At 44.1% G+C, this 60,948-nt stretch overlaps 5 protein-coding genes across 5 annotated transcripts in view; 1 reads left to right on the top strand and 4 right to left on the bottom strand.

The window, feature by feature from the left end:
* Positions 1–446: 446 nt before the first annotated feature.
* Positions 447–3,204, bottom strand: LOC143013702 (E3 ubiquitin-protein ligase TRIM21-like). Its single transcript, XM_076167353.1, has 2 exons — positions 3,106–3,204; positions 447–2,520 (listed from the first exon to the last, which is right to left on the bottom strand). Exon 2 carries the CDS (start codon positions 2,509–2,511, stop codon positions 868–870), a length of 1,644 nt encoding a protein of 547 aa, XP_076023468.1. The 5' UTR covers positions 2,512–2,520; positions 3,106–3,204; the 3' UTR covers positions 447–867.
* A 3,726-nt stretch (positions 3,205–6,930) lies between these two features.
* On the bottom strand, positions 6,931–9,543 carry LOC143013703 (E3 ubiquitin-protein ligase TRIM39-like). The gene is made up of 2 exons (XM_076167354.1): positions 9,415–9,543; positions 6,931–8,798 (listed from the first exon to the last, which is right to left on the bottom strand). Exon 2 carries the CDS (start codon positions 8,787–8,789, stop codon positions 7,149–7,151), a length of 1,641 nt encoding a protein of 546 aa, XP_076023469.1. The 5' UTR covers positions 8,790–8,798; positions 9,415–9,543; the 3' UTR covers positions 6,931–7,148.
* Positions 9,544–12,993: 3,450 nt separating this feature from the next.
* Positions 12,994–14,489, bottom strand: nopchap1 (NOP protein chaperone 1). Its single transcript, XM_076167348.1, has 4 exons — positions 14,328–14,489; positions 13,712–13,792; positions 13,480–13,613; positions 12,994–13,385 (listed from the first exon to the last, which is right to left on the bottom strand). Exons 1-4 carry the CDS (start codon positions 14,425–14,427, stop codon positions 13,200–13,202), a joined length of 501 nt encoding a protein of 166 aa, XP_076023463.1. The 5' UTR covers positions 14,428–14,489; the 3' UTR covers positions 12,994–13,199.
* Positions 14,490–15,665: 1,176 nt separating this feature from the next.
* slc41a2b (solute carrier family 41 member 2b) lies at positions 15,666–34,580 on the top strand. Its single transcript, XM_076167377.1, has 11 exons — positions 15,666–15,768; positions 17,535–18,187; positions 18,517–18,624; positions 19,977–20,048; positions 20,858–21,002; positions 21,340–21,486; positions 23,711–23,858; positions 24,618–24,697; positions 28,424–28,555; positions 28,739–28,887; positions 32,470–34,580. Exons 2-11 carry the CDS (start codon positions 17,678–17,680, stop codon positions 32,653–32,655), a joined length of 1,677 nt encoding a protein of 558 aa, XP_076023492.1. The 5' UTR covers positions 15,666–15,768; positions 17,535–17,677; the 3' UTR covers positions 32,656–34,580.
* Positions 34,581–45,608: 11,028 nt separating this feature from the next.
* chst11 (carbohydrate (chondroitin 4) sulfotransferase 11) overlaps positions 45,609–60,948 on the bottom strand; it is a 61,579-nt gene continuing 46,239 nt past the window's right edge. Inside the window, exons 3-4 of the mRNA XM_076167409.1 lie at positions 51,644–51,873; positions 45,609–51,519 (exon numbers count right to left, since the gene is read on the bottom strand). Of these exons, the coding sequence (XP_076023524.1) occupies positions 50,895–51,519; positions 51,644–51,873 (855 nt within the window). The 3' untranslated portion in view covers positions 45,609–50,894. The remainder of the gene's footprint in view (positions 51,520–51,643; positions 51,874–60,948) is intronic.

Here is a 60,948-nt window from a genome sequence, read left to right as displayed (position 1 = left end):
GACTTTTGTCTGTCTCATTATCTCCGTCTCTCTCTGCCTTTCTTTTCATCCCTGTTTAGTATTTTTCCATTGTGTCTCCTGTGCTGGCTCCGGCTCCGTGGTGTGTGTGTGTGTGCATGCTCGGTGCAAAAAAACCCACACCACAGCAGAAGAGCTAATACTCCCTGTGCATGCTCTAATAATGAGAGTAAATCTCAAACTACATGTAGGTGTGAAAGCTCCACCTAACGGTAACGGCTGTGCAATTACACTTCATTCTGGTACGGCAATGAAAAAGCAAAACGGTAGTTTCGCCGTGCATGTTCCCCGGGGTCACAGGCGCCCCCCTGGCATTTCACCGCGCCCCCCTATTTGAGAAGCACTGGATTAAAGGGTTAAACATGATTGGAAAGCTCTGGTTTTGTTTATTAGATTACAGATACAGTCTTACATGAACAGAGCTCTGCACTAAAACATGAAAGTCAAACATGTTTTCAGATTTGATACCAAACATGAAAACAGCTGACATGACCTCATCCCAACTTTATTATTGTTTTTGGTACAAAGATCAGAGACAGAATTCAGTCCATTCATAAACCACAACCCAACATTTGTGATATTTACAGAGATCAATCAAACCTTTTGATTGATCACACTTACATGCAAAGACTTTACTCAAAGCTTCTGATTGATTGATTGATGAACAGTAATCACAGTTCTTAGATCAGTGTGAGTAAATTGTTGTGTTACAGCAGTAAGAAGCAACCAGAAACAAATATGATGTCATCAGAATGTGAAGAAAAGACAAAGTAAAGAGGGAAGATCAGCTGATCCTTTGTACTTTAGTTCCCTTAAACCACAGAAACGTTTCATGTAAACTCCTGCAGGTTAGGCAGAGTGACTGACAGCTGAGATGATCAGAGGGGCGGAGTTTGTACCAGCATAATGAAGCCCAGGATTGAAGTATGGGAGGAGCTTATGAGTGAAGGAGCAGCCAGTGAAGGAGAAGATCAGAGCTGCAGCATCCACGTCATAGAAGGAGACCAGACCCTCCTCATAGTCCACAAACACACCAACCTTCTCTGGCTTTGACTCCAGACTCAGAGGGACAGGAGGGTCATCACAAGCTTTGTACTTATCTTTATTCCTGAGTCCTACATTCCAGTAACCTTCCTGAAGGCTCAGTGTGATGCCTCCCTTCCTCTTGCTCGTCTCTCTGGTCACTCCTAAAGTCCATCCTGTCTTTCCTTTGACCTGAACCTCAAAGTAAAATCTTCCAGAGGAGAAACTCTGCTTTGCTAAAACACCAACACGTGAATGAAGTCTCTGTGGGTTGTCTGGGAGATTCTTCCTCACATCACCACAGTGAACTTGTTTCTCATCATCAGACAGAATGAGTTTAGGATTAGCTGTATCAGGATCCAGAGTCACGTCTACTGCAAACTGCTGGATCCTCCTCAGCTCCACCTTCTTCAGCAGCTTCTTCACCTCCTTACTGAAGGTCTCCTCCAGCTGAGCCACAGCTTTCACCACACTCCCCTCATGTGACCTTTGATGGACTCTCACCTGTGTCCAGTCCTTTGTGGGAGGAGAAGAGCTGATGGATGAGAAGCTCTGGAGGAGGTGTAGGTGATCTTCAGAGAGTAGGAGCTTTTTCACCTCAGCAGTTCTCTCTCTCTGCCCAGAGACTTCCTGCTGCAGCTCCTTGATGAGGACTTCAGTCTGTTTCTCTGTGCTCCTCTGCTTCTCCTCCATGGTCTTCTTGAAGTCGGCCTGGATTTTCTCCACCAGCTGCTTCAGAGCAATGAAGACCTGATCTCCATCTGCTCTCTCTCTGTCTGCAGCTTCCCTGCTGAGCTTTGCTGACTGTTTCATCTCCTGGATCTTCAGTAGTGTCAGCTGGATCTTCTGCTGAAGTTCAGCCACCATCTTCTCCAGCTCAGACTTCTTTCCTTCATATTCTTCTTCCAGAGGAACAAACTCATGATTCTTGTGGTCTAAAACAGGACAGAGTGAGCACACACAGGTCTGGTCGGTCTTGCAGAAGAGCTCCAGAGGTTTCTTGTGCTTCTTACACATCCTGTCCTCCAGGTTGTCCACAGGATGGATGAGCTGGTGTGATCTCAGGCGTGCTACTGTCAGATGAGGCTCCAGATGAGTCTCACAGTAGGAGGCCTCACACTTCAGGCAGGACTTGATGGCCTTTAGTTTGGTTCCAGTGCAGAAGTCACACTGAACTTCTCCTGGTTTGGCAGCTGGTTCCTCTGATCTTCTGCGGGCTTCCTTTTGAGTTGACTGTCTGAACTCAGCAGCCATCTGAGATATGAACGTGTTGACCTTCAGCTCAGGTCTTGTGCAGAACATCTCTTTACACAGAGGACACACACACTGGACGTTACTGTCCCAGTGTTGAGTGATGCAGCTTTTGCAGAAGTTATGTCCACATGGTGTGGAGACTGGATCAGTGAAGACCTCCAGACAGATGGAGCACAGGAACTGATCTTCAGACAGCAGACAGCTGGCAGCAGACATGTCTACAAACTGAGAACAGAAGAGAACATGAGTGAAAACATCTCTGGAGACACAAACACTGATTGTTGAGCAGGATGAAGAGTCTGGAAGTCTTAAAGCTCCTGAAGTTCATGTCAGAGTGAAACAGGAGAGACGACTTTGTTCTTGATGGATATTATGAGCAGACTGGGGTTTGTTCCTCGAAAATGAGGGTCCGCCCTCAGCTTCATGAGGATTGATTGTGTATTGATCAGGACATGAAGCTTTTTTCCCTTTAGTTCTATTCAGACTGTTGGACTTTAAAGTTTTCCTTTTCACTCTGGAGCTGAACTTTGCCCTTTTAATGAGGTCACCATGACTACAGGCTGCACTCACTTCACTTCCTGTTGCCGTGCGTGCGGCTCAGTGCTGAGACTCACTGACGCAGCTAAACACACACTTCCTGACGCTCTTTTCTTGCTCTGACGGTAAAAACTGCCGTGTGTTTACAAACACCAACGTGTGTGAACCAGAGCCAAGCCTTTAAGACTGAAGCAGTGAAGTGAGACGTGTGAGAGCAGCTCAGCCTGGACCTCATGCTGCTGCTGAAACTGACAAGATTCTGTCTGCACTCACCAGAGTTTGGCTGAGACGCTGCAGAGACGCTGCAGAGACGCTGCAGAGACAAACTTGGACAAACTTCTGATCCTCTGGCTTCTCTTGTGCTTCAGTGGAGGCACTGCTGGACTCTGACTGACTGACTTTCGTTTCAGGAATATGACGTTGCAGCTTCTGCTTCCTCCTCTTTTGTTGCTCCTCCTCCTCCTCCTCCTGTAGCTGTTGTTGCTGCTTCTCTTCCTCCAGCATGTTTGGAGGAAGGTTCTTCCTTTTTACAGACTTACACACAATGCAAAGTTTCTGGATTGTTTGTCTGTGAAATGATCGTTCTCACTAGATTATCTACAGTTTGCCATAAATGATAAACTGAGACTTTACAGAGCAACCTGGGGGTTAAGAGAAGAGCAATATGGTGGAAACATAACACAACAGTCAGACATGAAGAACGCTCAGATCTCTAGGCTTGGTCTCAACTCCCCAGCTAGGTTTCTAGGCTGCTGCTTCTCACACCAGACTTCTTCTTCCTATCACACTTTGACCACAAAGCATCGGTACATGGAGAGAAGGAGAACATGAGTAAATCAGATATGTGACAAAGATGGAGATCAAAGCCACGTGCCATTTTCCTACAGAGCTTAATTGCATCTAAAGTCCAGATGGAGGACGATTCCACCACAGAGAACACAGAGAGAGAGAGAGAGAGAGAGAGAGACATCACTGGAGGTAATGAGAGAGGAACAGAGGATGTTTGATATTTACTGTAATATCCCAAGGTTTTGTCTTAATATGTAGGGGAGGCAGTAGCTCAGTGGGTAGAGCTTCCGCTTGGAAACCGGAGGTTGGCTGGTTCGAGTCCCTGCTGAGGTGCCCCTGAGCAAGGCACCGAAAACCTCAATTGCTCCCCCCTCTCTAATGGTTGCTAATGTAATGTAAGTCGCTTTGGATAAAAGCATCTGCCAAAATGATGGTAATGTATTATCTCTCTCATTCTGATCATCATGAAACATATGTGTTATTAGGTACATATTCTATTGACATGTAGTTCGTTTGCAGAATCAGATTTAATTTTTTTTACAGTTTGCATTCCAAATACAATCAAATTATTTGTGTTGTATGATGGATTATGATGTGTTTGGTCTTTCTCCTCCTTATTCTTAAAGCTTTAACACAATCATGTTTAACATCAGGATAACTACAGTGGTCCCATCTCTCTGCAGGCTTCTTCATGGAGCCCACAGTGTTCAGGAGGACCAACACCTACAACAATACAGACCTGGCTTCACCTTTTGAGAGCTTTGAGCAGTCGGGCTTCGGCAACGATCTCAGTGAGCAGTGGTGTGAAAATGGATGAATGATGGGGAAGAGGATGAAATAATGAATACGATGCTTCTTAGAAAAGCAAAAACGTAACTGAGCTAAAGGATGTTAGGAGCTTGAATCTTGTTTAAACTTAAAACCTCCTCATATTAATGAAAAGTCTGATTTTTGTGCCATCTTAGGCATTTTGAGGCACTTTCCAACCTTTTGTAGCCCATTTCTTTGGTTAGGGTTAAGTTGTGAACTCTCATTCTTACAACAGTTAGAGTTGTCTACATCTACATCATTTGAACATCATAATCAACATTACTGTATATCTATATGTATGTCCTAGTGAAAGTGAGCAGAGGAGCTACCTGCTTTAAGAATGACAGTTTCTCTAACCAAGGGTCTCTGTATGTGATTATGGAAGTTAATATTGCAGTGGGAGTGAATTAAACACTCACAATAAGGTTGACTGGGTCTCTAGCTGTCTTTGATTTGCCTCTCTGTCCTCTCTGTCTCTGTAACTTTGCGCAGTTTGTATGAGTTGACTGATCTGTGTTGTTCTGTTCTGTTGTGGTCCACAGGAGAAGACGCTCTCATGGAATACCTCAAGACCAAAGCAGTGACTGTGGAGTACTGAGACACATGAGGTCCTCACAACAAACTGACTGACTACAACTCAGTGGGAAGAGACATGTCTCCCTGCTTTGCTCACACATCCAACTCCAGCAATGCTTAGAGCCAATTTTCTGTGTGTTTGTGTCTCTGTATGTGTGTGTGTGTGTGTGTGGAGGTGAGAGGAAAGCTTTGGTGCTCTCCTTGACCACAGTCTGGACAACGTGCCTGCCGTCTCTCTGCGTTCTGTGTGGAAATGCATGATGGGATGTGTGCGTATCTTTCCGCCTCAGCTACAAACACACAACCCTGAGGTGAACGCTGCTTCTTCCTGCCTCGTTTGACACAACGCTTCCTTTCTACCATCTGATTCTGACCAGCATCTGAAACATGCTCCTTTCTCATTCACTCTTAACGGTACCTTCATCAGAAACTAGAGAAAGCTGCAGCTTCATGGACAGAAAATGAAATGTAAACACGAGTATGGTATTGTTATAAAGACATCTGGCTGTTTGATGATAGTTTATAGAGACATGAGGCCGTTTTAGAGGAACTGGTCATCATGATGGGGAGACGGGGTTCAGGAAAAAGAAACAAACAAAAACAAATCCTCATTCCTGCTCTTACACGTGTGATGTGCGTACTTTCCTCTTTCCTCTGGTGCCTGAGCTTCCTTGAATGCACCATCAAGGAGTTCTCTCTGCTCTATTCTCTTTTAAAGAAACGATGAACCCACCAAACTCTTTAGACTCTTGGAACGGGGATCTGATACTGGAGACGTCTAAACTGGCAGTGAGAGTCACACGCACACACACGTCTTAATGCGTTCAGATGTGTGTTCTCTTCTTGTATCTCCCTCAGATGCACGCTGATTGTTTACCTTCTGTCTCTGTCTGTTCCTACATTGCATCTTTATAAACCGACTCATCCCTTTTGTGCAATTTTACTTGATTTGTAAATATTTTTAATTGAAAGAGGAAGATATTATTTGATATATTCTTGTCCTTGTCAGCCAGAGGAACACTAGGTTATAACACTATAATATATGTGTGTGTGTTGAAGACGCAGCAGCTTGACTGTAGCTTTTTTACATTCAATCTAATAAATTGTTTAAAAAGGTTTTGTAAAATTGCAGAGGGACAAACAGGAAATGAGTTTTCTATTTGACCACAGTAAGGGCTAACACACAAACACACACACACACACACACACACACACACAAACACTGCTTCTCACACCAGACTTCTTATTCCTATCACACTTTGACCACAAAGCATCGGTACATGGAGAGAAGGAGAACATGAGTAAATCAGATATGTGACAGAGATGGAGATCAAAGCCACGTGCCGCTTTCCTACAGAGCTTAAATGCATCTAAAGTCCAGATGGAGGACGATTCAACCACAGAGAACAGAGAGAGAGAGAGAGAGACATCACTGGAGGTAATGAGAGAGGAACAGAGGATGTTTGATATTTACTGTAGCCTTCTTTAGCCCCGCCTACTTGTACCATTTCCACTATTTCACTTTTGTTATGTAGTCTGCAGCAAAGGGCTTGAGAATCATCTACAACTAAAACTCAGTGCAGCATTTTACGCTTTTAAACTCCCCTCTGTGCTTATATGTGTGATTGAAACAGCATGGATTAAAGGGTTAAACATGATTGGAAAGCTCTGGTTTTGTTTATTAGATTACAGATACAGTCTTACATGAACAGAGCTCTGCACTAAAACCTGAAAGTCAATCATGTTTTCAGATTTGATACCAAACATGAAAACAGCTGACATGACCTCATCCCAACTTTATTATTGTTTTTGTTCCAAGGATCAAAGGCAGATTTCAGTCCATTCATAAACCACAACCCAACATTTGTGATATTTACAGAGATCAATCAAACCTTTTGATTGATCACACTTACATGCAAAGACTTTACTAAAAGCTTCTGATTGATTTATTGATGAACAGTAATCACAGTTCTTAGATCAGTGTGAGTAAATTGTTGTGTTACAGCAGTAAGAAGCAACCAGAAACAAATATGATGTCATCAGAATGTGAAGAAAAGACAAAGTAAAGAGGGAAGATCAGCTGATCCTTTGTACTTTAGTTCCCTTAAATCACAGAAACGTTTCATGTAAACTCCTGCAGGTTAGGCAGAGTGACTGACAGCTGAGATGATCAGAGGAGCGGAGTTTGTACGATCATAATGAAGCCCAGGACAGAAGAATGGGAGGAGCTTATGAGTGAAGGAGCAGCCAGTGAAGGAGAAGATCAGAGCTGCAGCATCCACGTCATAGAAGGAGACCAGACCCTCCTCATAGTCCACAAACACGCCCACCTTCTCTGGCTTTGACTTTAGACTCAAGGGGACAAGAGAGGAATCATAGGCATTGTACTCATCTACATTCCACAACCTTACAGTCCAGTAACCTTCCTGAGGTCCTAGTGTGAAGAATCCCTTCCTCTTGCTTGTCTCTCTGGTCACTCCTAAAGTCCACGCTGTCTTTTCTTTGACCTGAACCTCAAAGTAAAATCTTCCAGAGGAGAAACTCTGCTTTGCTAAAACACAAACACATGAATCAAATCTCTGTGGGTTGTCTGGGAAGTTCTTCCTCACATCACCAAGATGAACTTGTTTCTCATCATCAGACAGGATGAGTTTAGGATTAGCTGTATCAGGATCCAGAGTCAAGTCCACTGCGAACTTCTGGATCCTCCTCAGCTCCACCTTCAGCAGCTTCTTCACCTCCTTACTGATGGTCTCCTCCAGCTGAGCCACAGCTTTCACCACACTCCCCTCATGTGACCTTTGATGGACTCTCACCTGTGTCCAGTCCTTGGTGGGAGGAGCAGAGCTGATGGATGAGAAGCTCTGGAGGAGGTGGAGGTGATCTTCAGAGAGTAGGAGCTTCTCCACCTCAGCAGTTCTCTCTCTCTGCCCAGAGAGTTCCTGCTGCAGCTCCTTGATGAGGTCTTCAGTCTGTTTGTCTGTGCTCCTCTGCTTCTGATCCATGGTCTTCCTGAAGTCGTCCTGGATTTTCTCTACAAGCTGCTTCAGAGCAGTGACGAACTGATCTCCATCTGCTCTCCCTCTATCTGAAGCTTCCCTGCTGAGCTTTGCTGACTGTTTCATCTCCTGGATCTTCAGTAGTGTCACCTGGATCTTCTGCTGAAGTTCAGCCACCATCTTCTCCAGCTCAGACTTCTTTCCTTCATATTCTTCTTCCAGAGGAACAAACTCATGATTCTTGTGGTCTAAAACAGGACAGAGTGAACACACACAGGTCTGGTCGGTCTTGCAGAAGAGCTCCAGAGGTTTCCTGTGCTTCTTACACATCCTGTCTTCCAGGTTGTCCACAGGAAGGATCAGCTGGTGTGATCTCAGGCGTGCTGCTGTCAGATGAGGCTCCAGATGAGTCTCACAGTAGGAGGCTTCACACTTCAGGCAGGACTTGATGGCCTTTAGTTTGGTTCCAGTGCAGACGTCACACTGAACTTCTCCTGGTTTGGCAGCTGGTTCCTCTGATCTTCTGCTGGCTTCCTTTTGAGTCGACTGTCTGAACTCAGCGGCCATCTGAGATATGAACGTGTTCACCTCTAGCTCAGGTCTTCCGTCATAAAGCTTCTTACACAGAGGACACACACAATGGACATTACTGTCCCAGTGTTGAGTGATGCAGGTTTTGCAGAAGTTGTGTCCACATGTTGTGGAGACTGGATCAGTGAAGACCTCCAGACAGATGGAGCACAGGAACTGATCTTCAGACAGCAGACAGCTGGCAGCAGACATGTCTACAAACTGAGAACAGAAGAGAACATGAGTGAAAACATCTCTGGAGACACAAACACTGATTGTTGAGCAGGATGAAGAGTCTGGAAGTCTTAAAGCTCCTGAAGTTCATGTCAGAGTGAAACAGGACAGACGACTTTGTTCTTAATGGATATTATGAGCAGACTGGGGTTTGTCCAGAGGGGGCGCTCAAGGAAACGTCATGGAAAGACTTCAGGCTCAGCTTCAGACTCAGCTTCATGAGGATTGATTGTGTATTGATCAGGACATAAAGCTTTTGTCCCTTTAGTTCTATTCAGACTGTTTAACTTTAAAGTTTCCCTTTTCACTCTGGAGCTGAACTTTGCCTCTTAATGAGGTCACCATGACTACAGGCTACACTCACTTCACTTCCTGTTGCCGTGGGTGCGGCTCAGTGCTGAGACTCACTAACACAGATAAACACACACTTCCCGACGCTCTTTTCTTGCTCTGACGGTAAAAACTGCCGTGTGTTTACAAACACCAACGTGTGTGAACCAGAGCCAAGCCTTTAAGACTGAAGCAGTGAAGTGAGACGTGTGAGAGCAGCTCAGCCTGGACCTCATGCTGCTGCTGAAACTGACAAGATTCTGTCTGCACTCACCAGAGTTTGGCTGAGACGCTGCCGAGACGCCTCAGAGACAAACTTGGACAAACTTCTGACCCTCTGGCTTCTCTTCTGCTTCAGTCGAAGCTCTGCTGGACTCTGACTGACTGACTTTCGTTTCAGGAATATGACGTTACAGCTTCTGCTTCCTCCTCCCCCTCTTCCTCCACCTGTAGCTGTTGTTGCCCCTCCTCCTCGAACCTGTAGCTGTTGTTGCTCCTCCTTCTCCACCTGTAGCTGTTGTTGTTGCTTCTCTTCCTCCTGCAGGTTTGGAGGAAGGTTCTTCCTTTTTACAGACTTACACACCATGCATAGTTTCTGGAATGTTTGTCTGTGAAATGATCGTTCTCACTAGATTATCTACAGTTTGCCATAAATAATAAACTGAGACCTTACAGAGCAACCTGGGGGTTAAGAGAAGAGCAATATGGTGGAAACATAACACAAAAGTCAGACATGAAGAACGCTCAGATCTCTAGGCTTGGTCTCTACTCCCCAGCTAGGTTTCTAGGCTGCTGCTTCTCACACCAGACTTCTTATTCCTATCACACTTTGACCACAAAGCATCGGTACATGGAGAGAAGGAGAACATGAGTAAATCAGATATGTGACAAAGATGGAGATCAAAGCCTTCTTTAGCCCTGCCTACTTGTACCATTTCCACTATTTCACTTTGTTATGTAGTCAGCAGCAAAGGGCTTGAGAATCATCTACAACTAAAACTCAGTGCAGCATTTTACACTTTTAAACTCCCCTCTGTGCTTATATGTGTGATTGAAACAGCATGGATTAAAGGGTTAAACATGATTGGATAGCTCTGGTTTTGTTTATTAGATTACAGATACAGTCTTACATGAACAGAGCTCTGCACTAAAATCTGAAAGTCAAACATGTTTTCAGATTTGATACCAAACATGAAAACAGCTGACATGACCTCATCCCAACTTTATTATTGTTTTTGGTCCAAAGATCGAAGACAGAATTCAGTCCATTCATAAACCACAACCAAACATTGTTTGTGGACAATCAAACCTTTTGATTGATCACACTTACATGCAAAGACTTTACTAAAAGCTTCTTGATTGATTTATTGATGAACAGTAATCACAGTTCTTAGATCAGTGTGAGTAAATTGTTGTGTTACAGCAGTAAGAGGCAACCAGAAACAAATATGATGTCATCAGAATGTGAAGAAAAGACAAAGTAAAGAGGGAAGATCAGCTGATCCTTTGTACTTTAGTTCCCTTAAATCACAGAAACGTTTCATGTAAACTCCTGCAGGTTAGGCAGAGTGACTGACAGCTGAGATGATCAGAGGGGCGGAGTTTATACCATCATAATTGAGCCCAGGACAGAAGAATGGGAGGAGCTTATGAGTGAAGGAGCAGCCAGTGAAGGAGAAGATCAGAGCTGCAGCATCCACGTCATAGAAGGAGACCAGACCCTCCTCATAGTCCACAAACACGCCCACCTTCTCTGGCTTTGACTTTAGACTCATAGGGACAAGAGGGACATCATAAGCTTTGTACTTATCTTCATTCCTCAACCTTACAGTCCAGTAACCTTCCTGAGGGCTCAGTGTGAAGAATCCCTTCTTCTTGCTCGTCCCTCTGGTCACTCCTTAAGTCCACGCTGTCTTTTCTTTGACCTGAACCTCAAAGTAAAATCTTCCAGAGGAGAAACTCTGCTTTGCTGAAACACAAACACATGAATAAAATCTCTATGGTTTGTCTGGGTGATTCTTCCTCACATCACCACAGTAAACTTGTTTCTCATCATCAGACAGGATGAGTTTAGGATGAGCTGTATCAGGATCCAGTGTCACGTCCACTGCAAACTGCTGGATCCTCCTCAGCTCCACCTTCAGCAGCTTCTTCACCTCCTTACTGATGGTCTCCTCCAGCTGAGCCACAGCTTTCACCAGTCGATCAAAGGTCATGTGACCTTTGATGGACTCTGACCTGTGTCCAGTCCTCTGTGGGAGGAGCAGAGCTGATAGATGAGAAGCTCTGGAGGAGGTGGAGGTGATCTTCAGAGAGTAGGATCTTCTCCAGCTTCTCCTGATTGGGAGCCGGCTAGTTCCCTTTTTTTTCCTTTTAAAGCCACGTGATTGGTCAAGATGTGTGGGAGTGGAGGTGTGTGTGCAGTGATGTGTGCTGAGATGTGTATGCAGAGAAGTAAACCCTAGATCACCCATCCTGTTATGCCAGTTATACCAGCCAAATGTTTTACCACAATGACAGCGGTGACTCATCAACGCTCTGTGTGGGCACGCAAACTGACAGTAAGTGAGCTGTGAATAAAACCTTTATATGAAGACAAGCAAAGAATGTTACAGTACAAACTGCATCAACACTGAAGCAGCTCATCTGGATTAAAAGGAGAAAAACACGTGTCTTAATTCACCAGACATCTTTCACTCCACTGTTCACTTTGAGCTGGTTACTATTCACAGGTTATGGAGGTACCAATGTATTTTGTACTTTTGTGCCATCCGTAGCTTCAATGCTGTGTCTCTCTCCAGGCTGCTGCGAATCTGAGGGATTGATGCAGTGATTAGTTCAACTCTAAAACAAGCCTCCAACTTGATGTGGACTGATGGGAGGAAGTTGCATGTAAACATCATACTGTGCTCATCTCACACTCACCCACTTTAAAGGTTATACACAGCTTCCACTTGTCCATCTGACATGTACCCAGAGGTCGAGGACAAATGTGATCGATGTTCAAACCCACACTGTAATCTGATGAACAATGTAATTCTTGTTCCTTTAATATGTCGACCATATTGGAAATACATTTACAACCCTGCCTATTTATTGCCAATTTAGGGACTCCACCTGATTCACACTGTCTAAACGCGACACAAAAGAAATGATACGTTTCACATCTCTACTTGCCAGACGTTGCTACTCTTATAGGGGAAAACTCCTCCCCTTCCCTCTGTCTCACAATGGCTGAACGACGCTGTTGCTTTGTTTCCTTTCTCACCCATTTCTCATGTGTGTTAGATATTCTTGTTCTCATTGTTTTCCCTCTATATAAAAACCATCACAGCAAATATTCTGTTACAAAACTTACTTGAGTAAAAGTGAACAAATACAAGGGAAAGATGCTCAAAGTTCCAGTTGAGGTCTTTTATAGTTTACAGAGAGACAGCTGTTCTCTCTCACAGGAGCGGTTTGTATCTCATGATCAAAATAAAATCTGTATTTTCAAAGTAACACTCACTAAAAATATATTTCCCTCTGAAAAACATTGGAGGAAAAGTAAAAGAAATTTTCAAGGCTATTGCACAGTTTGACTCAATCTACTTAAACAGGCAGAATCTGTAGAATCTCAGACCCACACCCGATGAAATGACTTAAGTGAAGCAGCAGATTGGTGCTTCATGATATCACAAATATTCTGTCCTCACATGACGGTGAGAGAAGCCTGTTTGGACAAGATGGTGCAAACACAGGCCGTTAAGTGTGGGGCATCAGAATTAGAAACACACAAGTTCACTTTAGGGCCTTGGGTCAGAACCTGAGTCGGCACATCTTCAGCTTTGCTAGACGTCTTTTTGCCCGACAGTTCGTCTTTGTGTGACGTGTTCTGGAGGTTTAAGGCTCAAAACACATGATCTAAACTTACAAAGGCACTTCTGCAGCTGTGACCTCCACAATACAACACAATGTTTATCCCCACAGGGAGGAGAAGGAGGGTTTGTGTCTCTCCACATGTGAGCTTTCTTCTCTGTCCCGTGTCTGTGATGTCGCTCTAGAGCCGACCGAGGAAGTCTACTCCCCCTGCTGCTCTAGGACTTGGATGTTTGCCTTTTTCTTGTCTTTGTCGCCGGGAAGTTTGAGGTTCTGCTCCGTGACTTCATTCAAGGCGTCCGAATCCGATTCCTCCTCTGAGTCGGATGCTGCCTGGTCATCTTCTGAGTCGCTGTCTGAACCGCTGAGCTCCACTAAGGCCACGTCCTGAGGGCAAAGAGAGAGAGAAACAATCAGAAAAAGACATTCTAATCTTCCTTTTAACTCAAAAGGGCCTCTGATCACCAACACACACACACACCATCTCTATGACTCTCTCCGCGCCCTCCACACTCTCTATGTCGTAGCATCCGGCGGGAGATTCCTCCATGTGCTTCTTCAGCTTCTCGTTGGCTTCGGCCATCTGAGGCAGGAAGTTCTGCAGCCGATCCAACACTGGCACACAAGAAGAAGAAGAACAAGAAGAAGAGGCAACATTAACACAACAGTGGGGAAACAGCATCCAGGACATTTAGGAGGACATTTGGTCTCACCACTGCTCCTTGGGATCCTCTCAGTCTGCAGTGATCCTCCAGCTCCAGCCTTTGGCTTGAGGAGAAGCTTAGCATGAAGATCTGACAGGAGAAAGGACAAGATTAAGACAACCACACTTACAGAACAATAAGACATATTCACACACACTTCACTGAAGACACCATACACCTTCAATATTGTTATGATTACACTTGTAACCTATTTACATTATGTTTACAAATAACTACAGATTTCATGGTGCATTATTCCATCCTCCTTCATCATCATCATCTTCAAGCTTTCTTTATTGTGATGGTACTTTTCACCTGCACGTTGGAAGTGTTGGTGCCATGGCAACATCAGTTCACTTCCATTTTAACACAGATTCATCACTGCATGAGCTCAGAAAAACTCTACAGGTTTATAGAAGTCGGCCTGAGTTTGATCAAATACTTGCAAACTTCATTTAGAATCAAAACATGACACACACACACACACACACACACACACACACACACACACACACACACACACACACACACACACACAACACACAACACACACACGCGCGCGCACACACGTACTAGTGAGTGTTTACGTCACTTTAACGTTGGCAAAGAGAAAATGGCTCCAAACCTCCTCCGCCGCCGCAGGACAGCAGCACCTGTGAACTCGTCTTCTTGCCGTCCAGCTCCATCTCCGTGTTCATATGACTGAACTTGTTTTCCACCGACATGTGTGCGACGCAGACAACATCCGGGTGGAAGGGGACCGCAGATATTTCAGCTACGCTGCTGTGGCGCCCCCTGCCGGTGGGAGGACTTCGTAAAAGATAACACTCGTCAGTCTTATGTTCGGGCACCTTTTCTTTAGCATTTAGCAAATAATTACACAAAGGAGAATTCAATATTTAAGATGAATAATAACCTTATTAGTCTATATGTGTACAGTCAGATAAAGCGCAGGAAAGATTGACTTAACCGGAACATAAAGTCTTCTTTCATTCTGTTTGATTATGTGGTAGCATGTTGCTTGGTGAACTTAGTGTTGGTATTTGAACAAATGTGGACATTGGACATAAACTCTACAACTACGTACAACGAAATACTACAAAATATCTGGGCGTCAATTTGTGTTCCGATCGGAGAGCGGCCAGGAAAACTAAGAGGTCTCACTCTTACCATTTGGTTGAATGGTTTAATAAGTGAAACAAGTTTTTCCCTGCTGAAAGCTCAGCTGATGAAATACCTGCTTTAATGTTTCCAGTAAAGCTGTGTTGTTTTGATTTCTATTTCACATCTGGCAAAGGCAATACAAGGAAACTGGACTTGCGGTTTGGTGTCTGGAATACATTGTGCCACCCTTCTAATAGCTGCTTAAGCAGTGAGTCAGTAACCGAGACGCCCATCTGATCCAGAGAGTCTTACGGGAATGATGGGAATTGTGAGAGTCAGATGCTGTGTCTCATTTCAGGGGACACTACCTTGAAGAGAAAGGCTGAGTCCTGTAGATGGTTGAAGTTTAGGTCCATGGTAGTTCATCATCATATCACCACCAGACTCTTAAACTCAAAGTAACTCAGACAAATCCCCCCCCCCCCCCGCCACACACACACACCAAACTGTCACCAGGACATCGATTTATTATATGTGCAAAAAATTCATTTTATATATTTGTATCTTATATTGATTTATTCTGTGCAATCCATCGGTAGCAAAGCATTCCCCTACTCTTAACATCCTGTTGTACAGAAATGTGTATACATATATATTGTACAGTATACATTTATATCTACATTATTCGTTGTGTTGTTTTTTTTCTTTCCTGCTGTAAATAACTATCCGGTAAGTCAATAGCAACGTAATTTTGTTCGAATGTACACTATACTGTATGTGTAGCGTGAACGACATTAAAGTTAGTCTAAGTCTAAGTCTAGGTCTTAACGACAGAGTGACTCCTCTTGTCTCTATATTTGATCTTTGTAGGTTCTTCAGTGACGCGGCTCTCTGGCTGTCTGTCAAGGAAAAAGCGAAGCTGCATCCCTGTTCTGGATGAAACCTCTTCCTTTAAAAGAACGGTGAGTTCAATTCTATTTAATAAACACAACTTACGCAAATATGATACAATTTAGTCTTATTATTTACCAGCTACCGCTCCCTAAAGTGTGATCCCGTTTCACGCTGAAAGTGCAGTGGAGCCTCCTTCTCTTCACTGTTTTGAATTTCACCCAGCTAGCTAACATAGCGCAGAGTCTGAGCTCACATTATGTCGTTTATAAACACAAACACTGCGAGCTTAGAATAAATAGTTTGTTTGGTTTAGCGTTTGTATTTAAACACGTTTAACAAGACGACCATAGAGCAACACAAACATGTCTCACGCCGTGGTTGGGTCACAGGTAAACTGGAGGCCTGAACAAAGATACAGGGACTTTAAAAGAAAAGTAAGATCAAATAAACGAACTCAAGAATATAGAACAATTAGTAGATTTGATCAGAGAAACGTTACGTTTAGCTTCCTGTATTTTCTCCACGAAAGTTAATATTTAATTGCACACCAGCAACTTTGTATTTCTTTAAGAAAATGAAGCTAAATGTGTTCGACTCACGCTATAGTTTAGATTTTGTTGACTGCGTGCTTTAAATTTCTTCAGGTAGAGATTTCCAATTCCCAAAAGTAGTTCAATCACTACTATTAAATGGACACAACCACTGGGGAACGGTGATTGTTTAGTTCATCTACTTCAAACTTCACAACATCAAAAGTTACTCAAACGAAATATTATACCTCTAGATTTTAACAAATTTAAATGAAGAAAGTACAGATGAAGATAGACACTTAGTCGTCCTTTACCCTCAACTCAGAACGATAAGGGAGCGTAGACCCTCACCCAGACAGCACCTGTCAATCATAAACAGGGGTGGGAAAAGAAGGAGAGCAGAGCAGAACAGGATCTTCCCACAGTACAAACATGAGATATCACTGTACTTATCATCATGGCATATATGGACAATATTATCAGCTACCAGTGACAAGAAATTAGCAGGCAAAACTGCACAGGAAGTACAAACAACCTGAGATGGAGTTAAAGTGGGAGTTATTCAGAACACTGATACTTTAATTAAGGCTAGTCTGGAGTCGGGAGCAGTGTTGGACGAGGAGAGATACGTTCTGTATTGTTGGTAAATGTATTGGGCTTCTCCAAAAGATTATAGTGACTTGAGCAAAGCACCCTCAGTCCCCCCAGCCTCCCCTGCTCCTCCTGCTCCTCCTGCTCCTCCTGCTCCTCCTGCTCCTCCTGCTAAGTGGCAATAACGTTTGCTAACTCACCCCTAACCCCGGCCAGCTGAGACATCCTGTATGATGATGTCATGAACAACTGTGGCATCGTTCATGATTCTAATTACGTCTCTAATGTCCCACAACTGTAATGTGTTAAGGACAAATATAAAAGATTTGAAAAGCAAACTTTGAGTCCTGGGCACAAAACTCCCTCTAATGTAATCTAATGTAATCTAATGTAATCTAATGTAATGTGGTCTAATCTGATAGCATTTCTCTCCTCGTGTGGCGAACATTGAGCTCCTTCACACAGACGCCAGCTGCTTCTTTCCCGTGCTGATTCAGCGTTACCGTTCCTTAGGATACATTGTCCCGGACTTACAGCTTGCTTTACATAACGTTTATGTGAGAAGTACACAGCTGTCTGGTCTTTACACGGCTGAGGCCCATAAAATTGTGAAAACATCCCATAAACTTCTAGCTCCTCCTTTTGCTCTTACGTCATTGAGTTGTGACTTGAACTTCTTGGTTCCTCTCACGTTCTCCTTCATTTGATTCCAGCTGACGAGGCTCCGAAGCCCATCTTCACCCCCATGGACGGGATAGTGGAGCTGGAGTAATCCGGCTTCATCCGGCCTCACCTGGACCCCTGCTCTGCCAAGCTGACTGACAGGAGATGAGACAGCGCGGCCTCAGATCACATCATGAATATCCAGAGTCTCGGGGGAGCCATTGGGGAGTCCCTGGGCTCTAGCCTGACCGTGCGTATGAGCGCACTCAAGCCCGTTTCCTCCGGCCGGATCACCTCTCTGTTCCAGACCATGGTGCCCACCGGCTACACAAAGCTGCAGGAGGAGCGGCTGGCCATGGTGGACCTGGGAGCCAAACCTGAGACTGGCTCACAAAATGGCTACCGACCCGACACGTGTCACGCAGAAGGGCGACGGCTCCACGACCGGGCGTCTCGCTCCTCCGTGAGTTTGTCCGATTGCGGCGATGGACGCTACTCTGAGACAGAACCCATGCTGGCTGAGGGGAGACTGTCGGGAGAGGAGGCAGATGAAGAGGACGAGGATGAAGAGGTTGGGTTGGGAATGGCTCCGCCCAACATGCCCAAGGAGTCGCCGCTGGCTATGGCCTTGCAGATCCTGCTGCCTTTCTTGCTGGCTGGGTTCGGCACCGTGTCAGCAGGGATGGTGCTGGATATCGTGCAGGTACGCTACGGTCGTGCTCAGGTGGGACGGAGCTGGACAGAGTGTGGAATTAACACCTCTGAACATTATCAGCTTCTAAAGACAGGAGTTAGAGCAAGGGATTGGATTTATACGGGTGCACCCAATAAAGTGTAAAAGGAGTAATGACCAGAAAGTTTCAAACCAGAACAACAAACCAATCTGTTGTTGTTTTGAGGTTCACACGGGGACGTTTGAGGGATTTGCCTGTTTGTAAATGTCAATATGTCATTTCAGTTTAAAGAAAGAAGGCTGGCTGTCAGTTTTAATATCAAATATGATCAATCAAACCAACTGTGTGTTGTCTGCAGCACTGGGAGGCGTTCAGATACATCACAGAGATCTTTATCCTGGTTCCTGCCCTGCTCGGCCTGAAGGGAAACCTGGAGATGACGCTGGCTTCCAGGCTGTCCACAGCGGTGAGCGAGAGACACACACACACACACACACACACACACACACACACACACACACACACACACACACACACACACACACACACACACACACACACACACACACACACACACACACACACACACACACACACACACACACACACAGGTTATAAGATTCTGATTCCAAACTCTCTGCTGGACCCTGAATGCATCATGGGTTCTTCTTGTGGTTGCACGAGGTCATTGTGGCTTTGTTGTTTACAGTTATATATATATTTCTGTGGTGGCGTCTCATCACCACAGCCCCGGTCCTTCTGTTGTTGTGTTCGGTTGTTGTCGGTTCTATTTGATGACATATCTGTGACGTACATTAATCCTCCCTCCCTTTCATTACACTTCTCCTGTTATTTCTCCTGAAGTGAAACGGAGAGGAAAACAAACAGGACTGATGCCTTCAAAGAGAAGTCTGACCTTTCGTCTGTTAGTCAGTGTGTGGATGAGACGCCTTCAACACTCACAACTCTACAAACTAAATAAGAACGCTTAGAGCTAAATCTTGTCGTGAGCTCTTCTTATAAGAGGTCAGCAGCTGTGGAATGAGTTGAGGACTTTGATAATCGAGCAGATTGAAAGAGCCGTGTTACCGTTTAGCGTTTGACAAATGAATCAGAGGGAGCGGGGACAGGACAGCTTTAGGTGTTTGTTAGATTGCCAGTATATATTTGTCCGTATTGAGTTGAAAGGCTGTGAGGTAGAAATAAGTGAGGGAGCAGAATCCTGTCTTTGTTTGCTCTCCGGCTCAGCCTTGGCTCCTTCCATACAGGCTCCTCATTCACAGCTCTGTGTCAACACGGACAGTGAGGCTCTGAGTCTCAGCTCCGACTCCCTGCTCAGCTTTGTTTTCATTTTACTCTGCTTCCATACAGAAAAGCCAATAGTATCTACAGCATTACTATCAGAAGTCTGTCTGGAGCCACAGAACACATATCAGCCTTATAATGAAGATAATAAAGCCTTTTAAGTCTAAATGAGGCTACAACATTCCTTTATGTATGATTTTATATAGAGAGAAGACAGGTAGAGAGAGATAATGTGTATATATATATAAATGTATTTACTGTACGTTGCACCATGAAGCCCATAAGTCAAACTACCGCCCGCTGCCTGGATGTTTTGACCCAAACTCTGTCCTCTGTCCTCTGTCCTCTGTCCTCTCTGCTCTCTGCTATGCAAATGCTCTTCTCAGAGGTGACTCCTGTGTTTAATTTTCCATTGTACGTCTGCATTATTAGACAAACCTAGGAGGGAGTTGTGTCTCATGAAGGAGCTCTGACAGAATGTTACCTAACATGTTTGCTGCTCCTTTGTCACAGGTGAACGTGGGCAAAATGGATTCCCCTCTAGAGAAGTGGAATCTCATCATAGGAAACCTGGCACTGAAGCAGGTAAACACTCAGGACTCTCTCTGCTGTTGTCTCTCATGTGTGTTACTGTCCCTTTAATGTTACTGTCAACCACGATGATAATCTGTGAAACCCTGCAGGATGTTTACTAGGGCTCAAATGTTCGTTGCCATCAGTTTAGTAGAACTCTAAAAGAGTCCAGGCTCTGCTAATCATCTACCCACACTCTGATAAGTGCCAACACATACGCAACAGGGAGATGTTTTCATGCTCTGTGTGTGTCTGAATGTAGGGCAATGAAATCAGATCAAACAAGTGTTTTGTAATGTAAAACTGAACTGAACATGCTGTGACATTATTCCATAACATCATACAGTATCATAGACCCTGACAGACACACACACACACACACACACACACACACACACACACACACACACACACACACACACACACACACACACACACACACACACACACACACACACACACACACACACACACACACACACACACACACACACACACACACACGGGATCCGAAAGTCTGAGAGTGAGAATATTTATAAAAAGTGTAAAAGTATTGATTAATAGACACATTTTCCCCAAAAACGCAGGGAATAAATGCATAAAAAAATCACAAATATACGTAAATCTTGAAATCCTGGGGTGACTCATTTTGTGTAGAAGGCAGTTTGTAACATTTGTGACAGCTTCATAGTGTTTGTAGCTGTAATGCTTTTTGTCACTTTATGATGGATGATCTGCTGATATCCTTTTTCCTTTATCCGTTTAACTCTGCTTCCTTCTCTCTCTCTCTCTCTCTCTTTCTCTTGCCGTCTCTCGTCCAGGTCCAGGCCACGGTGGTGGGCTTCCTGGCAGCGGTAGCAGCTGTGATCCTTGGCTGGATCCCAGAAGGAAAGTTCCAGATGAGCCACGCTGTGCTGCTCTGCTCCAGCAGCGTGGCTACGGCCTTCATAGCTTCACTGCTGCAGGGTAAACAAACACAAACGCACAAAACACCCTGTCTGCACAACTACGTCCCACTGTTTAAAACAAACTGATAAAGCTGTTTCCCCTCAGAGGTCTGTTCACCCAGGTCACTACTTGTAACTGATACACACACACACACACACACACACACACACACACACACACACACACACACACACACACACACACACACACACACACACACACACACACACACACACACACACACATTTAGAAAGAAAGTGTGTTTGGATGACACAAGCACTTCACTGTCGCTCGCCTACTGATACATGTGTGAGTGACAGGACTAACATGACGTCATTGCTTCTGTTTGCTTCAGGTATCATCATGGTCGGCGTGATCGTCGGGTCGAAGAAGACCGGCATCAACCCGGACAATGTGGCCACGCCCATCGCTGCCAGTTTCGGTGACCTCATAACGTTGGCAATCCTGGCCTGGATCAGCCAGGGCCTCTACAACTGTTTGGGTAGGAGAATAACAACCCTCCACTTAAAGCCACAGGGAAAGTAGTTAAGTCACCAGGTCCTTAGACAGATGAGAGCATGTAGAAGGAGGTCATTATTCCCCTGTAGAACTCAAAAACAAGCAACAAACACGCTAAGAGCTGTGCCAAGTCAGAGGGGAAACAGGAAGTAGTCTGGAACGACCAAAACCACAGAACTGAGGGGGCCACCACCCTTAAGTTTAGTCTAAATTCATCTGACTTTATATTTCACTGTAAATTCATCAGTTGGCATGAGATGACACTTATATCTGTTAGTAACCAGGTTCATTTAACAGCGTCTTAGTGCGACATGACAAGTTTATCGTTCATCCTTCACTACATGACTCCTGCAAGCACATATGTTGGATCTCCATGTTGAAAGGATTTATTGTTCCGTGCTAGTTTATAATAGCAAATTTAAACTCTGTCTTGAGCTGCAGTCTTGTGTTTCCTGATGTGATACTTTGTGGTGACGTGCTGTCCTCAGTCAGCCACTAGAGGTCCCTCCTGCTCCACTGTGTACCATCTCAGCCGTCCAGTCACAGAACAGACCCTCTCTTCTATCCCCACCTCACATTCCTCATGTCAGTCATGTCCTACTCCACCCAGCTTGTGCCACCTTGCATTATTTAACAGCGTTCACACTGGAACCCTGTAGGTGACGGCTGTATGACACAGATGTTCACCTCTTTGAAAAGAGCAGTTTAGTCCTCTGAGCTGAATTCAATAAAGCAAAGATAGGATGTCGTATTTCCAGTGCAGTGCAGTGAGGCCGCCTGGCTGAGGCTCTGTTGGTCTCCAGCTCAGCATTGAACTTGTGATGAGTTTCCTCACAGCTTAATAAGTTTGTTTCTGTGTAGATGATCAAGTCATTTGAACTCTAATGGCTCTAATACTTATAATTCTGAAGCAGAGCAGTTGAGTGGTGATGAGACGCAGGCGAGACAAACCAGCTGTAGGAGCCAAGGCCAGTCACGTTTATTTATAGAATGCTTTTAACAAACACTGCAAGCACTGCAACTAAAGTGCTCCACAGAGAGCTTAGACCAAAAGCTGAGCCTGGGATAGTGAGAGCTTAAGATGAAGGGAGATGTGGACATGAACACACCAGTTTATTAGGTACACTTGTTTAATCGTATTCACTCCAATTCATCAACTCTGAAAGACAAATACATTACTTTACATACATACTTACTTTGGATCATGTTATGTTTGTCTTACACACACTTCTGCTGTCTCACACACTTGTCAAATACTACTTTACTACCATTTACTTTATGGTTTCACCTGAATAATCTGCATTACTCAGCAAAAAGGGCGAGCAGAGGTAAACTAGCATGGAAGATCTGTTCATAAGTAAGTTTGATTCAGACACGGGGATGTCAATCAAAGTGCCAAAGCTTCACACACACACATCTTAACCTGTAGAGGGAATGTGATATGGCCTATAGACAGATAGACAGTGTCCATCTGAGCTCAGCTGGAGTTGGGCACCCTGTCAGTGTCAGCATCTGTGCTTCAGAATGGGGCGGTGCTGTCGGCTACCGGACATTTCTCTAAATTGGTTTTTTAGCCGTGGCTGTCAGTATTTCAGCCTCAGCCTTTATATTACAGAAGGAATCAGGCTCTGCTAGAGTCCATAACATCTGAGCCTGAACAATGCTCCCCTTTCTGTTCTCCAGGTATGAGACTATCAGGGTCATAAATCAGGTGACTGCTCCCTAATCACACTTATTTAGTGCTTTAGAATGGGGTCCTGCTGGAAACCTGTGTGTGTGTGTGTGTGTGTGTGTGTGTGTGTGTGTGTGTGTGTGTGTGTGTGTGTGTGTGTGTGTGTGTGTGTGTGTGTGTGTGTGTGTGTGTGTGTGTGTGTGTGTGTGTGTGTGTGTGTGTGTGTGTGTGTGTGTGTGTGTGTGTGTGTGTGTGTGTGTGTGTGTGTGTGTGTGTGTGTGTGTGTGTGTGTGTGTGTGTGTGTCCATCCAAATGGACTGAAAAAAAAGGAATGTTCTTTTATTTCAACAGACGGGTCAAGGCTTCTTATAATAGTCTGGACAGCGGCCATGTTGTGCTCTACATTATAGTGTGTTGTGTCTCTTCACTCTGCTGTTATAAGTTGTACCTGTGCACAATGACTTGAGACAACTGTAAAGATAAATGAATGAAGATTGGATGTCAGCAGTGTGTTGTCTCTTGTCTGCGTCCCCAGACTCTTACCCGTACGTGTCGTCGCTGTTCTGTGCCTTCTTCATGTGTCTGACTCCTCTGTGGATCGTCATCTCCTCCAAGCACCCAGCCAGCCGCACTCTGCTCTACTCTGGATGGGAGCCAGTCATCACTGCAATGGTCATCAGCAGGTGTGTGTGTGTGTGTGTGTGTGTGTGTGTGTGTGTGTGTGTGTGTGTGTGTGTGTGTGTGTGTGTGTGTGTGTGTGTGTGTGTGTGTGTGTGTGTGTGTGTGTGTGTGTGTGTGTGTGTGTGTGTGTGTGTGTGTGTGTGTGTGTGTGTGTGTGTGTGTGTGTGTGTCCGGCCGCTATTCTGCATCTACAGTTCACACTGTCTGGTTTGCTTGATGATTCATCCCCTAAACAAATTGCAGCACACACACACACACACACACACACCCTCCCTCGGGGTCCCCTTGAGCCTGGCAGCTTTTCAAATGGAGCCTGTAGGGACGAGGGCATGATTGTCTCTCGCTCTCTCTCTCGCTCTCTCTCTCTCTCTCTCTCACTCTTACTCTCTCGCTCTCTCTCGCTCTCTCTCTCTCTCGCTCGCTCTCTAGTGCTGTGCCGCTCAACACTCGGTGCAGGTGATTGCACATTTCTGAGGTTTCATAGAGACACACACAAGTACAAATATTGGCTCGATACACCACAGGCTGAAAACAATCCACCCATCTTTCATCTTCTCTCTCCATCACACTCTGATACTGATTATTTTTAGACAAGTACACTCATCCCCCCCCCCCCCCCTCACACTTTGTCTCTGTTGCTCTTTGCGTCTCTCTTTCACACACACACACACACACACACACACACACACACACACACACACACACACACACACACACATAGTAACACCAGCTAATGATGTAATTGTCGTTGTGTCCTGCAGCATCGGCGGGCTCATCCTGGACAAAACAGTGTCTGATCCAAAAATGGCTGGAATCGTAGTTTACACCCCGGTCATCAACGGTGAGTAACGGCGGTCGGTGCTGCCGCCGTCTCCTCGTCAACGCTTCTAAGGTATCGTTGCTCATTTGCAATTTACGTCGCCGTCGGGCACTTAGCGTGAAGCGTTTGCTCTGGCAGACGGGTTTGAAGTCATTTCAAGGGATTTGGGGAAACAATTTTAATTAAAGAGATGAGATGTTAGGTATGGAAGAGAAGCTAATGTTCCTTTGTTCAAATCTCTTATGAGACTGAAACTCAAAGTGCAACACAAACCAAGCTGGAAAGAGGAGTTTTTGCAGTTCTAGTCCACTTGTCAGTCGCAGACAAATCTGTGAGAATCTGGTTGAGTCTGAGATCTTCAAAGCTATGAAACTCTCCCGGCCCGTGCCTCAACTTCCTTCTAAGAATGTTTAAAAAGTGTCTGTTTAAACTCCTTCAGGTCCTCTCTTGATGTTTTCTACACTCTCTACTTGTTTCCTGGCCCGCTGAGGTTCTGTGAGTGGCGTTTCTCTGATGGGTTTAAATCATATTTTGTGTTTGGATTTGACTTTAAAGAAATAGGAATAACTCTGAATAAATTCCGTCTCGCTGATTAAAGACAGCGGTTTGCAAAATAACAACCGCTGTCTTTGTTTATCAACTTCAAATCTAAGTCCACTCTATCTCCGTTTGATTTCCCTCCTTGCACAGTATTGACCGCTCCTCCAGCCGTGGGAATCACGCAGCTTAAGGATGAAGCATAAACCGACTGTTAAGTTTGGCTCAATTATCCCTCTCGGTTTTGTAATCAATGCACTGTTTGACCCTCAGAGCCCGAGATGAGGAACGAGGGTTTATAGACGTGATGGATTACACAGCAAAGAGTTCATTTGTCTCCCACTCTGCAGCTCCACAGTGTTAAGGCTTTACTTTAAGACAGGCCTCAGTCTCAACTTTCTGAAGAAATAAGTGAAGAAACCAAGACTCAAATGTCTCTCTGCATAAATGAGTTTACTAATGAGACAGATATGAGACATAATGATGTCATCAGACTCAGTCTCTTGTCCGTTTACCGTCGGTGCCTCTTCTCTCTGCTAATCGCTGCGACCGGGGCCGGGGCTCTGGCACCTTGACAACAAGAGATAAGCCTTTAATTAAATGGCATTAATGGGAGACATTTAACGAGATGGAAGATGATTCTGCCTGTAATTGGTTTTCAGCAGAGTCGTATCCTGGGCACAAATTAGCTGTGGAGTCGAGTCTGAGTGAGCAGGAGTGTATCGTTTAGATTTCTGTGACCCGAAACCTTTACGATTTAGGAAATTCAATCATATTTTATATACTTTAAAAGTCAAAAGAAATTGCAACAAAGGGTAGAGAGGTGTGTGTGTGTGTGTGTGTGTGTGTGTGTGTGTGTGTGTGTGTGTGTGTGTGTGTGTGTGTGTGTGTGTGTGTGTGTGTGTGTGTGTGTGTGTGTGTGTGTGTGTGTGTGTGTGTGTGTGTGTGTGTGTGTGTGTGTGTGTGTGTGTGTGTGTGTGTGTGTGTGTGTGTGTGTGTGTGTGTGTGTGTGTGTGTGTGTGTGTGTGTGTGTGTGTGTGTGTGTGACCTGTTCCTCCTTCTGGGCCCAAATAAGCAGCACTCCCATGTCTCTCCCTCCACCTTTAACCTCTGCTGAAATGAAACCGCCTGACCTTTGACCTACGCCCACATCAGCCGTCACTGAGTCATGCCCGTGTCCCAAAATCCCAGTGCACAGAAGAAGAAGAGAGAAGGGGAAACAGTGATCTGTGTTTAGAGAACATCGATGTTAGTTCAATACCTTGAGTATTAAAACAAATAGCTTCAGATCCTCACATTTGGCTCAGAAATGATGTAATTAATTTGTTTCCCTAATCATTATTTCATTAATTGGCAGTCTAGTTAATAATTGAAACATTTCTTGGCCTCAGCCCCGATGGCATTGCAACAAGAACATGAAAATAAAACCATTAAACCTTTAGAATACTTTATAATCCGTTAGCTTTGCATCATTCCTTATACAAATTGGTACAATGAGCAGTCTCACCTCTAGAGTCAACGTATGGGATTGGCTCACACTGAAAGATGATGTTCTTAATACAGATGGTTATGCAGATTAGACCCAGAACGTCCTGTGTGTGTGTGCAGGGCCGATGATGTGAAGGAACATCCAGGCTATGAGCCGAGTGTAAAGTGGGTGGAAGCAGACAGACGAGGCTAAAGGAGTGTAAATGCTCATTGTTGCGTTCTGTCTGTGTACAGGCCCGGTGGGACGGCTGGTAATGCTCCAATAAAATGTCACCACGCAGACAAAGAGCCACAATGAATTGAATTAAGTGGACACTGTCCCGAGGTGCTCGCAGGGTCTAATGTAATATACTCGCCACAATAACAAGATGGTGGAGGAACCAGAGACACAGACTCCACTCTGTTCCTTCTCCTCTTATATATGGAATCCTGTGCCCACAAACACACGGTGCCTCAGAGCCCAACACATCTGAGAAGAGCTCAACTGCTTTAATGACATTTCTTTCATTAAATGATTCCTGTTCATTTTCTCCACATCTGTCATGGCGCTCGGCTGAGTCGGTTCTGATTAGAGCCTGTCTGATGATGAGAACAACCAAGGTTCCTTTAAGTTTGCTATCTTAGAGTTGTGATAGCTGCAGTAGGACGCATATTGGATAGTTGCGTTGATATAAATGGATAATTAGAGAATAAACATTACAGGTGTGGTTATACTGCCATATCTAGAAGCAAAGACCTGCTGGTGAGACCTTGGCTCGGTGCGGCTCTAGTTTCCAGTCACGAAAGCCTTTCCCCCCTCTGCCGTGAAGCGCTCTGTAGCCACCTATCTGTGAGCTCTGCGGCGAGGCCTCGTCACCAGACTGTGGCCATAGCGATGAAAGACGAGAGGAAGTTACTCTGTGTGCTGTTTGCCAAAGGGAAAGTGTGATAGCTGCCGCATGTGAATGTAAAATGGCCCCGTGCTGGAGGAGAACAGATGGTGTGCCACATTCTCACGGAGAACGTTCCTCTGTTTGACAGTAATTAAAATCTAACATGAAGGCGGGAAGAAGGAGAAAAAAAAAAAAGAAGTCCCGTTCTGCCTGGAGTCTCTTTCTCAAACCTGCAATCTCTATGTGTGTATGTTCTGTTTGTCAAGCTGTTTCTATTCCTCTCTCCTGTCTTGTGGTTGTGTTCTGCCTTAAACCACAGCTCCAATGGGAGATTGTACATTTGGACTCAGGGGAGTTCTGTTACATCAGATCTCTAATGACAGCTACTTGTAGGAGTGTGACAGGATGAGGATCAGGATGGAACTTTGATTTCTGACAACTGAACAATTCTCACAGGAGTAAAATTGATAAAACTTGGAAAAAGTCTTCAGAAAGTAGCAGAACTACAAGACAAGAACATGATGAATGATACAAGATAACATAATGCTGGTGCTAGAAGAGACGTGAGAAGAGATGAACATCCACAGTCAATCAATTGAAAACCTGACGAGTGGCAAAATGGAAAAGTAGATCCGTCCATTAAGCAGCGTCTTTATCGGTCCATTAGAAAACATTTAAAGCCCAACTTATTCAGAACTCATTTAATTTCCTAAGAGCGTTAAGAACTACCTCTAGGTCCATATCAATATTGACTGCACCACTTTAATGCCTGTGTGCATTATAGACCATGGTAGAATCATCTTACTGATCATTGATCTCACACACACACACACTGTTTTTCCTCCTGCAGGTATCGGAGGAAACCTGGTGGCCATTCAGTCCAGCAGAATCTCCACTCACCTCCATTTCCACTGTGCTCCTGGTGAGGTTCCTGAGGAGAACAAGGGCTGCTACTATCCCTGCCGCACCTTCTGTGGCTCAGGTCGGTGGAACCACTCACACCAGCCTTCAACCCAAATCATGTATCCAGACATGATAGCTTTGATTGATTTATAACAAACTCTTCCAGCAGTGTTGGAGAAAGCGTAAGAGGTTTGTTGTTATTGTTTTTAATGGGACTCAAGTCAATGCATTCCCCCCCCACCCCCTCTTCGTGTTTCCAAAGGAGCCAATCACCGCTCAGCTCAGGTGCTCCTCCTGTTGGTGCTCCCTGGTCACCTGATCTTCCTCTACACCATCCACCTGATGAAGAGCGGCCACACCACCATGACCCCCATCTTCACGTCCGTCTACTTAGCTGCGGCTCTGTTTCAGGTGAGCAGGCATAGTTTATATTTATATATTATGACTTTTCTCGTGGCCCAACTTGAGGTTTTTTGTACCAAACTAGCTACATTAAAAGACTAAAGAGGCCCTTACTTAAGTGTTTCCTGTCCTGAAATCTGAACAAATAATTAAGGGGCTATCTAACGGTTTTTCGTACAGTTATTATTTTTAGACAAACGAAAGACCAAAGCTCTGCGACATGATTTGATTTAAGTGGTTCTGTTTTGTTGCCACTGATTTGAAGATAGCTGCTGACTAAGTTGGACGTGTGTGTGTGTGTGTGTGTGTGTGTGTGTGTGTGTGTGTGTGTGTGTGTGTGTGTGTGTGTGTGTGTGTGTGTGTGTGTGTGTGTGTGTGTGTGTGTGTGTGTGTGTGTGTGTGTGTGTGTGTGTGTGTGTGTGTGTGTGTGTGTGTGTGTGTGTGTGTGTGTGTGTGTGTGTGTGTGTGTGTGTGTGTGTGTGTGTGTGTGTGTGTGTGTGTGTGACACAGAACCTTGGCTACAAAAAGTTCATTATTCAATGGCAGAAAGTATGTTTTGTTCTTCATCATCAGTGAGCCAGGAGTTGTGCTCATGCCTTAAACAATACCACTCCTACAACGTCTCTTTGTTGTGTGTGTTTAGACTGCAGTGTGTAGTCTAAACAGTAATGATTGCAGTAATGATTCATCCTAAGGGAGGGAAGGACTGGAATCTTCTGTCTGTCTGTTGTCTGATTTTGTGTGTGTTGTGGTCGTACTTTGAGTGAAGGCTTTTCTCTCCTGAATGGAAACATTGAACACTAGTCATCCTGGTTGCATTGGATTTGTAATCTATCCATATTAGTTCTGTCCAAAGCCAGTGGAGCTGCTTTAAGGATGCGTCGGCTCCAGATCAAACTTCATACCACAGGCCAGACCCTGGGGTTCTATGGGTGGAACCTGGAATCAGCTCTTTCCCCCTTCTTAATGCAATCATAATCAAGACAGTGACAGAGACATTGAACAGCCCCATCTATGGGATTCATCACAACTAAACCTTGGTGTCTCAGGTCCAAAGCACACAATAGTCTGTCAGAATAACCCTCCATCTCTTATTCTAGTTCTCCAGTGTCTTTGACAAGTTCCAATTTCAGATTAACATCAAATTGTTTATGGAGTAATTGTTAAATGAAGCGTATAATGAAAGAGACAGCAGACATGTCCTCACCTGCCGTGTCGTCACTTCATTTCTCCTCCTGCAGCGCCTCCATCTTCACTCAGCCTCTGCAGCTCCACTCCACTGTGGGCTCTAATGATTGTCATTAAATATCTGTTAGACAAAGGGACACACACTCAGCCATATTGAGTGTGTGTCTGTGGGCAGTGGAAGTCTGAAATTAGAATCTGTCATTTCATTTTCTTCTCCAAATGGAGCTCATATTGAAAAGCTCATCTAAGGTCGGCAGCAGCAGCAGCGTGAGATGTGAGTTTCCACATTAATTACCTTTAAATCCTCTGCATCACTGCGTAACTCTGAACTGGAAGGACTTTAGGACTTTATTGCAATATCACAGCAGCTGTATTGACTGGAGGAACCCTTGGAAATGAAATGAAGTGGATGTTAGCCTTCCATTGTCCACAAGCCAAAGTCTCAGGCTGACGTATTCTGAAGTGACAGAGTCTGAACTACAGCAACAAGTCACACCTCTGATCTCTCCAAAGGCTTCATCCCTCCACACACACTCATCAGGGAGCATCGTTGTTGGCTTTCATGATGGTGAAATTAAACAAAGAACAAAATATGCAAATCAACATGATTGACCTGTGTGACAGAGTGGGTTGAAACGTCAACAACAACAACAACAACGATGGTGGTTGATGGTTAAACTGCTGTCTGTGAGCTCAGAAATGAGCAAAGCTTTACACTGATGAATAGATGTGTGTGTGTGTGTGTCATGATGCAGAGGCTTTAAGTGGTTATACAACAAATCCAGACTTCTAACAACTGCAGTTCAAGGCCTAAAAGCTGACTTCCTGTCTTCAGAACCTTATAGCCGTACTGTACTGCACTGTACTGTACTACAGCAGTCCCAGTGACTTGAGTTTACAGCGACGGCCTCTAATCTGGCTTTAATCTGCGTTAAGGACGAAGCACTTCATCATCATCATCATCATCATTTCCTCTGCAAGGACAAAAATAAAGCTTGTCAAGATGTTTCAGATACAGGAGATGCAAGAGTGGGGAGATTCCACACAATTGTAAAGATAAGACAGATGTAGAGGGTGAGAGATAAAAAAAAAGGGGACATGAAAGTATTCAACTAATGCACAGTAGAGTTCAGTTTTAGTCCTGAACTAAAGACGGCGACAGCTGCCGAGCAGATGTTGGAGAAATTCTGATCAACACAATTCCTTCATGAGTCCATTGTGTGATGAAGATGATGATGATGATGTATCTCCGGACCTTGATGATTGACCTAAAGCCGGGGTTCTTACTGCATTGCACCAAATCACGGCACGGCAACCAGATTCCCTAAGAAATCAGATTCTGTAATAGTTTGCCGGCGCACACTCACTCTCTCCTCTGACCTCCAGATACTGACATGATGAAGAGGGAACACAAAGCCTGGCCATGATATCATATCTTTATAAAGCAATAGAAGGGACTTTGGACCTTTTCTTTAAAGTTCCTAGCTGAAAGAACGACTTTGCCTTCATTCTTCATCTTCTTCTAGTTATTATGTTGGAGCATGAATCCACTCGACTCTCTATCCATCAGTGTTCAGAATGCAGACACAGGAACGTCTTTACCTTTCAAATGATTTCACTGGGGGCATTTAGCTCAACCAGAACACTTCAGTCATCTTCAGATAGATATTTATTTTCTCTCCCTGTGTTTCTCATCTGGAGCTCAGTGTGTCTTTGAGGTTGACGGTAGTTCTCAATGCCGTATGAACATAAACGCTCTCTATTCCCTTCTCCCTTCACCAATTTGCTGCTCTTCTTACCTCGTCAGTGCCAGAATCCTTTCATGGAACTGTGTATCTGTATCTATACAGTATTTGCCCGACAGACCCTGGACATTTCTTTCCCCCTTAAATGATATTCTCCCTTATCTTTCCGTCTCTGTTTCTCTCCGGACGGTTCCTTCCCTGCCTGAACACTTGAATTATGAATGCCTCTTACTCGTCTCTTAGTCCAGTACTCCTTCTCTCGATTGCTCCCTTGATTCTTTGGTTGTGACTGGAGTCCTTGGTCTAAATCAGCGAGTGAGGGTTTATTTGTGTCTGTTTACTGAAAATATCTAGGCGATGTGGAGCCAAGATATCCCATTATAGCTCAATAACATGATAGAAGTTAAACATATACTAGCAGAACCAGGCCATGGATGTTGTGCTGTGTTCACCAGCCTGAACAGGAGAGAGTAGATCATTGTTGAACACATACCAGGTCACAGGTCAGGCAGGACATGCTGCAACCTTTCCACAGCAGCACCTGTTTGATTGGCTTTGGTTTTCTTTATGTTAACCTCTCACTCCTTGCCCTTTCTGTTGCTTAGATCAATCAGTAGATCCGTTTCCTGTTCTAATCTCCTCTCTCTCTTTCCTTCAGGTGTTTCTCTTGTTGTGTATAGCAGACTGGATGGTGCACTCCATGTGGCAAAGCGGCAAAGACCCGGACAGCTTCTCCATCCCCTACCTGACCGCTCTGGGGGACCTGCTGGGCACGGCCCTGCTGGCTCTCAGCTTCCACTTCCTGTGGCTCATAGGTGACCAGGACAGTGACGTGGGCGACTGAGGCGGCAAAAGGGGGGGGCGCCAATGACCAGGATCTCCCTCACGTGTCATTCGCCGCCTTGTACTCTTAAGGGTCCCTCGTGCTCTCTTGTACAGGACTTTGGGTGCTGTCTGTCACGTGCCGGGTGACGCCTCTGCTTCTCATCCTGGATGAAACTCGGGTGCCCCAGAACGCCCTTATAGACGATTAGTTGCTTAAACCACGCAATGGTTTGAAACAACAAGACTCTTTTCTGCACCTGGCTCTTTTTTTCTATTCCATCAATTCAAACTGTTCTTGAGAGAAACGTTCATCTGCGTTGTTTGCACCAAGGCACTTATTGGGGATAATTCAAAGTAAAACACGGGGCCAGATTGAACTCTGTAAGCATTCAACTGCGTTGTGCACCTTGTTGTCTCTTTCATACGGTTGTTGTTTCGGCCTCTTTTTCCATTGAAACTGTTACGATATTCCTTCAGTTGCATAATCGCAATGATGCAACAAATAAGACCTGTTCCTACCTGACAATAAATTTCGACAGTATGAAGTCTGGTTGATGTTTTAAATACAAAACATTTGTCTCACATTAGATGGCGATTGGAAATCCGGTACAAAAGCCCAGACACAGAACTCTCAGCAGTGTGTGGATGAAGGTGCGTCACTCTGCACCTCCTCTCTTCTAATGCAGTGTTTTAAAGCAGATCATTTTCTTTGGCTGATTTGATTAACTTTGACATGAACGTGATCAGCAGAAAGAATGACTCTTAATATGCAGCAGCTCATTATCACAATGCTTCTCACTTGTTTCTACCCAATACACATCATACAGGTAATGGGACACCGGTGTCTCATTCAGTATATGGGAGGAGCTTCAGTTATTACAGTACTTGTGTTGAGTTCCCAATGCTACAATCCTAGCATTGTTTGGCTGGTATACCGTATTTAGTGAGGGTGGCTGGTATAAACAGTATGTTTGGGATGTAGCACACACGGTCTTCTTTCCCATCTTGTGTGTGACAGAGCAGTGAATGGATCCACGGGCAGCTGTGGTGGACTGGGAGATAGAAAAAGGAAGACGACATGTGTCAGGAGGCTATTATGAGCATGTGCTTACTGTGCTCACGTGTCATGGTAGCAGGTCTGCCAGCACCAGAATTGAGAAGGAATCTTTCTCACCTTAAACAAAAAAGCAGCATTGGTTAGAAAACGTTTCTCCTTCTGTCTACCAGCTTTTTAAAGGTGACCTCTTCTTTCTTTGTCTGAAGAACAGTTATGGGTTTCATATTTCAGTATTTTGGTTTTTGTCGGCACACGTAGATGTTAACAATCCTTCCCATCACTCATGTAAAACAAAACCCTATCACAGCCATTTTCATGTAAACATACATCTGATTATTGTATTCATTGGGACTAAATCACTTAATTCATGTTTTCTTCAGTGTCTACATTTCTGGTCTTCCATATATTTCCTTTGGTCTTAGCTCCAGTTCATTCAGCGCCTCGCTTTCTAAATGTCAGAAGATTGATCTGGCCTCAGCAGTAACAACCTGATGACTTAATCAATCAATCAATCCCTGTAATCCCTGGAAGACTGACATGAGGGTAATCATCTCACTTATTTATAAATAGGAGCTTAAACCAAACCATCATCCTAATGTGATTAACCAGTAGAGTGTGCATGTAAATGTCTCCCCTCAGCTCCATCACAACTCGTGCCTCCTGAGATTCATTGGTAGACAAAGTATCTTTCTCTGTCTGCCATTAACAGGTTGTTTTCTGACGCATTTTAATACTGTGCATCGAAAGTTCTTTTCCTTTTGTACTTGTTGTGAGTTCTGAGACGATAACGATGGCACATTTGAAGAGTTTCATTCCAGAGTTGGACCATTTTTGATTCCTGGAATGGCATCACATTTAGAAAATGTTGGAATATTGGTTTGTAATAATTTTCTCCAAAATACCCACATAACTGTTTTTTGGAATCAAACCCTTTATTTGCTTCTGAGGTTTATATGGCACAACAATGTTTTAATAAAAGTCTTGCAATAAATGTTGCATCTCTTTTCTTTTCTTTTTCAATAGGCTTTTTTTTAATAGTTTTTTCTTTATGAACACACAAACAAGTAGAACAACCAATGATCTCAACAAATATATATAAACTAAACATTAAAATATACATAGCTAGCAGCATATGAATTGTCACAGTTAACCAATAATAATAATAATAAAAATGAATGTAAATTGAACTGTCAAGTCCCTAAATGACCAATCAATCAGTTATAACACGGATGGGGAAATGTCACTCAGATGTCAGATTGTCAGTCTGCTCCATGTAATCAAGGCGACTTGACAAGTCGAGTCTTTGGATTTGCATTCAAGTCTAGGTTAAATATTCCATCTGTATTTTATCTCATATCAGTCTGTGGCATCAGGAGATTGTTGTGGGTGTGTTGTCAATCCATTTAAAATGGATGGAATGTTTTTCCCAGGCAGCAAATGTAAGGATATTAAAGAGAGCCTCCTCTGACTGAGGACTTTGATTGAGGAGCACGGCAGGCCGAGGAGCAATCTCTCAGGATCGAGTTCAATCTAGCTATAAGGAAAAATCGACTTAGGTTTGTCTACAATTTGTCCCCAGCCCTTTCTGAGTATAAACTCCACATACACAACGGCTCAAACTTCCCACCTCAATGCAGCTTTTTGGAAATATGTTTGTGATGTTTGGATTCATCTTGTGTTTAATTTGGGGAGAAATCTTTAGGCGATGTAATTGTTTGAATAGTGTTTCTAATGTTCTGTTACAAATGGAGATCTCTCTAGAACCAGAGGACCAGAGGTTGATTTCATATGTTTTTGAGTGAAGCTTCGGATTTGACAAACTATTTTCACCCCTTAATATTTAGCGCAAAAAGAACATTAGTTGGCTTAATACTTACATTGAAGGTTTCTAAGCCCAGCCACACTGAATCTGCTCCTGCTGCACCCGTCCTCATATGGAGTTGAGCTGTAAACCCCTGGTGCTGTTGCCCAATGAGGATGAGGAGCTGTGATAGAGATGGACAACAAATATCTTCACTCTCATTTGTCTTTGCCTTGACTGAGCTTTCCATAATCCACATTCTTCCATGTCTCCATGACAACGGCAACTGGCAGCGCTTCTCTCACTTGACCTCAGCAAGTTGAGGAAAAAAAAACATGCTTGCACAGATTTCACCGCCCACATCCAAAACAAATGAGAGCTCACTTTTCCTCTCTAAACTGGGAAAATCACTTTAAAATATAACTAAAAATAAGGAGAAGTATTTAGTTAGAAATGCATGATAAGAAATAATGGAGTACTGCAGCTGCTCTGAAACACCGAGGAGGCTTGGTGAGGATCTGGGGTTGATTTGTTTCCTCTCCCTCTGGATGTCAATCTGTGCAGAATGAGAGTCAGTCAAAGCATTATGGAGCCAAATGTAGCGTCCACTGACAGACATAGAGTATGTTTTGTTATTGGTCCTCCAGCAGCATAATGAGCTGAATCATACAGGATGTCTCCTCATACCTCCATATGCTGCAACAATGAGGAACTTTAATGTTTCTCTAATTTGTTTCAGCATCAATTACCTTGCACAGCTTGTCTCTTTATGAGCTGATGAGAAAACAAGCCCAGCCTTTGTGTGGCTTGTAGATGTATAACCAGGCTAACATGGCAGCACAGTAATGGGTTAGAGCCTCAAAGCTGATCGTTAGTAGGTGGGAGTTACCTGGAAACGGGTGCAGGGTAGTTAGGGATCAGAAGAAAATGTTGTACAACGGAGACTTCCAAGTCCCGAGCGGCATGACCAAAGGATTCCCAGTATCTCTTTGAAAGAGATGAGAAGCAGTCCAACAAAACAAAACATCTCAAATGGATTTTCTCACCTCTCATGTGATTAAAGCCAAAGGCAGTCAATATAGATTATTCATGCTTATGGATCTCAGAGAATCAATCGAGCTCCATTGAAGTACGGCTGAGGAACTGCATCAACAGGAGCTTCTAGAGCTTTCTACAGTTGTGTGATTAGAGGGTTGTTTGTTCTACAAGCACCGTTCTCTACGTTAGACACAACAACCCCAACTACAATCTCTCTGGGAGCGTTGGCGAGGTGGCATGGCGAGCTGGATGCATCACCCGTGCTGTGCTGTGGTCAGAACAGGAGACAGGATCCGGCCTGATCTTCTGCTATTTCTATTTCTATTTCTATTTCTATTTCTATTCTTTTCTTCTTCCACAGTAACAATTTTCTCTAGCGTTCATTCTTAAGTGTGGGTGTGAATGTACTGTTTAGACCGTTAGACGGTTAGAGATAGTGTTTCTCTGACTTTTACAACACTGCTGTGTGTTATTCACTGCCAGCACAACACACACAGGCCCAGTAAAGATGGAAGTGTTTTGCATTTCTCACATCATTGCATGGTTGGAGCTCTTAAAGAGTTGAAATAGTCTTGAATGAAATATGGGGGGGGGGGTTTAGTGTGTGGAGTTAATGAGCCGCGGTTTTATAAAATATGCTTCAGCTATTGTGAAAAACAACTGTAACATGGTTGAGTTCAGTGTCTAGACACGGCTGTTAACGAGGCCGGAGCTGATGTCGCTTCATCTTGTTGAATTGAACTCAGCAGTTCGGGGGGTTGTGACCCAGACAGTACCGGCGGCTTGTGAAACCCAATCCACCATGGGACTCTCTGTTCAGCCGCTCTCACAGGGACCCTCAGGACTCTTAGCTGCATGTATGGTGGAGCCTTCAGACAGAAGTTAGGGGGGTAGGGGGTTGGGGGGGGGGGGCTGTCTGGACGGGGTTGAGATAGCTAGCAGCGCTGCTTGTGAATCCCCCCAGCAGCTCCCTGCGGGCTCATGCGCCCGCTTTCGTTTCTTTTTAAGGAACAATAACTGCTTCACATATAGCGTAATTGGGAACAGATGCTTCTGAGGCAGACACACAGACACACAGACACACAGACCTTCACGGGGACCAGAACGGCAGAACAACTGGCTTCTGAAGGAGCTCTTTGCTTGTTGCCGGGGCTCTGTCTCCTGTAGGTACGGCTCAAGGTACAATGAAGTAGCCTCTGTTGCAAATTTGTACCTAAAAAAGTCGAATTACCAAACAGAAGCAGTTGAGTTTTGCCAATCACAGCCCACATAATGACTTTTAGACACTCAGATTGCATTTTAATCACTGGAAATTAACATGGACTGTAATTACCTCCCATCAAACGGCCATAAAGAGCCTTTTCTGGTAGCAGACATTAATGGACAGATCATGACATCATCAGGGAGCCAGACAGCAGAGTTTTTACAGCACTAATGGAAAACTGAAGCCAATCTGAGTTAGTTGACCATTATCCTGTACTGAGTGGTGCAGGAGTGGCCACAGGGAAGCATCTGTGTGTTCAGGTAAACAGAAACATTCCTGACACCCCAGGGCGACATTCCTGTGGACTCAGCCTGCACACACACACCCCGCTGAGCCTTCGTTTACTGAGCACACTGTGGGTTCATGTTGATCACCCGCCACTGACGTTTTCTGTCCTTCAAGCTTTGTTCGCTCTGCTGTTTTTTGTGTCGAGTCATTTCTGGGAACATTCCACAGACAGTTGGCGTGAACCCTGGCGTGACTCCGTGACCTCTGCCCTCACACACTGTCCTCTGGCCTGTGAGACTGTAAGATGGATGGCTGTGTCACTGAGGACAGACGACTTCGCTTGTAGCGGCGCTCTGTGCTGCGGCGGCGGCGGCGAGATCCTGGCCGATCCGTCTTTATTTAGGCGGTTATCAATCTCATTTGGCATCAACCCCAAAGTGAGCCAGCCGAAGAAGGAGGCTGACAGGGGGGAAGCAGCGGCGGTGCCAGAGACAGACAGAGGTGAGACACATCTCAGACAGAGTATCACTTTCCTTTGATTCTCACATATCATCGCCTGTCTGCAGCCCGGAGAAATGACCTGTTACCAGTCTGCAGCCGCCGTCCAGCCGACGATTGGAGCAAAGTCGATGACTCTGTGTAACAACCTGTTGTCTCTTCTACAAACCTTAACTGCCTGTGATTTATGCTCTTACATCTGCTTCATATAGGAACAGCTTGAGACCTTCAGTTGCTTTCCTCTCTCATTAGATCACAAGGTTACATCACTGATACGCCCTCACATCATCATCAAGGTGTCTCACCACACAATCAGCACTGTACTACTGTAGTTAGTGTAGGATAGTATAGTATAGTAGTATGATTAGTATAGTAGTATGATTCTCCATAGAATACTATACACACACACACACACACACACACACAAACACACACGCACGCACACACACACACACACACACACACACACACACACACACACACACACCTCCTGCAGATGGGACAGCTGCACCTTCTGGCTGTAATTGATTGATCTTCACTCATCACTTCCGTACAGATCAATGAGTAACACACATTTCACAGTGAGTCATTTCCGTGGTTACTAACCAGGATACATTATGCAAAACACAATCAGCAGCAGTTCTCTCCTCACACTGCACTCCTTAGACAGGCTGCCCAGACGCATCAGGGTGGTGAAGTTGGCTCCTCCCTCCTTCACCTGTGTTTCCCTGAAAGGCCGTTACACCTCCAGAGGGTTCAGCCGTGAGTCCCAGCATCCCAGACTCCCCCCTAGATGCCATCTGCTCTCTTGGGGCCCCAGATAGAGATAGTGTCCTTTGCCTTTAACACCGAGCCTCTGCCTGCCCTTCTCAGCAGCTCTGGGGAGGTCTGTGACTGCTTGCAGATGGGCCTTGCCCTGAACTCCCATCTCCCGCAGTAGCCTTGATGTTGATGTGGCTATGATTAAACCCTCTGCAGTCTCCATCAACTGGTTAGGCCTTTGCTTTCCAACCGCGTCAGCTGCAAGCTCAGCATAGCTTCGTTTCTGGCGCTCGTAAGTCTCCTCTACTGCAAACTCCCGGGGCACAGAAAGCTCCATGAAAAAGGTGGAGGGAGGGCGACCAGAGCACAAGGTCGGGTCTGAGGCTGGTTCACACGATTCCAGCTGGAGAGCAGAGCCTCTGGTCTAAGTCTACCTCCATCTTCCACTCTCGCAGTACCTGGGCTTGATCTGATGAACCTGGATCGACCCTCCTTTTCTTATGGAAGCTTCATTCTAATTCAGTTACAAAAGTGTTTTCAAATTATTCTCATCATTGGTAGTTATAGGAGCTAAACCATCATTAGCTGGGATGAGAAACCAATCAGAGCTCAGAGTGTGTGTGTGTGTGTGTGTGTGTGTGTTTGTCATAGCTGCTGCTGTTTAAGCCTTAATAACCCCTTAATGGAGTGGAGTTCTCTTGGTGCCATTAGAAGATCCTTCTCCACTGACTTCAATGTTGTGCTTGGTACACAGTGGGAATTTAATGTCTTGCTCATGGACACCCGAGCAATTCAGACGCTCACCATCCAAACTGTCCAGAGCAATGTGACTCACTCTAAATGATACAGGAACCTTTTTATGATCCCGTTCATCTCTTAGAACAAAATGCTTGAGACCCAATCAGAGCAAATCACCTTCAGTCTGTCTGTCTGTCATCCTTCAAACTCAGATGTCACAGAGGAGAATCCGTCCCCTCTGGATCTCCTGTATGTAAACCCGATAGTTAATCAACCTTTTCCATCTTTATAGAAGGAGGATTGACTCTGAGCAGTGTGTGATGTTTTACAGCACAGCCGTCCTGTTCTCTGGATTCCTGAAGGAGTTTAAACAGAAAAGCTTGTTTGCAAACGGGAGGCGAATGATGAATAATGAATGCAGGATAAACAAACTGTAAACAAAGAAGCAACTTCCACTCTCAAACACTGCCGGCTTTTATAGGCTTCTTTAATTAAAGTATGGTTTTAAAGGTGCTCAATAAATCAACTTAACAATGCTTCATTAAGGAACTATTTGGGTTGCCAGGTTGGATATAATTATTCTTAAATGTCATGATTCTTCACACTCCCAAATCAGCCATGAGGTCAAGGTACTGTGAGTGTTAGTGAGTAAGAAATGAACAGATCTACCTTTGTGATAATAATAATAATAAATATGAGGATATTTTGTATTTGTAAAGTTTGAGGCGGCAGTAGCTCATATGGACGTTGGTTCGAGTCCCGTATTGACCAAAAAAGTGGACTGGCAGCTGGAGAGTTGCCAGTTTGCCTCCAGGGCTCAGCCGAGGTGCCCTTGAGCAAGGCACCGAACCCCCAACACTGCTCCAGGGGCGCCGTATCATGGCTGACCCCTCTGTAATGCATGTGTGTGTGTGTGTGTGTGTGTGTGTGTGTGTGTGTGTAAGAGGGGCATCCAAGACAAATTTCAGATAGACGTGTTCGTGTATGATTTGACCCAATAAAGTTTCTTCTTCTTCTTCTAGTACAGAGAAGCAGAGGTGATGCCCTGTGTTCATTTAAATTCAAATGATAAAGCCTAAAATATAAATTATTAAGTGGCATTAACTGAGTAGATCCATATTCCACCTGACCCCCCGTCATGTGAACCCTGGCTCAGATATCTTTGATACTTGTGATGTTAAAGAGGCATGAAGAAGAGTTGAGATTCCTCTGCACGGTCCAGAGGAGTGATTATCCTCCCTGTGCAGGGAGCCATATCTGATGAGAGAACATGAGGAGGAGACAGAGGAGTAACAAATTGATCTTTGCTTTGCTCTTATCTTAAACTCAGGGTTTTACATGATAAGGCCAAGTTAATTCCATTTAGAGATTTGGACATGAATGAAATCTTGGAATAACAGCTCTTCACTGAAATATGATTTTCATTGTAACTCTCCCCCCCCCTGGCTTATCTGAAGAGTTAGAAACGAGCATAATCTCACTTTAGCATCACAGAAGCACAGCCATGTCACATTTACAGTCATGATTGTATTTCTTTAGCATTTTGACGAGTTAGGGAAATCTTTTAACAGTTTATAATAGCAACCTAAATTGGAAATATAATCTCAGAAATGATGAATGAAAATGTTATTGTGTGTGAGCTAAAATGAGCCGCTGACAGAGAGATAAGAGAATAAAATGAGGCGAGTTATGACTATTGCTGTTTTCTACTCAAACACACAAATGAATAACAAACCAACGGACACAACATCGACAAAATGCATTTGTGTTGCTCACTCTAATCCCAGGGACACACAACCTACATGATGGCACACACACACACACACACACACACACACACACACACACACAGTTACAGTTGGCCTCCCTCTAATGACTGGGTGTGTACCGTAGTTATAGAGGGAAGGAAGGCCAGTGTGTATTTCTGTCATACAAGAGCCTGGACCACAAGGTCAGCCAGGAGGAGGAGAGGAATCGTGTGTGTGTACGTGTGTGTGTGTGTGTGTGTGTGTGTGTGTGTGTGTGTGTGTGTGTGTGTGTGCATGCATGCCAACCTTAGGACGGCTGAGTCACATTAGTATTGCCGATGTGTTATGTGTTGTTGTTATCCAAAGCCAGCCTCCACTCTGTATGCACTCAGCTTGTGTGTAGACGCTCCTGGTTACAGTGTCAGGATGCTGTACAGTCATAAACAAAGCTGACATTGGATTTACTTTAGGCCATAAACTGAAAGAATATTCCGTCTGTGTGTGACTCACCGCTCGTGCTGTGACCTCGTGTTGTGTTTTTGCATTATAACATTCAGTAGAAGTATGTGGAGCAGAACAAACAACCTGAGACCTTCATTCATTCAGTTTGTTTAAGTATCAAAGCATTTCATTTGATCATAATTAAAAGGTACATTTGTATAACAGGTTCATTTTTTAAATAATTATCAAATGAAATGATTAAATATGTAATTGTTTCCTTTTGTACATTCCTTGAAAAATAAATCTGATCTTTAATAACAATAATAAACTAAATAGTGAAAACATACAGTTTTATTGATATTATCTGATATGCAGAATATAAATGACATAAACAATTAAAAAAATAATTGAGCTAAAATGTTTTTGCAAATAAACTTTTCAACTCTATGTAAGTAAAAAAGATGATGATGATGATGTTAGAATCCCAATAATGTATGAATGAAGATGCACAGTCACCTGCTGCAGTCTGAGGAATGTTCTGATCTCCCATGTCTGTCAATACTTTACATTACGATCATTTGGCAGACGCTTTTATCCAAAGCGACTTACATTACATTACCACCCTTCGCAGAGGGGGGAGCAATTGAGGGTTTAGTGCCTTGCTCAGGGGCACCTCAGCAGGGACTCGAACCGGCAACCCTCCGGTTCTTAAGCGGAAGCTCTACCCACTCGACTACTGCCTCCCTGCTTACTTTACTTTTTTTTTTTAGTTTACAGAATTCATCAACCCACAGCTCCGTCTCAAGGTATTTTTGTGGGTCGAAGTAGAAGTCTTCCAAATCATGTGTTTAAATTGGACCTGGACGTCATAGAGCGTCTTTATCGCTCCCACTCTGATCTGCGGTGTTCCATGAGATAAGCACAATCCAACCCCGCCTTTCTCTGTCATATTTCATGTGGTGTTTGTTGGTCCCGGGGCTTTTCTTCAAAGCGGACCACTTTAAAGGAACCACAGAACGCAGCACAGCGCAGTGTTGGCATAATGAGAGACGTCGGGGTCTTTCCATACGAGGCTGTGGAGGCGCAGAGATGGACGAAGATACAAACACAGCTGCTGCAGCTTTAATGAGCTGTGACTCTGGAGGAGCAGGTGCATGAGACGGAGGAAGACACCAAAAGTTTGACTACATTATGCTCTCCAGGGAGGACAAACACACATACATGAACTCTGTTTATCAGTGGGTTGTGTTAGCAGAGTAAATGAATAATGAATCCTCAATATACTGTGAATGCTAATGCAGTACTGAATGTTTGAAGGTTTTCTACTAATCAATTGACAGACAGACATGAAGAAATATACACTAACTTTCCTTCTAATGAGTGTGTGTGTGTGTGTGTGTGTGTGTGTGTGTGTGTGTGTGTGTGTGTGTGTTTGTGTGTGTGTGGGTGTGAGGGAGGGGGCTGTAGATCATTTCCTGCTAGAAGTTCCTGCTATTGTTAAGTTCTGGCTGTTTATGTGACAATGCCTCTCTCTCTCCTCTCTTCCAAGTAATACTTTCTTTTATGAGCACAGAACCACCAGAGCTGATAAAAGAAGAGAGTCCTTCATTATACACACTATAATGATATAATGTAATAATACTATAAAAGGTAAACGCCTCCTGGTGCCTCTGTGTGTTCAGGACCTTCACTCATCACTAAAGCTACTAAAGGTTTGTTTTTGTTTCCAGCATTGCTACATTCATGCTTTCTATGCTTTTTTTTTTGCAAATGAAATTCCAAAAGTGTTCCATATGTTTACCACTGTGGTGGAGAATTCTGGAGCGTTCCACAGCAACTGAGTTATTCAGAGCAAAGAAATACAGAGGTATACATATATTTCAATGTGAAGCCCAACATAATGTTATACAATGCCTTTGATGAAATATTTATATTCCACACCGCCATATTCTACTTTTAAAACTAAAGTTATCACCCATGTGTTTGTTTGCATACAAGTTTAACCATAAGGCACTTTTTAAAATGTTTATCCAAATGATCAAATGTGTTGTGATGATAATGAGAGGGTCCTGGGTTCAAACCCAAGGATTTGTAGGTTCCATGGGTTTCCTGTGGTACTCTGACTTTCCCCTCTATCAGAAACACACACACACACACACACACACACACACACACACACACACACACACACACACACACACACACATCTGTTACAGGTTAATGCTCCTGCCGCTGCCTTTGACCAAGGCACTAAGCTTGAGACTTGGGTTTGGTCTGCTGCCACAGTATTGGTGAAGCAGGGGGAGAAAGTCCTATCAACGGGCAATAAAGTATAAATATAAACAAAAGTGAGGGTGTGCGTAAAATGTAGTAAACATAAGGATAAGGACTCACTTTGGTGCTGGAACAGTCATAAAAAGAAAAATACTTCTCTGCCCAGCTGAGTGAGCCCCTTCAGAGGATCTTCATCATGCGTATACAGATGGGGAGGAGCTTTGGATAACATTGTGCCTAAAGTTGAGTAGACCGGTGGCTCTCACTTCGCTCCTGGAACAGCTGCTTCTCTGCCTGCTCAGACCCCAGGACGGACATGAAGAGGATGGTGAGAGTGAAGGTGGAGAGGTTGGACTCACTGGATGATGTGGTTGACAGACGCACAACGAGGAAGGTGCAGGCCAATCACAGGGGTCGTCTCATCTGATTGGCTCAGGAAACCATTGCGTCCTCTACTTTCAGCCACTTTTTTATCTTTTTTATTTTTATTTGTTTTTTATTATTATTATGCATCTTGCGCAATAGTTTTCTCTGATTGTCAGTTTATAGTTGTGTAATGTATTTTTACTTTTTTTCTGTGCTTCTTCTGTATTTGTTATCTATTGCGTGTTTTGTCTCATGTGAGCTACAGGGTGCTTGAATTTCCTCCTTTCTTATCTTTCTCTATCATAGATTGTTTTAAAAGGAAATAGAGCAGCTAACTTGCTAAATGTCTCATAATCCCAGTAAATCTGGTAAAAACCAATGATGCAACAAGATAAAACCTTAATTTTATGAATGTTGGGATTGAACTTTAACATGATCTCAAACATTCAGAGAGAAGAAGCTCATAACCAAAAAGCAACTTGATGAGTTTATTGTTAATATTGTTCAAAAGAGATCGTATCACAAATCCATTACATTTCCTAGGCGAGATCATTTACCAGCTGGAAATAAGAGCACAGAAGTTATACCTCTGCTTATCACAACGAATTATTATAATCATTCTAGACCGAGTTTAGAGTTAATGGTTAAACTTTATTCCTCACTGAGCCTCTATTTGTACATTAGTTGGGAGAGAGACCTTTCAAAGCGCTCATATCTCTTCATAAGCACACACACACAGTACAGCAATAATCTCCTCCCGGGTATCATCACCATCGTTCCCACTGCTGCTAGAAATATCTTAAAGGCAATTATGGAGGCCGAGCTGAATTCATGTGCTCTGCCGGGCGTAGATGAGATCACATTCAGCCTTTATGTTCTGTAAATACGCCGACCTCACAATGACATGAACACATTAAATCAGCCGTGAGACACGCTGTGGATTTCTGCATTATTTTATTGTGAAAACATGAGACAGAAGGAACCTCGGCTCGCTCTGCTGTTGGAGGAATCAACAACGCTCTCCCACACTCAGGATACTGTACATTATTGTCAATTATTCATGATCTTTGTGAGTATGTTGAAAAAGGAGTAAAACAGAACAGTAATGGGGAAGATATGAAGAGTTTAGGTGTGTTTCCATGGTGATAGCAATGTGGGAGTAGGGCGAGTTGTCTGAGAATAAATAAATAAATAGTTGGCGCCTGTGTGAACAAGAGTCTGGCCATTCTGCTGGGTGCTTTCTCTAAGGCAGAGCAGGTACACACACACACACACACACACAAATGATGCAGCAGACTCTTGAGGCATACTGTAGCAAAAATTATGAATTAAGATGACACGGAAGATGTGGAATTGTCACAGACTGGACAAGGCTGTTATAAGACTGATTTCCAAAATACTTGCTCACTGACACACACACACACACACACACACACACACACACACACACACACACACACTCACACACACACATACAAGTTAACGGAAAGAGGCACACACTCGAGCTGGGGCTGCAGGAGGATGTACACACTGTTGGGGAAGCACAGAGCCATGTGAAACCTTCTTTTCCTCTCTTTTATAAACCAAATTGGCGTCACTACCAGGCCTAGTCACTGCTGACTCCACTGTCGGCCTCTGACGGCCATTGCAGGTGCCTGTCCCACCAGTAGGAGTCACTAATGCAGCAGTAACAATTAGAGTAGAATCCTCTGCTGGCTTCCCTCCACCTGTGGTCCAACAACAAGGATGTCTTCCCCATATTATCCACCTTCTTGTTGAAGCACAGGTGGAGAAAGAGAAGTAACACCTTCCTCCAGACGGAGGTGTTGTTGTTTATCATTTTGGAGGTGTTGTTTACAAATGATGAGTGCCAATGTACTTTGCTTTGCTGAGAACAGATCCCTGGGCGATCACACCTGCCTGACATTCTGCCTGATTCATTCAAATGTATTTTGGTGTTCTCATCTGTTTGGTGGGAGGAAATGCCAGCTCACTGTGTGGAGGGAAGGACAGAATAGAGAATTTAAAGAAACAGGGGTTGAATTTATTTGTATTAATGTCAAACATGACCTGAAAGCCAACTTCCCTTCTCTCTACACCTTATTCATGCTTCTCTATCTACCTTTCAGAAGATAAGAGTCAAAGACGACGAGTCCCCGATAAAGACAAGTGTGCTCAAATGAATCTTTACAGCTGTTTATAGAGAATTACTCTGAATAGGAGCGAGAGGGTAGAGAAGGTGTGTGTCGGTGTGGCTCTGTGGTGTCTGAACCGTAAGGCACAAAGAAACAAGGGTGCCAGTAATGTGTGTGTGTGTTTGTGTGTGTGTGAGAGAGGGAGAGAGAGAGAGAGAGAGAGAGAGAGAGAGAGAGAGCGAGAGAGAGAGAGGCGAATGAATTAATACCTTTCCATGAAATCAAATATCCATCACAGCTCCAAAACAACACCCAGCTGAATGACATCATGTTGGAGATGTACAGATCTATGCTGTACTATGGACAAAAACTAAAGACTTGTGGCTGTGAGTGTGAGTGTGTGGCAGAACAATATAAATAAGCCCCCACAGGCAGGAGGAGGACAGTGAAGCGTAACATGAACACTCTCCAGGCTTTGTCCCTCTGTGCTGACGACACCAGATCACATCAGAGTCCCAGTGGACAAACATATGATAGACTTCTTTAAATACTGTGCTTTTGGTTCCAAGACAATTTTGAAATCCTTTCCCGTCTATGGCAGAACTCCCTGACACAAAGTAATGACAGATGTTACACAATTTATATGAGAAAGTTGTGCAAATACAAATGAGAGCTTGAGAGGAGAAGCTTGATACCTGATATGTTAGACTTCAGCAAAACAGCATTTATATAATTCAGTCCAACAATAGACGTCGTTGAAAATAAACATCCACACACACGACAGCTTGACTCAAACAGAAGCGCACCAGAACATTAAAGCAGCTGGACATTGGACCAAACCGGGTTTCTGCATTTCAGCCTAAGAGACAAAAAGGGCCTGAAATATGTGCGTTTGTTTTGGGGGGCAGTGGAGTCCAGAGCCTCTGTGTGAGCCGGGTCCCTGTGGGGAACTTAACCAGCTCTGTTTGTTTAAGCTGGCTGCTCCGCTCCTGCAGGGATCATTAACACAACTTCGTTGTTTAATTTTATTTTTGTGGCCACTTTTGTTGTGAGGAGAGCGAAGGAGAAGAGAGACCTCTGAAACTCCTCAGAGGTCCTCTGTGCATTGTTTCTCCTCCATTCTGTGGCTAAATGAGCGGTTTAAGCCTCAGCTCAGTCGGTGCTGCCCGTGCCTGCTGAGTAAGATGCTGCGTGGCATCCACATCAGCACGAGTGCTAATGTTCAAGCTGAGGCTGTGTGGGAATTGTGGTCTACCTAACCCAGGAGGAGGCCGTGCTAAGAATACAGCCATTGTTTCTCCAGGAGCTCGGTGACTGGGGCTACGGACCAAGACGGTAGCTTTCCTTCTTTATTAAAGCCAGATGTGTGTGTGTGTGTGTGGGATGGTAAAAAAAGAAGAAGAAGAAAATAAGAAAACTACACTGTTCTTTCATTATACCTCTCCTACACACACACACACACACACACACACACACACACACACACACTCGTACAGACATAACATTATTCATAACCTACATGAGACGAACACTGTGGACAGTGACGCCAACTATCAGGGCTGAAACCCAAACCCAGACCAATGTTATTATCTATCAAGCTATTTGGAGATGAACTTAATGGTTAACATGTTACAATTCCTTTCAAACTGTCTTACAATGTTCATAAGAACTTGTGGAACCAATGGAGGCAGATTGAACATATCCAACCACATGCTAAGCTTCAGTTTCCTAACAAGTGTTTCCTAATTAGAAGATGCAGTTTGATTTGCTTTGGTTAAGCAAAAGAGGAGTTTCATTAACATTGCTTGTAGATCAATCAATAGTTCAGTAGATTGTCTTGTAGCTGCTGCTGAGTCGTTCAGATCATGTTCCTACCACAAACAAAGAATTCCAGTTCATTCTAACTGAGACTGCCTCTTCAGAAGGATCTGAGTGTGGTTGTTTTTGCTCCGATTGCATTGTTCAGAGCTGCCGGAATGAAAGGAACCCTTGACTAATTGGACCAGACACACACACACACACAGACACACACACACATACACACACACAGGTATATGATGCAAAAAGAAAAATATTCAGGCTGCACTTCAGAAGTCATGTGCAAAGAGATTCTGCTTTCAGAATAAATTTCTCGCTCACTTTGATGCCTGAGTGGCTGAGAATGATAAAGACCTCTCTCCTCTCTCCTCTCCTCTCTCTCCTCTCGCTCTCTCTCTCCCATCTTCACGTAATACTGCTTACACAACAGCCTGGAAACCATTTCACAGCATGATGGGTTATTAACCTTGACATTGCTTAGTGCTGCACGCCTTCATCACATCGCAGTAGCAGATTGTGATTGTATGATGTGGACACTGCAGATATGTACACTAAGTACAGCAGCTCTTCTCTTGTTCTGGTTGGAAGGAGGGGATCTTAGTTTACTCTCTGTGCACTCAAAAGTGAACACCGAGACAGATTTTTGCCAACAAACAACAGGAAATGGAAAATCACTCCTAAATCTGTGCTGATCTCCGTCACAGAGGGACAAAGCCATGGAGCTCCAATGTACCGTACACACTTCAGAAACACTGATCGTGTAGAAGAAAGAGGCAGGGAGAAGAGTCAAAGTCAACATGATAAATAAAATCTAAAAAATATCAATTCAATTTTTAAAATGTCCTTAAATGTTCTTCGGCCCGAAAACACAACATATTAAATCTTTCCTCTTATTTCAAACAGAGCAAATTAAATAAACTTTATTTGTTATTGCTGCTCGCAGCAACAATACATAAGGCAAACAAATAAAAAACATACATGAAAAAAAGAAAATTTAAATTTACTTAAAAGACATGTTTGGTCGTCCAAGCAGGGGCTTTGTGGGCGTGGCCCCGGGGTGTGTGTCCGCTGAGCCCCTGTGTGGGGACGGGATGGGGGTGGAGTTATGAGATCCAGTGCCTTTAACCCTTCCACAACCACATGGGCCATCACTTTTCTTTTACTCACAGTCAGCTCAGCAGCAACTCCAAAAGACTTGACCTGACGCACTCATTAGAGGACATCTGTAAGTTTCTGAGCACATCCAGGTGGAAAGAGCGCTCCGTGTTACAGGCAACGATTTATTTAGCACGTTCATAATTCTCTGTTGCGGGGGGAGCGTCCCATTTCACCGGGTCCTTGGGCTCTAAAGCAAGAGGTCCCTGTTGCCAACATTAGAATGATTTAGGTCAGAGACAGATCATTTGTTTTGTTAAGAGAGTGAAGTCAGTAGCCATCTGTCATGAGGCGTCCTTGAGTCAGCAATGAGCCGGTTTCCCTCTGAGGTTTATGAATCCAATGAGGGCAAGGGTGACGTTTACTGACACACACAGATCACCATGACAGCGCAGTGAAGGGCAGGATATGTTGGAGTTTTTTTTTTTTTTACAATTTGACGGAGATTCTGCATTGATTGGGGGCAGGGGGAGATAAGCTTAGCTCCCACAATGCAATGGGGTCAGGGCACGTGCGAGGCCACTGTTTGCTTTGCAGAATCCGAAGCAGCCTGATTTGCAGTTTGTTAAACATTTAGGGGACGTCATCAGAGAATCCTTCTTTAAGTCTATCCTCCGAGGTTAAGTTCCCCTTTAGAACACCCTGAAGACCTGCTTCACTCACACCCTTAGTCTGTGCATTCTGTCAGTCCATGTAGTCGGCTGCTCTGTGCTCTCTCAGGTATCACCCAGTGCTGATAACAAAGCCTCACCCTTATACCAAGAGAAGCACCCAATACCTTTGTTTCCTTACTCATGTCTAATCCAGATCCCACCCCTGCAAAGAACGCCAGTTTTTAAAATCAAGTTTGCTTCCAAAAAAACCCTGCCTTCACTCATTTTGTTGCCTTTCCTCGGACAAGGCAGCCATCTCCAGAGTCCCGGCTCTGTCCTCCTTTAGTCCAGCCGCAGGTAGCCGGGTGTGGAGTAGTTGAACATGTGGAAGTCCAGTTTGTAGAGTTGGTAGAGCTGGATCTGCTGCTCAGTGCTGATATTGCTGAAAAACTGAGCCGTCATGGCATCTGTGGTGCGAGTGGACTTAGCGTAGCTGGGAAAGCGCAAGGAGTCGCCGACGCCCACCAGCCGGAGCACATAGTTAGCATCCTCCTCCAGTGTTTCATACTTGCCTACGAGGTCATAGTGGATATGACACGGGTGGCAGAGCTGGTAGACGGTCTGCCAGTGCTCATTGAGGGGGCCGTCGCGCTGCGTCGCCGGGTCCACCAGGTATTCAGCAAACTCTTTGAATTTGACGTCCGCACCGTTGATCAAGGCATCCTGGGTGGCGTTCTTGCGGTAGCGCCGGACGATGCGAGTGCCAAAGCGCTTGTGAAAGGAGGAGTTGTATTTGAGGGTGAACTTGTTGCGATAGGCGGACACCAGCCTCTCGAAGGGTTCGCGGACAAAGAGGAACTTGAGGTAGTTCTTGAGGCGGTGGTTGATTTCTGCGATACTGTACTGGTTCAGTGTCTTCAGGTTGGAGGGAACATGGGCCTCATTGGAAGGGATTTCCATCGGATCACTGTGGAAAAGAGACAGAGAAATAAATCAGAGCACATCAACAACTAGAACTCATCAAGACCTTTCTGTTATGAGATCTCTACAGAGCCAAGGTGAACTTCCACATCAGTCCGGCCCATACCAACCTGTATTTGCCTCTGCCCGTGAGCACCATCATGACACGTTTCCAGTTGGTACAGGCCACCTTGGGGACATAGCAGTAGATGAGCTCGTGGTCCTCATCCACCACAAGATGCTTGAGGTCCGCAGGTGTCAGAACTCTACGCTTACGGCTGGACGCGCTGTAGACCCGACACGCATCTGCTACCTGATCCCTCCTGGCCTGGTGGAGGACCGCTGCCCCGGACAACTCCGGCTGATCAGAGGGAGAGAGAAGCAACAAACTTAATGTCAAATGGTTTTACAGTTTCACAGTAAACTGAAGTCGGGTTAGAGACAATAACCTTGTCAGTCTGTTAAGTTCCCTTACGTCAAACACTGCTGAGTTGAACAGACACAGTCACACCGACCTCTGTAACTTGTTCCGTGGTGCTACAAGTAGTGTTGTAATGCTAACAACAACATTAGCTTGCTGTAGTTGATAGAGTCCACTTTCATTTATTGTGGTTTTGGTGGGATGTGACTCACTTTCAGTTTCGTGTTTGCTAACTTTTTTGGAGACAAAGCTGTGGCCATAACAGCTCAACTTGCTAAAATTGAGAAACCAAAGAGCACAAAAATCTTAGTGGACAACCAGGGTGACATCCTGGGAAATGTGGTTTAGCCAAATTGAAATACCAGTGGGGAAAGAAGTTGAATAATAGTTGAATAACGCACATTGGAGTATCGGGTGCTTATGAGAAGTGCAGGTACGCCAGAGAAACCCCCAGTTCTCCACAGAGTACAATACAAACTGCTGGTACTGAGAACTAGTGAGTTCTGAGCCAACATAAGAGAAACAATTAAAATGGATTCTAGGCGAGAAAGCGAATCAGAGAGAGATAAAGAGAGAGAAAGATGTCCAAACTGTCAGACAGATAACAGAGCAGACTGTTTATTATCATCATTATTATCTCTTCACAGACTCTATCTCCCTCTCTTACTCTGGTGGATCCACAGGCTACGATTAGAGAGCAGTCCCCACATATGAGGGCAAATGATGATAGTGGAGGTTATAACACACATTCAGTGTTCGCTGTGCTCACACTCAGTCAGCAATTATTCATCTGAGGACATATCTCATATTCACCACACTGTGATAGGCGGATTGTGCCTGCAGGATGGGGAGGAGGTGCAGAGGAAGAGGAGGGTTCAGCCCGGGGGCTTTACGTCGGAGGAGCAGGAATGTTTTCTTCATCTTGATTATTTTTCCGCTGGGTCTGAATTCCCCCACCAGGGCCGTTTCCTCGCAGAATCATAATTGGATCATACCACAGCCCGCATCTGTACCACTCTATTCCACTCACAACAAGTGTGGCCATTCAGCGCTACACCAGCCATGACTGAGAGAGAACGAGGGACAGATCCTGAAATAAGCTCAACCTGAGGACCGCCGCCATGCGTCTCACATGAAGACAGCCTGACTAAAGAGGCTCGTATGTGTTCCTCTTTGAAGTCATCTCACCCAGAGAGCGTCATCACGTGTGCGGCTTATTCTAATTCCACGGGAGGAAAGCGATTTGTACACCTTCATATCTGATGACAACACACAAATGCAGCTCTATGATGGGTTACAAACCAATTGTCCAGCAGGGAAATACCAGGGCGAAGCGCTTATGACAGCCAGTAATGCTCACACACATGCCGTCGTCTGTAATAGGCATGTTTCATACATGTTTCATACTCTGTTAGTTTCCAGTTCGGCTCCATTAGTGGACGTTCCAGTGGGAATTCACCCAACAGGGATGTTTGCTCTCTGCTCCTGGAAAAATCAAAAGATTGGGAGAGTCTTTGATGTGCAGGTGTAGTATATACTGTATATACGCTGCTGACAACTCTTTTTGTTTTCCCAATGAAACTCAACGCTCCAGAAGTGCATTCATTGCTCCTCAGATGTCAGGATACCATCAGCAGTGCAACACACAACTCTGAGCTCTCTGGTTTGTAGTATCACAATGATTTCTGGTGTTATTCTGACAGACTGTATGCTGTCTGTACAAATGCTTTATACGTCAATAAAAGTTTACTCTTTTTTCTGATTAGGGTGGTGGTTTCATGTTGCGTTCGAGGGGTATTGGAAATTGCGAAATCCACATTTTACAACTTGGAGATGGAACATCCAGCAAAGCCAGATTTTTTCCGTTTGTAAAATCTGAATTATTGATGCAACAGGAGTTTGCCTGTTGGCCTTTTATCACCTTTTGGTCCGATCAAACTTCACATCCACACCTATAAATGTTAGGTTTTTATTATTGATATACTCTATGTCTCTTTTTGATAAAATATCCATCCATTCTGTCTATACACACTCATCCTTCCAGGGTTGCAGGGGTGCTGGAGGAAACTTTGAAAAGGACCAAATGTGTAGTTCCATACAGTCTTGAATGCAGTGAAGTTGTATGTAACCACTCCACCATTTGGTTCCACACCCCGACAAGCATCTAACCCCCCAACAAAGCCTGAGCTAAGAAGCCGGTGACACAAAGCCTCATTTTCCATCCCTCCCTCCCTCTCACTCCCTCTTTGTCTCCTATCCACTCAAAAAATATTCCTGGCAAGCAGACATGAAGGGGAAACAGTGCTGAGCTCTTTGTTGATGCAAATCTCTCTTTTTTTTATCCACTCAAAAACATCCAAGCTGTGATTCACACAAATTTCACACCACGCAGCTCCGCATCCCAGAGGACGACAAGCGCTGTAATTAACATGGAAAGAGACAAGGGAGGGAATCTTGTCATCTTGTGCAGTGCCTCCATTTACCTCTCCTTATCTTTTATACTTTCCACAGGATTAGTTTCTGCCATCATCTCCTCTTCAAGCATCTCAGTCTCTCATGTGGTGTTGAAGAAAGGATAAGAGAGCGAGAGGAGGAGGAGGAGGAGGAGGAGGAGGAGATGGGAGCGGAGATATGTCGATGCAATCTCAGAGAATGCCGTGATAGAGGTCACTGACCTGAGGACATGTCAAGCTGTTCCCATGGCCAGCAGATAGCATTACCAGCCTGTTTGCTTGCACATTACCACACTAATCCCCTGTGGACATGAACAAGCAAGGTCAACATCAAATAAAAGCTGGCAAAAGTCATAAAGTCACACTGATGAAGAAAAGTGGCTTCACACAATAAAGTCAATTTAGTTTGATGGAGCCTGATTGAAACGATCCCAGCAGCGCCTCAGTCCTTTGTGTCAGACACGTTTGAGCTCGAGCTGCTTCAGCGCACACACACACACACACACACACACTGCTGCACTGTGCATTGATTTAACTGTGAATGCTCATTCGTGGGCGTGAGGTGATGCGCTCTCCTTGTGTTGCATTATTGGCTATGAATGTAACAGTATTGGCAAATTTAGAAAAAGCAGCAAATACGCCATTTATCAGTTGTTGATTTTCATTGTGTACTCATGTCAGGAACACAATGTAGAGTTGTTAGGAGAAGCTGCTTTCATGGTGTTGAAGCTGCATATTTGTTTAGAAAATGTGTCAAACATTTCCATATTTCACGTCTTCATCAATAAATAAATAAAAAATAAAATAAAAAATATATAACATTAAAATAAAATGAAAATAATGAAAAAAATAATAATGAAAAAAAAAATGTATTTTTACAGTGACCATCCAAAAATTCCACTTTGTGTCATGTTGTCCCCAAACACCCGAAATCCATTTATGTCTGTCTGGAGAAATTGAATCTACTTCCTGCTCAGCCTAACCAGCCTGCCAAAGAAGCTGCGTTCACGGTGTTGAAGCTGCATATTTGTTTAGAAAATGTGTCAAACATTTCCATATTTCACGTCTTCATTTCCCCAGCAGGGCTTATCTGCATTAGGCCTCTAACATATCCACACAAAATAATATTGCTATATTTCTGCTGATGCAACAAGCCGGACTGTACACATGGGAGAACATCTTTCTACAGACAATTTATTCCTCAGAACTTTTAAAACCATGTTGTGAAGAAAATGAGATACTTGTGCGTCTCGAGTTGTTGCCCAGGGACTCCACAAAGCATTAAACATATTTCCCTCAAATAAAGAAACAGCTTCCTCTTGCAATTTTGGAAGCGGCGGCACTCAGTAATGCTGTTAAGATGTTTGTGCAATTAATCTCAGAGCTCTATTCATTATCACCGTTCCAGCTCTGTCCCTACACTCTGTGCACTCTTATGGCTGTAGAGGACTTAGAAATGGAAGGAAGCACATGAAATAGGATGAAATCGCTGTCGATGGGAATTGCTTTGAATTTCTCCCCCTCAGGTCCAAATTGAGTGAAGTGAAAAGTAGAAAGTGCTGTTACAGAATTTCCCCCTACTGGTTTAATTTCAGTAATATTGGAGTCGTGCTTGCTGCAAAACTTCCAGGTCTCAACTTCTGCCTTTGTTCTTCCCTCATAACCGAGATCAACAAGAATCATTAAGGCACTGCTCTCTCTCTCTCTCTCTCTCTCTCACACACACACACACACACACACTGAGCACTGAGGCCAGTCTGTCTCTCTGACCCTCTTTGCTTACAGACTGGCATTCATACACCAGGCAGGAATAAAGCTGCCAGTGTTGCACAACTGTACCAACACACACATACACAAAGACACACACACACACACACACACACTCACCTGATTTTCAGCTGTGTAATGTGCTACGCTCCACCTGAGTCTCTGTAAAAGCCAACAAGATGAGGCCCTACGGCATTGCACTATAAAACCTTGACAATAATGACAGTTTATGAGGCGGATTCATCCTTTCCACTGATGCCTGTGGCCCATTAAGTTTCCATAATGTCATTTATGGGAGGCCAGACCAGCAGAGGGAGTCTTGGTTGGCGAACACGCTGTTCTCCGCTCACCTGCCCTGTCTGCTACATGGAAATGAGCCGAGGAAATGTCACCTTTCTACCTATATTTATCCAGAGAATCCTGACTGAGAACATTCTCTTTTACTAGAACGCTCTGCTTCATATTCATACTGTTTTACACTTTCCCACTTGGAAAAAGCCAAATATAACACAAACCTCCACCTGTGGCCACTGAGCACCTTTGGATATATTGGGGCTTAACTGTACAGCTCAATGGCAGCCTGTGGGTTCAGTGTGTCAATGAAACTATGAAGGCATTTAAAGTCATATTGGGCTCCTTGGGGCCACATGGAATCATTTAGCTATAAAACTCTAGGACACACAAACTGGAGAAATTATAATGGTTACTTTGTTTTTGGGGCTCTAAAACAGCAGAGGTGATGGTGTGATGTATGCTTGATGTTCTAGATGATCTTCACTGTGGTTTAATGTTCCACCTGACAGGAACTTTACAAGACTACCAGGAATAATAATAATTTAATAATTAAGTGATATACTACAACTACTAACAACAACAAAAATTAAAAAAAATAAAAATAAAAAATAAAAATAAAAAAAATAAAATAAAATAAAAAAACAAAAAAAAACAAAGATAAAAATAAAAATAAAAATAAAAATAAAAATAATTACTGCAGTATTATTAATAAGTGTATTATTGCAGTGGCCATCCAAAAATGACATCTTGTGTCCTGTCGCATCCATGCACCCGACATCCACTTATATCTGTCTGGAGAAGTTGAATCTACCTCCTGCTCAGCACAACCAGCCTGCCAGTCCAGCCCATCACCACTCACAGACCAGTTTGACCACTATGCAAGCACTCTCATGTTGTTGTTGTTCCACACTTCTGCAAAACCTCACCTCAAAATCACACGTTTCTAATTGATCAGAAAGGTTTGCCCAAGCACACCCTACAAAAAGGAAAGATATGTGTGAGTTGCATGTAAAAGCCTCTGTTATGTTCAGTCAGCGCCAAGATCCTCACTGTAAAAGGTGGTTGGACACCACCGCTCATTTGTTTACTGTCAACACCCAAAACATCTCCTTCTCTAAAATGACAGACTGAGTGGCTGGAAACATTGCAGAAGCTGGATTTGTGTTTTTCCAACAAACTTCACAGATTCCATTTACAGACCAAGGGGAAGAATCCTAACTTTCAAATATAGTGCAGAATATGTCTTCCTGGCCTGATTTAACGCCTGATATGGCAGAACTAAACATTCACAACTCGGTTAAATTTCACCTTGGGCTGAAGTTCGAAGAGTTTGAAGGTTATGAACCATTAAGCTTGATTTGAAAGTCTCATAAGCCAATTTCTTGACGTGATAATTGGATTTATTAGAGGTTGGCAATAGAAAAAGCTGTTCAAGGTGTTTGTGTGGTGTCTCTCACCTGCGTCATGTTTGTCAGTCAGTCAGTCAAACACACACACACACAAGTCTCAGCCTTCAGCCGTTCAGAACAAGCATTCAAACACGCAATGCAAATATACACAGCTACTTAATCTGCACAAGTATCCGTTGGCATAACAGAAAAATATCTCTCACTTGCTTTTAGGTACAGTGGAGGAATTTAAACTTGTAACTTTAGTCAGAAGTGAGATTTTCTAACCTGTAAACACTCCCACAAAGCAAACAAGGAACCTTTAAGGCACTGAATCTACTAATTCATGATTTTATGCATGGGCAGTGAATGGACACAGGGTGTGTGCCAGGGGCAAGCAGAACCACAACATGGGCACACACACACACACACACACACACACACACACACACACACAAACACACGCACACACGCACACACGCACACACACACACACACACACACAGTTAACAAACATATGGATAATTTGATGCTTCATTAATAATGGTTAGCTTTCTGTTATAATCCAAAATGACCCGAAGCATCGATTACTGATTAGAAACAATATTGCATTAATTTCATAATGTTGCTGTCATATAATCCTGATTACCACACATTCACTCTTCAAGAATAATTCAACATCAGTCAGTGATTGCCAGTATGTGTGTGTGCGTGTGTGTGTGTGCGTGTGCATGTGCGTGCGCGTGTGTGTGTGTGTGGTTTATCTTATTGTGTTTGGAGGTTTGCAGTCTGTTAAACCTGCCCGCCTCTCCTCACCATAAGCGGCTGTTAACTGACCATTGTAAACATTTCACTAGTGTGTGCTTTATTAGTGTCTGGTTGTGGTCTGAATTCCAAAACTTATTAGGTGTCAGCTGCTGTGAAAGTTCATAAAACACTCCAACGCGCACATCGTGTTGATTTCAATCAGAAGAGCACCTTGAAAAAATAGCTTGAGGAAGGTTGGATCACAAATCTGGCTTCAGAAATAAACAACCTCTCAAACTGCTTCATGTCTTCATACTGACATGTATCCAATCTAGAGTACAGAATAAATAAATGTTACGTGCTGTTGGGCTTGGAGCCGTATCCTTGTTTTGAATGTTTGATGCCTGTTTGAAGTGTGTGTATCCACAACACACAAACACACGCGCAGCACAAACGTAGGTGAGCTCTCCGGGCTTTGTAGCGCCTGGGTAAGCCGGCCTCGCTCTGTCCCACGCCAGCCAGCATCAAACCTGTAACCTGAGCTCCACGCAGGAGAACCATGACTGATCCCTGCAAACCTGCCATACACACTCACAGCTAATTCCTATTGATCCACAACCATTAACATTGACTGTGTGTGTGTGTGTGTGTGTGTGTGTGTGTGTGTGTGTGTGTGTGTGTGTGTGTGTGTGTGTGATCCTGAGCTGCTGTAGACCTGCGTGCATCGTTTCAGACACAAAACTCCAAACAGCAAAAGAGGAGACATAATTATAGCACTAGGAGACAAGATAATGACTAAGTGCGCTGACTTTCCCTTCAGAGGCATCAAAGTCTGTGTCAGCTTGAAGGAGCCTGGACCCTCTTTGTACCCTCTGCATGCTGCGTTCACCCTCTGAGATGCAGAAGAAGCAGGAGAGGAAGAAGAAGGAAGACATGGTTCTACTTTTATATCCCAGAGTAAAGTAAATGTTCAATCACATCATCTAAGTTATTCTCAATCTAAGCCGATGTCAGTCTAGTTGTGGTGTTTAGCCAGATGCACACTCTGCACTTTGTACCCTTTGTTATGTACTTTGTTCCCCTTATTGTGTGTGCTTTTGTTGTCTTGCATGCATTGTTGCACGCTTGTAGTTTGTGCACTAGAGATGATTCTTGGTTTCCTTCTCCACTCTACTGAAACTGTTGCACAGTCATTTCCCTCGGGATAATAAACTTTTATTTCATCTTATCTTATCTTAGATGACATTTTAAAACGGCTGTATTGCCTTATTTGGACCTTAAGTATGGAGAAAGTTCAGCCAGTGTTGCTGAGTCCACTGTAAGTCTCTTGATGGGCGTTCACTAATGAACCCTCTCTACTCAATGACCCAGACTAAAACTGGAACCGTCCTCCTCCACAACCCTGCAGGCCTCAAGCTGCGGCCAAAGCCAAAATCAAAGCCAAGTCATGATGATTCTCCCATGCTCAAATTTAAATATCAGTGTCTCACTATTAGATGAATTTAAATGGAAGTGACAGTATGGGAGGTGGGTCAGTCCTGATGCCTCACAGCCAGAGGGTCCAGGGTCCAATCTGACCCTCCCTCTCTCTCTCTCTCTCTCTCTCTCTCTCTCTCTCTTTCCCCACCTCCACAGGCTTGCAGGTGTGTGTGTGTGTGAATTAGTTTATCCGTCTCTGTGATGGAACGGCAACCAATGACAACTGCCACAAAGGCTCCAGTCCCCCTGTCACCTTGATCAGGACATCACCCGGGTATAGAGAATAGATGGTTGGATCACAGTTCGGCTGGTGAAAAGGATTTGTAGATGTATCACAGTTTTATGTCTCTTCTCTTGGGATCAAAATGTGATCAGCATTTTCATCTGACAGCCGTCTCTCAAACCAGGCGGTGGCAGTGACAGGTGTGAGTCAGAGACGCTGTGCCTCCTTCATGTCGTGATCCTTTTACATTCAGAACAACAGAGGCTGATCCAGATCTCGGGGTAATTGTCTTGCTGTAATATCCGTATGCTTTCTGAGCTTCTACTCTCCACTGTTGCGTCTCTCTACGTGTCGTCTTCACAGACAGAAAAACGGAGAGCTCTTCTTCATAAGTCCCTTTGTCTCATTCTTTCTCATCTCCTTTCTTCAGTCTGTATCACACACAGCCTCCAGAGAGACGTAAACAGACAGCGACCGCCCGCTCTAAATCCCTTTTTTCTTTAAACCCAGTATGAGTTATCCAGCTCCCCGCACACGCACACACACATGCACACACACACACACAGGCACACAAAGTCCCCTTAAACTCACACCGCAGCATATGGCTCCTCTGTGGGCTGAGGGTTTTATAGCAGAACAACACAGCAGCTGCTTGGGCTTCTTT

The sequence above is a fragment of the Genypterus blacodes genome, unplaced genomic scaffold, assembly GCF_046128005.1.
Source record: "Genypterus blacodes isolate CSIRO-AG114 ecotype Tasmania unplaced genomic scaffold, CSIRO-AGI_Gbla_v1 ptg000158l_1, whole genome shotgun sequence".
In the NCBI taxonomy this organism is placed as follows: domain Eukaryota; kingdom Metazoa; phylum Chordata; class Actinopteri; order Ophidiiformes; family Ophidiidae; genus Genypterus; species Genypterus blacodes.
Note: the sequence above shows the minus strand (reverse complement) of the source record. Positions and strands in the feature narration are given on the sequence as shown.

What these genes read in the sequence shown, in the direction of transcription:
- LOC143013703 (XM_076167354.1), bottom strand. Translation starts at nt 8,789, where the DNA reads ATGTCTGCTGCCAGCTGTCTGCTGTCTGAAGATCAGTTCCTGTGCTCC.
- LOC143013702 (XM_076167353.1), bottom strand. Translation starts at nt 2,511, where the DNA reads ATGTCTGCTGCCAGCTGTCTGCTGTCTGAAGATCAGTTCCTGTGCTCC.
- nopchap1 (XM_076167348.1), bottom strand. Translation starts at nt 14,427, where the DNA reads ATGTCGGTGGAAAACAAGTTCAGTCATATGAACACGGAGATGGAGCTG. An exon ending in GTCCTGCGGCGGCGGAGGAG is followed by an intron (nt 13,793 to 14,327) that starts GTTTGGAGCCAT and finishes TTCTCCTGTCAG; the next exon opens with ATCTTCATGCTAAGCTTCTC. An exon ending in GAGGATCCCAAGGAGCAGTG is followed by an intron (nt 13,614 to 13,711) that starts GTGAGACCAAAT and finishes CTTGTGTGCCAG; the next exon opens with TGTTGGATCGGCTGCAGAAC.
- slc41a2b (XM_076167377.1), top strand. Translation starts at nt 17,678, where the DNA reads ATGAATATCCAGAGTCTCGGGGGAGCCATTGGGGAGTCCCTGGGCTCT. An exon ending in CTTCCAGGCTGTCCACAGCG is followed by an intron (nt 18,625 to 19,976) that starts GTGAGCGAGAGA and finishes CCTTTGTCACAG; the next exon opens with GTGAACGTGGGCAAAATGGA. An exon ending in GAAACCTGGCACTGAAGCAG is followed by an intron (nt 20,049 to 20,857) that starts GTAAACACTCAG and finishes TCTCTCGTCCAG; the next exon opens with GTCCAGGCCACGGTGGTGGG.